Genomic DNA, 72089 nt, shown 5'->3' with positions numbered 1-72089 from the left:
TGAGTGCAGTTCAAGCAGTCAGTTGGAGGCGAGGGAGGTAATGTGGAGTAAGCAGCCTTCTGCTCCCCCTGAACTGACAGTCCAGGAGGGGAGTAAGCTACCCATGGCACCGATCACCACCACTGTAATTAGTTACGGTCCTGACTCATCTCAGCCACTAGAGACGCGGCATGAACTCAAGACATACACCCCGGAACAGGCTCGTGCGGTGGGAAAGGCCCTTGGACCACTGAACAGAGAGAATGCTCTGGATTGGCTGGCCAAGGCAAATTCCCTACCTGGTATTAGTAAGGAAGACCTAGCCGTTCTTATCAGAGAGTGTATGTCTGGAGAGGAATTTGGCGCCCTTACAATTGATTTGCAGGTAGCTGATGTGGAAACCAAGCATCAATTGTTTGAAGGTGTTTTAAGATTTTACTTCCCACATCAGAACTTTATCGGGAGATATTACTCTGAGAGACAACAGCCTTTTGAGAGGCCGGAGAAATATCTTAGCCGTAAAAGACTGCTATATGTTCCGTGAGTCTGTCCTGCAAGGGCTGTCCCCTGTTCTGAAGGTGGCTTTAGGACCACTGGACTGCACGATTACAACCCTTCTAGAGCTAGAGGACAAGCCGCAAAAAGCACATGAAATCCAAAGAGAAGCTTTTCTAACCTCTGAAGCTAAAAGGAAGGTAACAGTGGTTACTACCAAGAGCCATCGAGGAAAAGAGTTCAATAAGGGAAGCCTGAAGTCACCTCAACCTAATAGGAAGTCTGCTGCATATCTGAGCAAGAACAGCCAGCCAGATGGACTTAGGAGGGTCATTTGGAAGGAGTTGATTCAGCATGAGGCACGAGAAGGCATAGAAGGTTTGCCCACTGAGGAGCTTCTAGTGAGATTGGCACAGCATAAGAGCAGAAAGCATCAGCAAAAAGAGTCTGTAGATCTACTATGGTGGGGCCGAGATTCCCGTCTGGCCCCATTAACAGCACCCATAACCAACAACCCATGGGGCAGGCCATCAACTTCAGTAGTCCTGGAGGGAGAATTTGGAAGATTCATCCAGCAGATGCTGATTGATATGGGTGCTTCAGTTTCCATTTGGTGTATAGCTGCTGAGCCAAAAGCCAAAAAAATACCCATCAAGGAGATGAAAATTTTGGAAGGCTTCAACAGGGGTGAGAGTGTGGTCCCCTTTACACAGCCTGTCATCTGCAAAATCCACACTATTGTAGCCAGAGCTACCTTCGGTCTTCAGGACCTAGGAGGCCAGGGTATCCTGGGCATGGACTTGATCTCTAGTATGAGTCTTATTGTGGACCTGCCTAACAGGAAATTTGTTTAATACAAAAACAACAGACGTCATGAGATCATACCTTCATCTCACAGGGTGGCCACGGTGAAAGCACCTGAAATCTTGGAACTGCCACAGTGGGAAAAGGATGTAGCTGACGTCGCTCTCAAGCATCAGGAGGTGTTTGCAAGGAACAAACTGCAATGTGGCAAGACATCTGAGGAAGTCAGAGTTGATGGACTTGACCCGAAGCCACAAAGGCAATATCGGTATCCTGTTGCTGCAGAGGAAGGCCTTCTGAGCACCATCAAGGCATTAGTCGAACAGGGAGTGCTTTTGCCACTGGAGAGTCCCTATAATTCACCCATCTGGCCTGTAATGAAAGCTGACGCAAGACTTGGCGTCTCACGGTGGATTACAGAGAACTGAACAAGGTAACTCCGCGTTTGGCACCTGTAGTTGCCAAATACAATGAGGTAATGGCTACAATTGCATCGGGGCTAAATGGTTTTCCGTATTGGACTTGTCTAATGAGTTCTTCTCCATTCCTCCACACCCCTCCGCCTGGCACAAGTTCGCTTTCACTTATAGGAATAGGCAGTATACATTTAGCCAACTTGCCCAGGGCCTACATAATGCACCATTGATTTGTCACCGTCAAGTTTCCAACATGTGGAGTACCTTGAAACACGATGGTAAAGTTCTAAGCTACGTAGATGACATTCTCATAGCCACTGGTACAAAAGAAGAAAATCTGGAGATGTTGGACACTGTCCTAGACCAGATCAAGAAGACTGGCTTCTTGGTAAACCCTGTTAAGGCTCAGCTTGTGTGCTCAGAAGTAACCTACCTGGGCATAACCATTGGAGAGGAAGGCAAGCGCCCAGACACTCAGCGTGTCAACCTGATTTGTAAGTTACCTGTACTGCAAGACATACCAGGACTAAAATCTTTCCTGGGTCTTACCGGGTTCTCAAAGGAATTTATAGAAGGATACGCTGAGATGGCCAGACTATTATGCACCCTGTTGAAGAAAGACCAAGAATGGCAGTGGAATGAGGAACATCAACATGCTCTCTGTGACCTGAAACAGGCTCTCGCCAAGGCACCAGCGTTAGCCTACCCAAAGCCTGAGCAGCCATTCCATCTAAGGCTGGTGATGTCCAACAGGGGCATAAGTACTGTCCTCATGCAGGACCATGGAAATGGCCTTCGACCTGTGGCTTACAGATTGAGGACACTCAGTGAAGTCAAAAGGTGGTTCAACAGCTGCGAAAAGGAGGTCCTGGCATTAGTTTGGGCTATCGGACACTGGGAATACCTTATAGGTATGGCTCCAGTGGTCCTGAAAACCACTCACACTCCACTCAAGTATATCCTCTCAGGGCGCATCAATGATGGGCGAGTATCCAGCCCCAGACTGGCTAGTTGGACGTTAAACCTGCTCAACAGAAACCTGGAGATAGTGAAGACTCCTCAGTTAGCTGTCGTCCCTTATGCACTGCTTAGTGAAGGACAAGATCATGAATGTCCACTTCACAAGCAAGAGAGTGATCTGTCCAAGTCACCTTTCAAGCTAGAGAAGAACTACCAGGATGCGAAGGACAAGGGTCTCAGAATATGGGTGGTAGATGGTAGCTGCTACTACGAAGACGGAAGACTCTGTGGGGTTATGCGGCATTGCAGCCCGAATCCCAATGTGTCTTTCAGGAAACGGTTCATTTGCTCTCGGCTCAGGCAGCTGAGGCAGTGGCAGTGTTGGTTGTCCTGCATGGAGAAGATTCCGAAGTTGACATCTGTATATGTTCAGATTCCAGCTGGGTGATCCAAGCCTTTAGTGAATGGATGCTGATCTGGATTCATCAAGACATGAAATCTGCAGATGGATGACCCATAGCACATGCAAGATACTTGCTGCACGCATGGGAATTAGCCACTGCAAGAATTGGCGGCACACACCTGTTAAAGGCGAGAGCTCATCATCGAGACTTCAAGGAAATTTCCAAACTCCATAATAAGGTGGACCAACTGGCAAAAGAAGCAGCCTTATTGGGGGGAGGAAGCACTCTGGATCCAATCAGAAGGGAAGGTGGCACAGGTGGGAAGTAAAGCAGAAGATCTTACTGACCAACCAGATCTGAAGGAGATGCAGAAGAAAGATCCAAAAATTCAGCAGGTACTGGAGAAAGGGGAATACAGAAACTATGAAATCTTCCAGGACAAGCATGGTCTGATTCTGGCTCTGAAGAAAGACACACAAGACCTGACACCTGTCTTGATATTACCAACATGCCTACATCGAGAAATGGTCAGCTTGGCTCATCAGCAAGGCCATTTTGGCGTAGAGAAGACAGTGCAGCGAATAGTACAAGTGGCATGGTGGCCTAGTGTTGCTCAAGACACAACCAAGTACATCAATGGTTGTTTGGCCTGTGCAAAAAACAACCCCGATGCTAAGGTCACCAAAGGTCCGATGCATCACCAACCTATTGTGGAGGACCCTGGACTCGTCTACAGGTGGACTTCATTGGTCCCTTACCTAACACTGGTAGAGGACACAAGTACTGTCTCATTGTAACTGATGCCTTTACGAAGTGGGTGAAGGCCTACCCCAAGAGGAACAACACAGCGACAACAACCGTTAGAGTGCTTCTAGAACAGACTTTCTCTAGATTTGGCCAGAGTGTATCGACTCTGACCAGGGACCCCATTTTGTGGGTGAGGTTACTCGGGCAATGTGTCAAGCTTTAGGCATACAGCAAAAGCTACACATTGCTGGCCATCCCCAGAGCTCGGGCCTGGTAGAGCGTACAAATCGTACCCTGAAGACAGCGTTGAGAAAGGTTGTCAGCTTACAGGGGAAGGACTGGGATTTGAAGTTGCCATTAATGCTCATGGCGCTTAGATCCACAGTAGCATCTCATGGGTTCACACCCCATAAGGTTATGATAGGTAGGCTTATGAAGACCCCGGAGCACTGGTGGGTAGGTGGGACCCCACCTGATAAGTATCAGCCTAGGCTGAAGGTGGACAGTTTCACGCAGAGGGTGTGGCAGAATATTAGCTCCATACAACGCCAAGTCGCCATCCAGATGAAGTCTAATGTTAAATCTATGGACAAGAGATTGGGCTCCCTTAGACCTATAGAATGAGAAGTCGGGGACAGGGTGTTATATAGATACTCCTCAGAACAAGGACACACCCTTAGTCCCAGATGGGTTGGACCCGTACATATTGTTAATAAGGCCAGTCCTACTGTGTACGAGGTGGAGCTTAGGGGACCCAAAGGAAGGAAGTCCAAATGGTTCCACTTGAGTCAGCTGAAAGCATGGAAGGGTGGTGGGAAGTAACTTTGCATCATGTAACTGTACCCTTTTGTTGTTCATCCCATAGGAGCGAAGATTCCTCCATCGTCTTTTGTGGGTGGCCATTACTGTAACCATGGGAGGAACCTTATAGGTGGAGGAGGGAGAGCACTATTTTTGCAGTATCGGAAAAGTAAAGGGTATAAAAGGGTCTGAGTTAACAGATAAAGAGCCTATTAAAGCATGGGGTGTTTATCACGGGCCAGTAGTTGAAGAGGATATTGGGCCCATCATGATCTTTTCATACAAGAATGGTCCAAATTGCGTCTTAGTTTGGAAGGAAGAGCTGGGGGATAGATCCAATATGGCCTCAGCCCAGTATAGTGCCCAGATAAATCTTTTGAATAAAGATTCAGAACCCTTGGGCAAAGTAGTGACGTTTAAACAAAGCTGCGTTTGGGACCTGCAAGATTGTAAAGTGGTAAACTGTTCAGGTGGCCTTATCACCAAGAGTTCACTTAGATGTGCCTGCATGTCCACCGATCTAAAGTTTAGAATCCAGGAGAGGACATTGCAGTTAGAGACCTTTTTGAGTGCTCAGATCAACATACCCTTCCTAGGGTAAGAGTACATACTCCTACCCGAACCATGTTCATCTGTCTAAATTGTACTAGTGCTCATGCACACTGGTGTGACACCTACGGGAATGTAAATTATTTCTGCCCATTGGGCAAGGTTGTATTTGTGACAAGTTGTTACAGTAGTACAAACATATCTGTTGCATTTAATGATTCTGGGAGGTGGTATGTCTCAGGAGTATTTGGGGTTAAGCTTCGATAACAAGTGACTGTGATCCCAAAACCATATGGCTGTAAGATAGTCCCAGTAGTAATTAAACAGGACCTAAAGAGTCTACTTATTATCAACCCCTGTTATGCCTTAAAGAAGGTTGTTATTAACATGCAGCTCTCTGCACAAGATATTCAGCCTGAATGTACACCCTTTCTGAAACCATATCTCATGGGATGGGATGAATGGGTAATTAGCTGTAAGCCTACATACCCCAGAGTGAGAAAAGACTTCACTGCAAAAGTCTTGGGAGGAGTTGGGGCAGGGTTAGGCATAATCAATGCTATAAGCGCTGGTACCTTAGCCCAACGTACTAGTAATGTAGGCCATGATATAGCAGCATTGGAACAACCCTTGACTACTCCTTTAAATCAGATTAGTGATTTCTCATACAATGTAATATTCACTATGCGTAAATGGTTAGATGCACAGAAACTAAGTCAATTCCAAATAATGCAAGCCATAGATGTCCTACAAACCAACTTATCATGGGCACTTACCTGTCTACAAGTACAATCGTGGCTGCAAACTGTGGCATCGGACATCCTCAGGGTTGGATACCAAGGAACCATCCCAGTGAAAATTAAGAATCTGATGATGGGTGATGTTACACCTTTTGAGAAGGTGCATCATCAGTGGTGGCGGCTTCTGAATTTTGTTTATAATCCAGACTCAAGAGAAATCACGGCTCACGCCTTAACTATTGCTAATGCCAGCACTAATTGGGTATATCCCCTGATCTCCTTGGGAATAATAGTTAATAATACCATAATGACACCCATAGATATCCCTAAGTGGGCACTCAAAGAGCAGGGGGCATATCACTCTGTCAATCTAGATGCATGTGTCTGGGAAAAGGGACATGGATACATATGTTCCACAGAGGTTTAGCATATCTGCCTTAATAGCAATCAGGGCAAGTGTCATAATAATCTGGAACTCCATCAAGGCAACCAGTCTCAGGTCATTGTAATCAACAGTAATTGTTTGTGTATGAGAAGTTTTTGTAGGAAGTTCCTTGTGAACTTCTTTTACCCTGTTAAAAATTATCCAAATGTGAATCTCTGTCTATGTTTTGTACTTGTTGTACAAGAATGCAACGTTATGTTTACATCTGAAAAGTTAAATGTGCAAACCATCACTAAAGCCTATCAGCTGTATAAACATGTTAATCCTACAAACATAGGGGTCAACATCGATGCACTACAGCAATTAATACAGCATCCAGAATTAGAAGCCTTAGTGAAAGACCTGGAAAAGAAGGGCAAGAGTTTAATATCAGTGCATCACTCCACTGCACAAACTGAGCAAGTGTTAAAAAGAGTAATAAAAAGTTCAAATTTTGCCCATTGGGGGAAACTCTGTTTGCCACTTCCACAGAGTTGTCCCAGGCCTGGTACATTTTGCTGCATCCTTTTGTGGTTATTTTGATTATTCAAGGTCTTACCTTTATTCTTGTTTTCGTGGTGATAGGATGGGTAAAGTTAAAGCTTAGAAAGATGGCTAACAAGTCTAGATACAGGCGAGTCTCATCTTATGTGCATTTAACATGCGCAAATTTAGCTTTGCGCAGTCAGCAAAAACAAAAACAAAAACAAAAAAGAGAAAAATAACAATTTAAATACTGTACCTTTAGTGCGGGCAATTCCACCCGCCATTACACTCAATGTAATTTTGACTATACGCGATTTTCGCTTTACGCGCAGACAGCGGAACGTACCCCAGCGTAAGATGAGACTCACCTGTACTCCAAAGTACTTGTCGCTTGAGTGATACAGGTATGAAGACAGTTATTTGTAAATCAATAACATCTTCAAGGAGGGGAAATGTTGGGTAAAATCTGTTTCTGACCTGTTTTATGTAATGTCCATCTTGGATTTGTAAAAGGACAACCTAGCCTCCATCTTGGATTTAGTGCCTTTTCAGCCTTTTTCAAATCAAAGAGGGGAAAGGTCAGGGCAGTTAGAGTCATGTGACAGCCATAATCTGCCTAGCAACCACAGGTTATTTAGTGAGTGGCACACCTGTCACGCAGGGCTGTCCATCTGAGTGGCAGCCAGAGTCCCACACAGTTCAGCTAGCTGCCAGGAGCCCCCGAGGGACCAGGACTCATAGGACTTTGGATTCTTGGTCTCTATTAACGTACTTGCACTCAACTGCTACACACCATTAGTGAGCGCATACTTGCATGGATTACGAGGTCAAGCAGAGACTGCCTGGGCAAGCACTGAAGACCTACCTGAGGGAGAAGGTCTGTCCAGAGGACCTGTCCAGAGGGAGAAGAATACCTAGTTCCTGAGTTCCTGTTTGGTGTCCAGCGCCCCTGATTTTCACCACTATCCCTGTCAGTATCCTGAGTCTTTGTCATTGTGTCCCTGTCTTCAGGATATGGTATTGTAATACCCATTGTGGTTTTCCTCTGTTTTACATCCATAGGTTAAGGGGGTTTAAGGGCTCTGAGCTTCATGCTCTGGTAACTGTTAACAACCGCGTGTCTTCTTTATGTTGTTTATTATCTGAAGGGGTCCTTGTCTGGTTTACTGATTAGTGGTATAATAAATATGTATGTGTTACATCTTATTCTGCCTCTGTCTTACTAAATCACCCAATGATAGATGCGGGAGGGGGTGGGATCTTCAGACAGCCCATATTCTGATCTATGTAGATCATAGTTAAAATGTTTTGGGCTAACAGTACGAGTTTGTGAGCTTTTGTATAAAAGGCGTGAAAATTATGGCTTTATGAGATGAAGAATGTTGCATACTGGGAACTTGACCCCTAGCTCTCAGATATCCCTGGGTGAGTCAATTCTATCCCACAACACATTGCAGAAATTCCCCAGATGGCATTACACCAGATGACAGTGCATGACACACTGGGATATCTACCCATGGTGCACTGCACTTTGCATCAACACAAGCACTCCTGGTGAGTACGCGCAGCATTGACGCAAACAGCCAAGTATGCACACGCCCAAGTGATATACAAACATTGGCAGCTCTGTGCCAGTGTAACTTGCAATAACAGATGTGTGTCGGGGAGCCACATGGGGTCACGTGTCCCCCACCAGATTTCTGCCAGGGTTTGCTGGCCGGGTCCCCTAGGGTTACCATTCGTCCGGATTTACCCGGACATGTCCTCCTTTTTGTGTTAAAAATAGCGTCCGGGGGGAATTTGTAAATCACTCAAAATGTCCGGGATTCCCCCCCAGGCAGAGCAAGGTGCGGCTGGGAGGGCTGCAGGAAAGTCAGCCGCGCGCCTGGGGCTCTGGCAGCCAGAGCCCTTCCCCCGCAGCTTGCCGGGCTGGACTTCGGAGCAGCTGTAGAGCTCCTCCTCCCCCCCCCCCCCCATTCTGAGCCGGCCGGTCTGCCGGGCCGTTTGCATCGGCCTCGGCAGCTCCTCCCCTGCAGCCCCGCGCCCCGCTCGGGCAGCACTGTGCGGGGGCAGGGAACGGGTTGCGTGTTGCGCTGGGGAGCGCAGCCACGTGTCCAGCTCCGCACAGAGCCCAACACCCTGTTCTGAGCGGCAGGGTAAGGGGGCCAGGGGGCAGGAAAAGGGGCAGGGAGGTTCTGGAGGGGGCAGTCAAGAGAGGGGGGGTCGGGAGTTCGGGGGGGGGCTTTTTGGGGGGGGTGGAGAAGGTTTTGGGCAGTCAGGGTACAGGTAGGGGGTAGGGTCCTGGGGGGCAGTTGGGGGGGTCTTAGGAGGGGGCAGTTAGGGGACAAGGAACAGGGAGTCTTAGGTAGGGGGTGGGGTTCTGGAGGGCAGTTAGGAGCAGGGGTCCCAGGAGGGGACAGTCAGGGGACAAGGAGTGGGGGGGTGGGGGGTTGGGAGTTCTGGGGGGGAGCTGTCAGGGGGCAGGGGTGGGGAGAGGGATCGGAGCAGTCAGGGGACAGGGAACAGAGGGGTTTAGATGAGTTGGGAGTTCTGGGGGGGCTGTCAGGGGGTGGAGAGTGGTTGGATGGGGCATGGGAGTCCCAGGGGTCTGTGTGGGGGTGGGGGTGTGGATAAGGGTTGGGGCAGTCAGGGGACAAGAGGCAGGGAGACTTAGGTAGGGGGTGGAGTCCTGGGGGGCAGTTAGGGGCAGGGGTCCCAGGAGGGGGCAGTCAGGGGACAAGGAACGGGGGGAGGGTTGGGGGTTCTGAGGGGTGCGGGAAGTGGGAGGGGCAGGGGCGGGGCTAGGGCGGGGCTCCTCACGTCCTCTTTTTTGCTTGCTGAAATATGGTAACCCTAGGGTCCCCTCCCTGTGTGGCAGCTCCTGGAGCTGGGGACCTGCAAGCTGTGGCCATGGGGAGAGACAGCAGCAAACAGCTGGGAGCTACAGGGAGGGGGCCACTGAGGGTCAGAGCTTGGGGCATGCCAGGGACGGTCGTGACTCAAACTCTTGGGGGGGGGTGAACATTTAAGCTGTGCCCCTCCACTATCAGCAGGTACCAGTCATCTCTGTTGCAGTGTAGACATGGTCTTTTATAACGCTTCTCACCTTCAAAGTCAGGCAATCATCCCCTTTCTACAGAGGAGAAAACGGAAGCCCAAGAGGCAAAGTGACTTGCTTGGTTATGCAGTGGATTATTGGTATAGCCAAGAATGGATTTCACATTTTCTGGCAACCGTACCAGCACCTCTCCCCACCTCAGGCCTACAATGCCTTGTGCTGCTGAGGCTCTAGTATGGAATGCATACTCAATTCCAAACTGTGCAATTTGCACCTCTTGTTTAGATTCAGAGGTAACAGACCATATCTTGCAGCTCTTGCAACTAAAGAACAGTGTGTAATGTGCAGTTTGCAAATGTTTGCTGTTCACAGATGATCTGGGGATGAAGAATTATTCGCTGAAGAAATGTGTGACTAATTCAGAATAATGAGGACTTTGCAATCTGCTTGTGTACAATCTGCAAACAGGAGAAGAGGGGAAATTTGTCTCATGACTTACTGACTAGGAATGATTTGCTCAGTCTGATAACAAAGACAGCAGGGCTATGCTAGGAAGGATGGATTAGAGCACTATATTGGGACTCCAGAGATCTGAGTTCAATTTCCAGTTTTGCTACAACCCCCAGTGTGATCTTGGTTAGTCACTTAATCTTCCTCAATTCCCCATCTGTCCAATAGGGATAATAACACTTCCCTTTGGGAAAGGGACTGGTTTGTTCTACGTGTGCACAGCAGCTAGCAGAATGGGGCCCTGATCTCAACTGAAGCTAAAAGCTGATGTCATAAAAATAATGACAACCTTAGAGGCCACTCTTGGGGGTTTAGAGATTGCCTCATTTGCAGTTTATCTGAGCTAGAAACATTCAACTTTGCTTTGCTACAGCCTAGGCCAGAGCTAATGGTGGTACCTCCAGCAATGAAAATGTCTGTGTCCCCAGGGTACAACTACACCTGGAGTGACTGACGGATATCAAGGCATTTTACTTGACAGTCGCATAAGAATTATTTGGAATCAGTGAGTTCTGATCATTAAAAGGGAACAGCTATGTGAAAGATGTGATCGCAGCTCAGTGTGTGCTCCAGACACAGAGCCAGCTAGTATCATTTTGTTGATAACTTTCCATTGATTTGGCTCAGCTCAGGGGACAGAGACTTGGAAGAACAGTTTTCATTGGCACAAGCACACTATTTCTCACACAGCGTTCAGTTTTTTATAGCAAGTCTAGCCAATCATGCACCCAGCCAATACAAATAGCAAGAGGGACTGTGTGAAGGGGAATTAATGTGCCATTGTGCTGGCAGACAGCTTGGCTCTAGTATGAGTCACTTAATGCAACGCTTTACTGCTAGCAGCACGCTAGAGAGACAACAGCAGTCAAGAACCATACAGATGATCTGTGCCCCAGGACATTCTCCAGGTGAGGAGCCTCTTTCCTGGGACTCTGCGTACACCTTATTCACCAGCATGAGGGCTTGGCCTCAGCTCAGCCCCAGCATGTTGTCCCTGCCTTGGTGGGTACAGGCAAGTTCAAGAGGAATTGGCCTGTTGCTGCCAGCTGCCCAAGGGTGAACTCAGACTGGCATGGCACCCACCCAGCTTCCAACACCTCTGGTACTTTGTTAAACCACAAGATTTAACATTTTGCTGGAAACTAACCATAAACATAGGCCCCATATTTGGGGTCAGGAAGGAATTTCCACCTAGGTCAGAATGGCAAAGGCCCTGCAAGGTTTTCGCCTTCCTCTGCAGCATGGGACATGGGTCACTTGCTGGTTTGAACTAGAGTAAATGGTGAATTTTCTGTCCCTTGAAGTCTTTAAACCATGATTTGAGGATTTCAGTAACTCAACCTGAGATTAGGGGGCTATTGGAGGAGTGGGTGGGTGAGGTTCTCTGGACTACAATGTGCAGAAGGTCAGATTAGATGGTCACGATGGTCCCTTCCTGGCCTTGAAGTCTGAGAGTCCCATGAGATCCCACTGAGGCTATTGTATAGGGAGGGAACACACTGCGTCCAATGGGAATCACAACAGCTCAGCACCCTAGTTATAGTGACTGGCTGCAGAGGACACCAGTGGTAGGATGGGCCTCCCCACCTTTCTATTCTCATTGTCCCTTCCCCGCAGGGAGCTCTGTGGGGTGGGGGGGTTAGTGATGTCAGGGATGGACCCTGGGCAGCCTGTGCACATCGGTCAGTTACCAAGTTGCAGGTGGGAGGCAAGTAGCAGAGTTGGTGTCAAGCCAGGTCAGGTAGGGTTACCATACGTCCGGATTTTCCTGGACATGTCTGGCTTTTTGGGCCTCAAATCCCCGTCCGGGAGGAAATCCCAAAAAGCCGGACATGTCTGGGAAAATAGGGAGGGAGGGACCGGCGGTGCTCGGCCGGGGGCCAGAGTCATTGGGGCCGGCAGTGCTCGGCCGGAGCCGGCGGTGTGGGGCTGGGGCTGGCGGTGCAGGGCCGGGGCCGGGGCCCAGCGGTGCTCGGCCGCGGGTGGCGGTGCGCTTGGCCGGGGGCCGGGGCTGGAGCCAGTGGTGCGGGGCCCGGAGCCGGCAGTGTTCGGCCCGGGGCCGGCGATATTTGTCCGGGGGTCGGCCTGGGGCCGGCGGTGCGGAGCCGGGGGCCGGGGTGCTCGGCCGGGGCCGGAGCCAGCGGTGCAGGGCCCGGGGCCGGCTGTGTTCGGCTGGGGGCCGGGCTGGGGCCGGCCCGGGGTGCTCGGCCAGGGGTGCTGGGCCGGGGCCGGGCAGGGGATGCTCGGCCGGGGGCCGGCAGTGCGGGGCCGGCGGTGCTCGGGGCCGGGGTCTGGCGGTGCGGGGCCGGGGCCCGGCGGTGTGGGGCCCGAGCCAAGACGGGCAGGAGATGCCAGGGCCAGAATCGCGCCCCCCCGCCCCAGCTTGCCTGCTGCTTCAGGCTTCCCGCGAATCAAATGTTTGCGGGAAGCAGGGGAGGGGGAGGGGCAGGGGCAGGGGCGAAGCGTCCAGGGGAGGGGGCGGGGGCAGGGGTGGGCCGGGGAGGGGCAGGGGCGGAGTTGGGGCGGGGCCCATGGAGTGTCCTCTTTTTGGACACTTAAAATATGGTAACCCTAGGTCAGGATACCAGGGAGTTGGGTGAGGTACCAGGTTATAGATATCAGGCAAGTAGCAGCATCGGGGACAAAACAGGGCCAGAAGCCAGAGTGTGGGGTCCACGACAAGGCAAGGTCTGGAAAAGAGGCAAGCAGCAGCCTGCCTCATTTCTCACAGCTCCCCATGATGGGTTACTGGTTTATATACCAGCATGAGCCAATCAGTGGGCTGCAGGAGGCCACCCCTCTGGCCCTGCTGAGCAGTACTTCCTGCAGGATCTAGCTTCACAGGGATGGGTTTTCCCATTGTCCCTCCCTTGCAGGGGTCTCTGTATGTAGTGCCTTGTTGGCAGCCACCTGCCCTGAGTCGCATAGTGCTGAGGGTCAGTTTTTGTTCATCTCTGCACTCCTGTGCTGTTGTCGTGTGTTGTGCTTTGTTTTATAGCAGTGTTTTTCAAAGATTGCAGCTTGGCGATCCCTTATTTGAAATCAAAAAGTTTCAATACCCCTTTCCATTTGCTATAAAAAATCAGAGTAAACATGGATCAACAACAGGGCCAGATTAACTTTTTGTGGGCCTGGCCCCAAACATATTTGTGGGCCCATATGGGGAATGATTGTAAAAGACAGATCAACACTAAAGTTGTCTTTGACACAGCACACAACTGCACAGGTTTTATGCATTTTTACATATTTACAAGTTTAAGTTGCAAATGGGGGAGGGATAGCTTAGTGGTTTGAGCATTGGCCTACTAAACACAGGGTTGTGAGTTCAATCCTTGAGGGAGCCATTTAGAGATCTGGGGCAAAAATCTGTCTGGGAATTAGTCCTGCTTTGAGCAGGGGGTTGGACTAGATGACCTCCTGAGGTCCCTTCCAACCCTGATATTCTATGAGTCTATGGAGGTGGCTGCCACTATGGTGCCAGCAATAGCAGCCCTAGGGCAAAAAGAACATATACAAGTGTACATAAAATAAATTATAAAAGGAAAAAATGCAAAATAAAACACAGTGGGTAAAAAAAGCCACAACAACAGCCATGTGCTGCTCCCACTTAAAAGGGAACCTTTACACTATTTCTCATATGAACTACCAGGGCTTAAATTAAATTTTTGTATGACATTGTGGCGGCAAGCTACTTTACAAGTGAGCACCACTCTACCCATTCTTCAAAGATCTCTTCATTGAGGTCATCTGAATAGAATTCAATTAATCTTCCAAGTTCATGAGTCTGATGAAGTGGGTTCTAGCCCACAAAACTTTATGCCCAAATACAGTTGTTAGTCTCTAAGGTGCCACAAGGACTCCTCGTTGTTTTTGCTGATACAGACTAACACAGCTACCCCTCTGAAACAAGTTCTGAGAGACTCTTTTAACAGCAGTACTGTCAAGGTCACCTGTTAAAAAACGGAAATGGTTGTTTATTTCTGAATATGCATGAATTCTTCTGTTGAGATGGTTGACAAGTGAGTCAACTATGGCGTAGAATGATTCAGCTTTGAACTTCTCTTCACTAGTCAGCACAACAGCAGGTTCTTCACTATCATCAGCCATATGCTTTGGATGATGTTGCCGCTTTAATTGAAAGTTAGCTGTAGATTCATGGTATTCCTCAAAAATATTCCGTTGTGCTGCCACAAACTCAGATAGCGACTTCAGCAGTGCACAGCTGTGCCTAAGTCCATTGTTTCAGACTGCAGAAGTTGACTAGTTTTGTTTACTCTTGTAAGAATACTACTCCAAAATAAAAACAACTAGGAGTCCAGTGGCACCTTAAAGACTAACAGATTTATTCGGGCATAAACTTTCATGGGTAAAAAACCCACTTCTTCAGAGGCATGGAGTGAAAATTACAGATACAGGCATAAATATACTGGCACATGAAGAGAAGGGAGTTACCTTACAAGTGGAGAACCAATGTAAACAAGGCCAATTCAGTCAGGGTGGATGTGGTCCACTCTCAATAATTGATGAGGAGGTGTCAATACCAAGAGAGGGGAAATTGTTTTTGTAGTGAGCCATCCAGCCACTCCCAGTCCCTATTCAAACCCAACTTAATGGTGTTAAATTTGGAAATGAATTGTAGCTCTGCAGTTTCTCTTTGAAGTCTGTTTTTGAAGTTTTTTTGTTCAAGGATGGTTACTTTTAAATCTGTTATTGAATGTCCAGGGAGATTGAAGTGTTCTCCTACTGGCTTTTGTATGTTACCATTCCTGATGTCCGATTTGTGTCCATTTATCCTTTTGTGTAGAGACTGTCCGGTTTGGCCAATGTACATGGCAGAGGGGCGTTGCTGGCACATGATGGCATATATCACATTGGTAGATGTGCAGGTGAATGAGCCCCTGATGGTGTGGCTGATGTGGTTGGGTCCTATGATGGTGTCATTAGAGTAGATATGGGAACAGAGTTGGCAACAGGGTTTGTTACAGGGATTGGTTCCTGGGTTAGTGTTTCTGTGGTGTAGTCAGTGGCGTAGCCAGGTTCTAACATCAGGGGGAGCGAACATATAAAAAAGGCGCCACCCATTTTGGAAGGCTAAAAATGCCCCGGATGTGATTAATTTAAAAAAATGTCCACATGGCAGCCAGGTCATTTTGAAAACAAAATTCAAAATGTCAGAATTTCTGGAAATTCTGAGTTTTCACTAGCTCCGGGTGAAATTCTTCACAGAAAAATAAATTCCCCAAAAAATCTCTATTCAGAAACATCCCAATATTTTGCTTGGGCCTCTTTTCATTGAACAGAAACATTTTAATTTTGGTTTGTGTAGTCAAAATGAAATATTTCAATTTCAGTCAACAATCTTTGTGTCCAACTGAGCAGCCATCGCGCCTCGAGGAAGTTATAATTCCAGTTCCCTCATGCTGCCTTTCTCCTTTATGTGCCTTACTCCCCAGCTACTCTGTATCTACCATGATGCATCACAGTCTCTCCCTGTGACTGAGCCACCACAGTGCATCGGAAGACTCCCATCAGGCATGGACTATGGCAAGATATGTAACTGGCAAAAAAGTTAACAACCTTCTTCCTAAACAGAGATAAACATTATTCTTGGCCACTGCTGCTATCTAAATATCCTGATCAAGATTTCCCAGGTTGTAAACATGAGTAACAAAAGGTAGGCATAGTCCTGCAGGTAAAAGAACTGCTGTAAATCTCGCCACTTCTTCTGGCTGATTCCCCCAGACTACCACTAGTATTTCTTATTCAAACTAAGAATAAGCCAGCTAATTCACATCTAAGTACCCATCTCTGTTAGAGACTGAGAAGGCTCACCTCATGTACTGTATAAGTCACATAAAATGGAGATGCAGAACTGTGTATCATCTGCATACTGAAGGCTCAACAGCCCACTAATGGTGATATATACACTGAACTAGAGGGGTGAGAGAATAGAACCACCTCGTACCCAGCATGAGAATTCCCTCAGTGCAGATGAACATCTGCCCCAAAGCTGTCTCTTTGACAGGCTAGAATGGAGCTACTTAAGAGACACTCCTTATGTCCCTGCTCCGGTCCCCAACCTGTCAGCAAATGGTGTCTAAAGCTGGTAACATATATAAAAGAATTAGAATGGGCATCTGAGGCCAGATCCTCAGATGATGTGAATTGGTGTAGCTCTATTGACTTCAGTGCAGCTACACTGATTTACACCAGCGGAGTATTTGGCCCATTATTTTAAGCCATTCTTAGAAGGACATCAAACATTCATAGCAATGTAGCCTGTGTGTCACATCCAAGCCTAAAAACAGTTGGACTCTGGATTTGGCAGAGTTGTCCTTTCCACATAACCTTTCCAATTATATTCCCAAGAAAAGGGAGATTAGAGACAGAAGATAATGGGCTGAATTCTGAGAATCAAGGTTTCTTCAGCAAGGGCCAACCAAAGGAAGGGATTGACAGTCTCCTCAAAAAACAGACTCCATACTTCCCTACTTGATCTTACCAGCCTGGCAGGACACGGGTCAAGTCTGCAACTCATAGCTCAGAGCTCCCCAAGCACCTCTAGCTCCTCCATGAATAACAGAGGCTTATGGTCAAACAGGCAAGATTCATATTTGTCTGTACCAGACATGACCTTGCCTCCACAGAGATCATAAGTCTGGTCAGATCATAAGTCTGGTCTGATGTATTTATTTTTCTCCTTGGGGGATAGAATGGTGCAGTTCACTATTTTATCCCCCTAGATTCAACTGCTGCTTTCACTTACTTCAACCCCTGGTTAATTTGATCCTCCATCTAATTCTATCAGCACCTCAGGAGTTCAGTCATTTGTGCTAACAGGAAGACAACTTCCACCCTTTCTTTTGATCAATGCCGATCCCTTCAGAAAGCTATTACAGGATAATTTGATCATTGGCCATAAAAAAAGCAGCCATTTAATTGCTGAGGGTCAGATCCTGTTCTCAGTGACTAGTGAAAACTTGGAGTATCCCTACTGCCAAATTATTTTGTGCCATATCTGGGCAAAGCTCCATTGGCTTCAGTAGTTTTGCACAGCTGAACACGAGATCAGAATCCAGCCCTAAGGCTGAACCATAATTCTGCAGTTAAAGAAGAAAGAGACCAAGGAAGCCCCTGAAAATAAAAGACAACAGAATATGACTAACAGGCATTGGAGTCTGGAGGACATTCCCTAGTAGGTCAGGACCTTTTGAAAGTAGAGCCCATTTTGGGGCTCTGCAATATTATCTTTAGCTTTCTGGGGTTGACATGAGCAGCCTGCCCTGTTGGATTAAAGGCCTGATCCTGCAAGTTGCTGAGGGAGTAGCAGTCCCCAGGCTCAGCCCCCAGCAGTCTATTCCAAGAGACCCCCGACTCACTATCCAAAGCCAGTAAAGTCAAGGGGAGTCTTTCAGCTGACCTCAGCGGGCTTTGAGACTCAAACTCTATTATGATGGACTGAGCAGGATCGGGGGATTTTCGCTCTCCCTCCTTCATTCCATGCTGCAATGCTGGCCATGCTGTTAATTTTTATTTAGCATTACCTCTCTCCTCCCTATTCCCCCACCCCAAATGTCAGCTGCATCTGGACATTATCCATAGCGGTGAGGCACTCATACCTTCATGTAATAGCCATCAGGCAGGGATGACGACCAGTGTCATCTGTCTGCCACCCTTCCTCCTCAGAGATTGCATCTCCTCTGTCAGACTCACAGCAGGACTCCAGAGCTAGTTGGCTCAGATCCTCAAAGGTTTTTAGGCACCTAAGCCCCACTGGGAATTGTTGTTCTCAAACCCAACTCTCTCCTGCAGGGGAGAGCAGGAGTTTACTGAAGAATTAAACAAGAAAACGTCCGTCCCTAGCTATTTTGGTGCCCTACGCATCCCCCCGTGTGGGGGCTGTGGGGAGCCCCAGGCCTCCATGGGGGGCTGGCTCCAGGTCTCCGTGGGCACAAGTGGGGGGGGGGGGTGGGCTGGCCCCAGGCCTCCGTGGGCACAAGTGGGGGGGTGGGCTGGCCCCAGGCCTCCGTGGGTGGGAACGGGGGGCGGGCTGGCCACAGGCCTCCGGGGAGGACGGGGGGGAGGGGGGCTGGCCACTTCCTGCGGGAAGTGGAGTGACCCGGCCCCAGACTGCGCCACTCCCCTGGCTCCCAGCCGCACCGCCGGCGAGTGCTGGGGGGGCAGTTCCCCCTCCCCCTAAGCCTGGGAGCCAGGGGAGCAGAGCAGGCTGGGGCTGGGTCACTCCACTTCCCGCAGGAAGTGGCCAGAACCCCACGGAGGCCTGGGGACCAGGGCCCCAGCATGATCTGCTCCCCTGGCTCCCAGGCTTGGGGGGAGAAGGGGAGGAACCACCCCCCCAGCACTCACCGGCGGCGCAGCTGGGAGCCAGGGGAAAGGAGCAGGCTGGGGCCAGGTCGCTCCACTTACCATGCTGGCTGCTGTCTTCGGGGAAGTGTGGACAGGGCTGGGGCGGAGCAGGGCGGGAAGAGGAGGGGCTGGGGTGGAGCAGGGGCGGGGGCTATGGGGGAGAGCCGGAGCAGGGGCTGGAGCAGGCAACCTGCTATGAACTCTAAGCAGCCAACAATTTTGCCATTATTAAGACTGCCAAAGGTTTCATTAGCCCCTCTCAGTGCCAGAGCTCGTGTTGTCAGAAATGTTATTGCTGATACGACTCACTTCAACACTTCTGTCCGTAATTTCTTTCTTTAATATGTCCATCTGCTATATGTTTATCAAGGGTTTGAGTCTTCAATAAACGCATTATATAAGCGGTGAGAGCTTGTCAGCGCTCAGTAGAACTTTCATGGTCACCAAGTCTGCCAATGTGATCCTATGAATCAAATACTCTCTTGGCTAGTGAAAATGTGCTGTTCGGAGAAAACAATTTGCACACAAACAGAAGACACAATCAGTCGATGGTGAGTATGTGAGCCAGAGCCTTTTAGTAGTTTCACCATTCGAGGACACTTGATTGAAGGCTGTATCACAGAGTTTCCTAAAATAAAAAAACATTTTAATATTAATGTATAATCGCCAACATTTGTGATGAATACAGCTGACCCTCGGCTTGAATCCTGGTTCCTGATTCCAGCTCTGACCCTTGACTCTAGTTGCTGGCAGCTGACTCCTGCTCCAACCACTAGGCATGACCACCCACACCCCAGTCATGACGCAGGCTTTTGTGAATCCCGTTCTTAGGCACTAACACTCCTCATGAATTGTGTAGAGAGCCTGGGCAACTAATTCAGGGCTCTGGATTCCTCTGGCTGGCAGGGAACCTAAATGTTAGATGCTGCAACACTGAGCCTAAGTCCCTTTGGCAGATCTAATCCCTAGTGCAATTTTCAAAATCTCAGTAAGTGCCTAACTTCCCTAGATTTCAAAATTCCAGTAGGTGCAGTCTATAATTTATTCTGTTAGTGAGGGATTCCTGGCTTTTTTGATCAGGTTTATCAGCCGGTCAAATACAGTAATGAACCCACCAGGAGGTACCTCACCTTGGATCAGGATCACAGCATTTTACAGGGCCAAAGGGAAGTGAATGGCTTATACAAATTCTGCAAAACCAGAATGATACTGATGAAAGCTGTTGTTTATCAGTGACATCTAGTGGTCAGTACAGCTAATATAAGTAAATATTGCAGACAATCGACTGCTGTTCCAGAAACTGTTCTACACTTGGATGGGATGAAGAGAAAGAACAATGCTCCTGTTTTATAATTAACTGAAAAGAAAAACCCTGTCCATTGATCCTTGGAGCTGCTGTCTGGCATGGTCATTGTTCAAAACCAGGCACTTCACATTCCAATGTAGGGCTGAAGGCAGCACGGTTTTGAAGACATCTTGGTCTTTGGGGCTTACTGTATGTTCTCTATTGTCTATCTCTATGTTCCAGCAAACACAGAGAGGTCAGAACAAAATATGCCATTTGCTCCAATTGGTCAGATGGTCAGTTTTTCTCAAATCCCCACTTTGCTTTGTCTATGGCCTGGTCTACACTACAGAGTTAGGTCGACGTAAGGCAGCTTACATCGACCTAACTCTGTAGTGTAGACCAGGCCATACCTAGTGTACCTCTGTAGTGTAGACCAGACCTAACTCTTTATGTGTCTACATTAAAATGTAGCTCCCACCGATGTAACTTGCCCACGCCGCTGACTTAACTCCACCTCCGCAAGAGGCTTAGTGCTTAGGCCTATGTAGTTAGGCCAGTGCAGATACTGTATTGCTTACATCGACTGTTGGTGCCTTTCAGAAACCATCCCACAATGCCCCACACTGGCAAATAAATCGGTGCAAGTCCTCCTGGTGAGGACACGCCCCCATGACACAAAGAGTATAGTGTGGACATGTAAAACCAATTCAATGACTGTGGTGGCTGTACGTCGATGTAACTTAGGTCAACTTAATTTTAGACTTTCCATATGTGTAGGAGCAGTTTGCTTGGTTTATGCCATCCCAATGGAATCAGTGGGGTTGCACAGGTGTAACTAAGAGCAGGGCCGGCTTTAGGCCAATTCCACCAATTCCCCCGAATCGGGCCCCGCGCCTAAGAGGGCCCCGTGCCCAGTGGCAGGACCGCCGGGGTGGGGGCAAGTGGCCAAGAATCCCTTCCCTGGCTAGAGGCTCCTTTTTAATTTTTACTCACCCGGCAGCGCTCCGGGTCTTCGGTGGCACTTCAGCGACGGGTCCTTCACTCGCTCTGGGTCTTTGGCAGCACTTCGGCGGCAGGTCCTTCAGTGCCACCGAAGACCTGGAGCGAGTGAAGGACCCACCGCCGAAGACTAGGAGTGCCGCCAGGTGAGTACAAGCCCCACGTGTTTTTTACATGTTTTTTTTTTTTTTTTTCAGTCATCCCCGCCGGGGCCCCATCAAAACTGTTCGAATTGGGCCCCGCACTTCCTAAAGCCGGCCCTGACTAAGAGCAACATTTGGCCCATTTTATGTATTTATTTCAGTTTCTTTTTTTATACAAGTGACAGAACACACACACAATCCAAAAAGGGAGGCTGAAAAGCCACTGTCACCACTGCTGCCTAGGAAGCCTGAACAGCCAGATTGCTGTCATACGTTATAAAACTAACCCCCTGATCAATTAAGTGCACCTTGCAGACTGTCAAACCCAATCCATTGGGAGAGCAAGTTCAAATGGCAGAAATCTTTGCTCCTGGCCTTGGAAAGGTCAATCCTAGGAACTGGCAGCAGGAGAGTCTCAAAGGATCTTTACTGCTCCATTGGAATAGAAGGGACTCAGACAACTTGGACCCACAGCAGAGCTCAAGAGCTGCTTCTTGTGCTTGGATTTTTCTTTCTGACTGCAATAAGACCAAATTGCCATTACTGCCAAGAAGAAAAACATGGATCACAGACCGTCATGCGTCTCCCGTGCACACAGATGTACAGTACTTAATTCATACCTACCAACTCTACTTGAGAAGGTCAGTGTTATTTTAAAAGAGTTTTAGAAAAGATAAGAATGAAACCCTAGGGACCTGGCTAAAAAAATACAACATACAGTTGCTGTCAATTGTTTAAGAACATAAGGATGGCCATACTGAGTAAGACCAAAGGTCCAGCTAGCCCAGTATCCTGTCTACCGACAGTGGCCAATGCCAGGTGCCCCGGAGGGAATGAACAGAACAGGCAATCATCAAGTGATCCATCCCCTGTCGCCCATTGCCAGCTACTGGCAAACAGAGGCTAGGGACACCATCCCTGTCCATCCTGGCTAATAGCCATTGATGGACCTATCCTCCATGAACTTATCTAGTTCTTTTTTGAGCTCTGTTATAGTCTTGGCTTTAACAACATTCTCTGGCAAGGACTTCCACAGGTTCACTGTGTGTTGTGTGAAAAAATCCAAAAGTTTCTGAAGCCAAAAGCAATATATGCGGCAAATGCAAAGACTTAATCAAATTGGAACTTGTATTTTAGACACTATAATGCTAAGTAAAGTTTTTTTACTGTCATGTGTCTTCCACTGTGACACACTTTCAAAATAAATGAACAAGCATGAACAGCAGAATGTAAAATACATAAAATATTGCAGTGACATTGCACCCCATAATGCTTTATGGAAATATGCTTATGAAAGTAAATATGACATAACTGGAATATATTTTATGCTAGATATGCCATGTAAAATATCTCTGCAAAGGTTATGATCTACTGGATATGTCAAGGCTATATCCCCACTTTGAACTTTAGGGTACAAATGTAGGGGCCTGCATGAAAACTTCTAAGCTTAACTATCAGCTTAGGTCTGGTCCGCTGCCACCATCCTAATGGATTCCCTCCCCTGGGAAGCCTTGAGAAACCTTTCACCAATTCCCTGGTGAATACAGATCCAACCCCCTTGGATCTAAAACAAGGAGAAATTAACCATCCCCCCTTCTTTCTCCCACCAACTCCTGGTGAATACAGATCCAACCCCCTTGGATCTAAAACAAGGGAAAAAATCAATCAGGTTCTTAAAAAGAAGGTTTTTAATTAAAGAAAAAGGTAAAAAATCATCTCTGTAAAATCAGTATGGAAAATAACTTTACAGGGTAATCAAACTTAAAGAGCTCAGAGGACTCCCCTCTAGTCTTAGGTTCAAAGTACAGCAAACAAAGATAAACACTCTAGTAAAAGGTACATTTACAAGTTGAGAAAACAAAGTAAAACTAAGACGCCTTGCCTGGCTATTTACTTACAAGTTTGAAATAAGAGAGACTTGTTTAGAAAGATGTGGAGAACCTGGATTGATGTCTGGTCCCTCTCAGTCCCAAGAGCGAACGAACTCCCAAACAAAGAGCACAAACAAAAGCCTTCCCCCCTCCAAGATCTGAAAGTATCTTGTCCCCTTATTGGTCCTTTGGGTCAGATGCCAGCCAGGTTACCTGAGCTTCTTAACCCTTTACATGGAAAAGGATTTTGGAGTCTCTGGCCAGGAGGGATTTTATAGTACTGTACAAGGACAGCTCTTACCCTTCCCTTTATAGTTATGACATGCCCCCCAAATCACAGATAGTGTTGGACATTCGGTTCTACACTGGCTGTGATTTCTTCCTGGAGTTCTAGGAGAAAACAGAATTAATAAGACACATGTACCTTTAGACATACTACTGATTATATAAAAACTAACAATATGTTTCATTCCAAGAACAATTGTTAACCAGTTAACTCTGGGAAACTTTCCCGGGAGAGTGCATCAGCCACTTTGTTAGAAGCTCCCGAAATGTGTTGTATTTCAAAATCAAAATCTTAGAGAGCTAAACTCCACCGAAGAAGTTTTTTGTTATTTCCCTTGGCGGTATGAAGCCACTGTAGCACAGCATGGTCTGTTTGTAGTTGGAAACGCCATCCCCAAACATATGGGCGTAACTTTTCCAGCGCGTACACAATGGCGTAGCATTCCTTTTCGCTGATTGACCAGTGGCTTTCCCTCTCAGACAGTTTCTTGCTGAGAAACACGACAGGATGGAATTCTTGATCCGGTCCTTTCTGCATTAAAACTGCTCCCACACCTCGCTCGGACGCATCTGTGGTTACTAGGAACGGTTTGTCAAAGTCTGGGGCCCTTAGCACAGGGTCAGACATGAGTGTTGCCTTAAGCTGGTTAAAGGCCTTTTGACTCTCATCAGTCCACTGAACTGCATTTGGCTGTTTCTTTCTGGTTAGGTCTGTCAGCGGGGCGGCAATTTGGCTGTAGTGGGGTACAAATCGCCTATAATATCCAGCCAAGCCTAAGAAGGATTGGACCTGTTTCTTAGACTTTGGAACCGGCCACTTTTGGATAGCATCCACTTTGGCCTGTATGGGATTTATAGTTCCTCGACCCACCTGGTGCCCCAGGTAAGTCACTCTGTTTTGGCCTATTTGACACTTTTTAGCCTTAACAGTTAGTCCTGCCTGCTGGATGCGCTCGAAAACTTTTTCCAGGTGCTCCAGGTGCTCTGCCCATGAATCAGAAAAAATGGCCACATCATCGAGGTAGGCAACTGCAGATTCTCCCAATCCCGCTAGGAGACCATCTACAAGTCTTTGGAAGGTGGCGGGTGCATTTCGCAACCCGAAAGGGAGTACATTGAATTCATACACCCCTGCCTGGGTGACGAAGGCTGACCTTTCCTTAGCGGGTTCGTCTAGTGGTACTTGCCAGTACCCCTTGGTTAAGTCTAAAGTAGAGATGAATTGGGCATGTCCCAATTTCTCCAATAGCTCATCTGTGCGTGGCATTGGATAGTTGTCAGGACGAGTTACAGCATTTAGCTTACGGTAGTCCACGCAAAAGTGTATTTCTCCATCTGGTTTGGGAACTAGAACCACTGGAGATGCCCTTGCACTATTAGAGGGGCGGATTATACCCATCTGTAGCATGTCCTGGATCTCCCTTTGTATAGCAGTTTTGGCATGAGGTGACTCCCGGTAGGGTGGGGTTCTAATTGGGTGAGCATTACCTGTGTCAATGGAGTGGTATGCCCGTTCGGTCTGTCCTGGAGTGGCTGAGAAAATTGGTGCAAAGCTTGTCCACAGCTCCTTGATCTGCTGTTGCTGCAGACGTCCAAGGGTCATGGAGAGGTTCACCTCTTCCACGCCACCATTCCTTTTTCCTTCATAGTAGACACCTTCAGGCCACTCCGCGCCATCTGTTTCCTGGGCTGTAAACTGGCAAACGTTTAATTCTCTGGAATAAAAGGGCTTAAGAGAATTAACATGGTATACGTTAGGCTTTATGTTGGAGGTGGGGGAGGCTATGAGATAGTTAACAGCTCCTAGGCGCTCCTGGACCGTGAATGGTCCTTCCCACGATGCTTCCATTTTATGGGCCTGGAGCGCCTTTAAGACCATGACTTGGTCTCCTACTTTGAAGGACCGTTCTCTGGAATGTTTATCATACCAGGCCTTTTGCTCTTCCTGAGCATTCTTTAGGTTTTCCTTAGCAAGGGCTAAAGAGTGTCGGAGGGTGCTTTGTAGGTTGCTTATAAAGTCTAGAATGTTAGTTCCTGGAGAAGGTGTAAACCCCTCCCATTGCTGCTTCACCAACTGTAATGGCCCCTTAACCTCACGGCCATACACAAGTTCAAATGGTGAAAACCCTAAACTGGGATGTGGTACAGCCCTGTAGGCGAAAAGCAACTGCTGCAACACTAGGTCCCAATCATTGGAGTGTTCATTTACGAATTTACGTATCATGGCCCCCAAAGTTCCATTAAACCTCTCCACCAGGCCATTGGTTTCATGGTGGTAAGGGGTCGCAACCAAGTGATTCACCCCATGAGCTTCTCACAGGTTTTTCATGGTCCCTGCCTGGAAATTAGTTCCCGAATCGGTAAGGATGTCGGAGGGCCAACCTACCCTGGCAAAAATGTCTGCTAATGCCTGGCACACACCTTTAGCCCTGGTGTTGCTTAAGGGTACTGCTTCCAGCCATCGGGTAGCAAAATCCATGAAAGTCAGTATGTACTGCTTTCCTCTGGGTGTCTTCTTTGGGAAAGGACCCAGAATATCCACAGCTACTCGCTGAAATGGGACTTCAATTATGGGTAGTGGCTGGAGAGGGCCTTTAACCTGGTCTTGGGGCTTTCCCACTCGTTGGCACACCTCACAAGACCTGACATAATTAGCAACGTCCTTGCCCATTCCCTCCCAGTGGAAGGACTTCCCCAACCGGTCTTTGGTTCTGTTCACCCCAGAATGGCCACTGGGATGATCATGGGCTAAGCTCAAGAGCTTTACCCGATACTTAGTGGGAACTACCAACTGTCTTTGAGGATGCCAGTCTTCCTGGTGCCCACCAGAAAGAGTCTCCTTGTATAAAAGTCCTTGTTCTACAACAAACCGGGATCGGTAAGAAGAGCTGAGAGGCGGTGGGGTGCTCCGCGCCGCCGTCCAAGCTTTCTGAAGGCTGTTATCTGCTTCCTGCTCGGCCTGGAACTGTTCCCTTGATGCTGGAGACATCAGTTCCTCCTTGGACTGTGGACTGGGGTTTGGTCCCTCTGGAAGCGATGCAGGTGCTGGGGCTGTTTCCACTGACTGTGAACCGCTGTCCGCTGGTGCACTATGTGGTATCTCAGGCTCTGGCTGAGCCTCTTGGGTGGGGTTATCTGCTGCTTCCACCAGGTCAGGCTCGCTGGTGCCCTCTGGCATTGAAGTTGTAGACGGGTTTGCAAGCGCTGGACTCCGTGCTGGCAATGGTTCTGGTGCTGGTTGCGTTGCCAGTTCCGGTTCTGGGACTGGTTTTGGCTGGGTCTTTGGAATTGGATCCACTATGGCTGTTGCAGTCGTTGGCAGGGGATCCGGTTCCACCACCTTTGTTTGGGTCTCTGGTAACACAGACGGGGCCCTGGTGGACGGCTCAGGAACAGGGATGGGCGTGAAAGCTTGCTTAGCCTGGCTGCGGGTGACTATTCCCACCCTCTTGGCTAGCTTCACATGGTTGGCCAAGTCTTCCCCCAGCAGCATGGGAATGGGATAATTGTCACAGACTGCAAAAGTCCACATTCCTGACCAGCCTTTGTACTGGACATGCAACTTGGCTGTAGGCAAGGTTACAGACTGTGACACGAAGGGTTGAATTGTCACTGTAGCCTCCGGGTTGATCAGTTTGGAGTCCACTAAGGATTGGTGGATAGTTGACACTTGTGCCCCAGTGTCCCTCCAAGCAATAACCTTCTTTCCGCCCACTCTCAAGGTTTCCCTTCGCTCCGAGGGTATGAGAGAGGCATCTGGGTCTGGGGATCTTTGGTGTGATTGTGGTGTAATGAACTGTAATCGGTTGGGGTTCTTGGGGCAGTGAGCCTTTATATGTCCCAGTTCATTATATTTAAAACATCGGCCTGCTAAGGTATCACCGGGGCGATGTTGGCTGGTGGAGACTGGTATGGCGTCTGGGGTTTCCCTTGGGATGTGGGTGGGGCCTTGGGTTGTCCCTGGTGGTAAGGTTTGGTTTCGGCTTGCCCCTTCTGATATTTGCTCCAACTGCTACTAGTTTTTTTCTTTTCTGCCACCTCCACCCATTTGGCTCCAATCTCCCCTGCCTCGGTTACAGTTTTGGGCTTCCTATCTAGGATGTACCTTTCTATTTCCTCAGGAACACCCTCTAAAAACTGCTCCATTTTTACTAGGGAAACCAGATCTTTCAGAGATTTAACATTTGCTCCTGATACCCAGGCATCACAATTTTTGTCAATGTGGTAGGCATGCCAGGTAAATGACACGTCTGGTTTCCACCTTAGGGCTCTGAACCACCGACGGGCATGCTCGGGTGTTAGCCCCATTCTGAGTCTGGCCTTGTTTTTAAAAAGTTCATAACTGTTTATGTGCTCCTTAAGCATTTCAGCCGCCACCTCTGCTAAGGGTCCACTGAGCTGCGGCCTCAGCTCTACCATGTACTGGTCTATAGGGATGCTGTATCCAAGGCAGGCCCTTTCAAAATTTTCTAAGAAGGCCTCAGTATCATCGCCTGCCTTGTAGGTGGGGAATTTTCTGGGATGGGAAGGGATACCTGGAGAGGAGTTGCTAGGATTGGCTGGTGCATCCTGCCTAGCCCTTGCTACTTCCAGTTCATGCTTCCTTTCTTTTTCTCTCTCCTCCATGTCTTTTTCTCTCGCCTCCTCTTCGGCTTTTTCCAGCTCCATAGTTCTCTTGTGAGCCTCCTCTTTGGCTTTTTCCAGCTCCATCTCTCTTTCATGGGCCTCCTTTTTGGCTTTCTCTTCTCTTTCCCTCTGCTCTGTCTCGAGTTTTGTTAATTGAAGCAGTCTCTGATGTTTTCTTTCATTTTCTTCTGCTTCTAGTTTGGCCAGTTCTATTTTTTTAGCTACTTCTTTGGTAGTCATTTTCCTGTTTTCTTGTGCTGGGTCACCCCCTCTGCAGTTGACTGAAACTGGGATGTACTCAGCTCTGGCTGCTGCTGAGTTAACAGAGACTTTCTAACTAGCTACTCCTGAGGATGTAAAAAAAAAAAAATTAAGCTTGTAAATTCCTTTTACCAGTCGTTTGCTCATTAACTGAACCCTTCTCTTAACAAAGGAGCTTGTTAAAAAAAACTTAACACCTCTGCCTTCAGGCAAGGAGAGATAAGATATGCATCTACCTTCAGCTCTGCTTTCCAAGCAGCTAGAAGGAAAAAAAAATCTTACTGGCTTTTGGGTTTAAAATGAATCCCACCACTATGCCGCCATGTCAAGGCTGTATCCCCACTTTGAACTTTAGGGTACAAATGTAGGGGCCTGCATGAAAACTTCTAAGCTTAACTATCAGCTTAGGTCTGGTCCGCTGCCACCATCCCAATGGATTCCCTCCCCTGGGAAGCCTTGAGAAACCTTTCACCAATTCCCTGGTGAATACAGATCCAAACCCCTTGGATCATAAAACAAGGAGAAATTAACCACTCCCCTCCTTCCTCCCACCAACTCCTGGTGAATACAGATCCAACCCCCTTGGATCTAAAACAAGGAAAAAAATCAATCAGGTTCTTAAAAAGAAGGTTTTTAATTAAAGAAAAAGGTAAAAATCATCTCTGTAAAATCAGTATGGAAAATAACTTTACAGGGTAATCAAACTTAAAGAGCTCAGAGGACTCCCCTCTAGTCTTAGGTTCAAAGTACAGCAAACAAAGATAAACACTCTAGTAAAAGGTACATTTACAAGTTGAGAAAACAAAGTAAAACTAAGACGCCTTGCCTGGCTATTTACTTACAAGTTTGAAATAAGAGAGACTTGTTTAGAAAGATGTGGAGAACCTGGATTGATGTCTGGTCCCTCTCAGTCCCAAGAGCGAACGAACTCCCAAACAAAGAGCAAAAACAAAAGCCTTCCCCCCCCTCAAGATTTGAAAGTATCTTGTCCCCTTATTGGTCCTTTGGGTCAGATGCCAGCCAGGTTACCTGAGCTTCTTAACCCTTTACAGGGAAAAGGATTTTGGAGTCTCTGGCCAGGAGGGATTTATAGTACTGTACACAGGACAGTTGTTACCCTTCCCTTTATAGTTATGACAGCTAGATATGCCATGTAACATATCTCTGCAAAGATTATGATCTACTGGATAGATTCATCCTATTTGTACACATGTATAATTTTTGTATTCGAAATTATGAATATTGGTTATGTACTTGTTTAATTTTAAGTAGCCCGAGTGAAGCAGTTGGTCAGCTTCCTGAGAAAAGACTATTCTAAGTGCCCAATAAAGAAACACTTAAGCTAACAATGAACTTGGAGACGCCAATCCACATCTGAGTTTTCCTGGGAATGTGGCCTGGCTGGCAAGGAATTCAGTCATGCATGGACATGTGACTTGCCCATGTGACTCCGAAACTCCATCTTGGAGCTGGATTCTGCGTAGGAGAGAGAGGAAGGGGTCTCCACCCACAAGAGAAAGTCTATTTAAGCCCATGGGAGACCCCTCCATTTTGTCTTCAGCTGGCTCAAGAGATAGCCTCTCCACCCCCAAATGATATCTGAAAGAAACTGGAACAAAGAACAGTAACCACAGGGGTGTGAGTGATTGCTGGACCCAGACTAGAAGGAGGCTAGTCTGTAAAAGAAACTTACTGGAACACCTCTGAGGCTATTTTCATCTGTAATCACTTTCTTACTGTTTTAGCCATAGACTTGCATGTTTTATTTTATTTTACTTGGTAATTCACTTTGTTCTGTCTGTTATTACTTGGAACCACTAGCAGCCCTGTCCCCATTAAATTAAATTAACCTCCCTGTTTTTAATTTATAAGGGGGGATCACACTTGGAGGCTTGCTGTCTGAAAGGGGTCACCAGTACAAAAAGTTTAAAAACCGCTGTACTAGATGATCACAGTGGTCCCTTCTAGCCTTACTAACATGTCAGCTACCCACAGGTTTTAATTCAAAGTTTAACACGTTAAAAACAGTATGCTATATCTACACTAGACTTCTAAAATGTCTTAGCTAACATCACACCTTAAATCCTAGTCTAGATAAAGCCTCAACAATTTTATGTAATATTTTTGTGAGTCCTGTGTGTGCCTCAGTTTCTCCCATATTTTGCATTGCTACCAGTGGGGGGGAAAGGATTGTTTGCAGACTAAGAGTCACAGATGTGTGTGGCACATCACTGTCTGGGATGAACAGAGTCGTTAAGGAACTGGCTGAAACTAACCCAAAGAAACAAGAGGTTTAGAAAGATAATGCAAGGGCCAATGACTCATGAATTGAACTCAGAGGAAAACTCCAGCCAGTGGCTTGTGAACTCAGCATGCCCCTGCCTGTAGAACAAAGGACAGATGTGACCAGCAGGAAATAAAGTGTGGGCTCTGGTAGAAACTTGGAGCCCCCACCTGGGAACTGACTAAGGAAGCCCAAGGGCAACTGAGCCTGAAAATGGAGTTTGCTGGAGAATTGTGGCTTGACCAGAACAGACTATGCTTTAACCTTATTTCTCTATGCCAGTGGTTCCCAACTTTTTTACCATTGTGGGCCGCATCAAATTCTAATTGTATGGCCCTGAGGATGTCACATGGGCAGCAGCTGTGTGCTGATTGGGCTGCATGTGGCCCACGGGCCGCAGGTTGAGAACCACTGCTCTGTGCTACCCTAAGGACTTCCAATGCTGTGTTTCTCCACTTGAATAATAAATCTGACTCTGTTTTGAAAACGCTGTTTGGGAGTCACTGCAAGCACTGGCTGGGCTGCATTAGTCCCTGAAGAGTGTACAAGTCTCTACTGGGAGTCCATCTCAGTTGCATTCACTGAACACAGCTCATGATGTGAAGCAGAAGTGCAGAATCCCAGAGGTGGTGAGCTGGTGTGGCCTGCTCTGAAGGAAGAGTAAGACCCCTTGGGGGCTGGACACACGAAAGGGGCCCCAAGAAACTGTTTAAAAACTGGTGTGTAGCACAGATCCTGTGGCTCCTTGACACCCCAGCGCAAAGTAGGAGTTACCATCTTGATCTGTTTCAGAGGGGTAGCAGTGTTAATCTGTATCAGCAAAAACCACGAGGAGTCCTTGTGGCACCTTAGAGACTAACACATTTATTTGGGCATAAGCTTTCGTGGGCTAAAACCCACTTCATCAGAGGCATGGAGTGGAAAATACAGAGGCAGGTATATACACAGCACATGAAAAGATGGGAGTTGCCTGACCAAGTGGGGGGGTCAGTGCTAATGAGCCAATTCAATTAAGGTGGAAGTGGGCTATTCTCAACAGTTGACAAGAAGGGGTGAATACCAAGGAGGAAAAATCACTTTTGTAGTGCTAATGAGGCTAAGTGTAATAAAGGTGGCCCATTTCAAACAGCTGACAAGAAGGTGTGAGTATCAGCAGGGGGAAATTAGTTTTTGTAGTGACCCATCCACTCACAGTCTTTGGCCTGGTCTAAACTATGACTTTAATTCGGATTTAGCAGCGTTAAATCAAATTATCCTGCAACCGTCCACACAACGAAGCCATTTATTTCGAAATAAAGGTCTCTTAAAATCGATTTCTGTACTCCATCCCGACGAGCGGAGTAGCGCCAAAATCGATATTGTCATTTCAAATTAGGGTTAGTGTGGCCGCAATTTGATGGTATTGGCCTCCGGGAGCTATCCCACAGTGCACCATTGTGACCGCTCTGGACAGCAATCTGAACTCGGATGCACTGACCAGGTAGACAGGAAAAGCCCCGCGAACATTTGAATTTTATTTCCTGTTTGCCCAGCGTGGAGAGCACAGGTGACCACGCAGAACTCATCAGCACAGGTAACCATGCAGTCTTTTTCGATAATCGAAAAAGAGCACCAGCATGGACCGTACGGGAGGTACTGGATCTGATCGCTATATGGGGAGAGGATTCAGTGCTAGCAGAACTTCGTTCGAAAAGACGAAATGCCAAAACTTTTGAAAAAATCTCCAAGGGCATGATGGAGAGAGGCCACAATAGGGACTCAGATCAGTGTCACGTGAAAGTCAAGATGCTCAGACAAGCCTATCAAAAATCAAAGGAGGCAAACGGTTGCTCCAGGTCAAAGCCGCGGACATGCTGCTTCTACGCCGAGCTGCATGCAGTTCTAGGGGGGGCCACCACCTCTGACCGTGGATTCCGAGGCGGTGATAATCTCATCAGCTACACCTGAGGATTCTGCGGACGGGGAAGAGGAGGAGGAGGAGGAGGACGAGCTTGCGGAGAGCACATAGCACTCCATTCTCCCCAACAGCCAGGATCTTTTTCTCAGCCTGACTGACGTACCCTCCCAACCCAGTATCCAAGACCATGACCCCACGGAAGGGACCTCAGGTGAGTTTACCTTTTAAAATATAAAACTTGTTTTAAAAGCAAGTGTTTTTTAATGATTACTTTGCCCTGAGGACTTGGGATGCATTCGCGGCCAGTACACCTACTGGAAAAGTCTGTTAACGTGTCTGGGGATGGAGCGGAAATCCTCCAGGGACATCTCCATGAAGCTCTCCTGGAGGTACTCCAAAAGCCTTGCCACAAGGTTTCTGGGCAGTGCAGCCTTATTCCGTCCTCCATGATAGGACACTTGACCACGCCATGCTTGCAGCAAGTAATCTGGTATCATTGCATGACAAAGCCTGGCAGCGTATGGTCCTGGTGTTTGCTGGCATTCAAGCAACATCTGTTCTTCTTCGAGTGATTGTTCACATCCATTACACATTAGGTGTGCTCGTGCCGCGTGCACGGATGTCGGAAACTTTTTCCCCTCAGCGGCTCCCATCGGGCTGGCAGGGCACCCTCCCGCCAGAGCGGTGCCCCGCTCTAGGGTATATATATCCCTGCCGGCCCGACTCTCCCTCAGTTCCTTCTGTATAGCCCATTCAGTCCACCTAATCACAACATATCTCCCAGGGGTCCAAAACGGGTTAGCAGACCGCCTCAGCTGGTCCTACCACATGCACGAATGGGCGTTGAGACGGGACGTCCTGCATTCAATCTTCCAGAGATGTGGGTTTCCCCTGGTGGATCTCTTCGCCACCAAGGGCAACAGCCAATGCCCTCAGTTTTGTTCTTTTCAGAACCTCAGCCCGGGCTCGTTGGCAGATGCCTTTGCAATTCCGTGGGGCGGGAGCCTGAGGTATGCCTTCTCTCCATTCCCGCTCATCCACAAGGTCCTCCTCAAGACCCGCAGGGACAAGGTGGCAGTCATCCTCATCACCCCAGCGTGGCCATGCCAGCATTGGTTCACGACCCTGCTGGAACTGTCCATAACCGCCCCGATTGCCCTCCCACTCCATCGCGACCTCATCACACAGGACCGGGGTCGCCTACTCCACCCGAACCTACCGTCGCTACATCTCATGGCGTGGTATCTCTCTGGCTAAACGATACGGAGCACAGGTCCAGCAAATTCTCCTTGGTAGTAGGAAGCCCTCCACAAGAGGAACCTACCTTGCCAAATGGAGGAGGTTCTCCCACTGGTGTGAGCCTCATCACATACAGCCTCTGCGGTCCTCAGTCCCATCAATTCTGGACTACTTGCTGCATCTCAATTAAAGTGCATCTGGCTGCCATATCGGCGTTCCATCCTGGGGAGTTGGGAGTTTCGGTGTTCTCCAACCCCACAGTAGCCCGATTCCTCAAGGGACTGGAAAGGGTGTTTCCCTATTCGCGCCCGCCGGTCTCTGCGTGGAATCTCAACCTGGTCCTAACTAAACTCATGGGGCCACCCTTTGAACCCCTAGCCTCTTGCTCCCTCATGCACCTCTCATGGAAGGTAGCGTTTCTCGTGGCCATCACATCGGCCAGGAGGGTATCAGAATTGAGAGCCCTCACTTTGGAACCTCCTTTTACAGTTTTTCATAAGGATAAGGTGCAACTGAGGCCACACCCTAAATTCCTTCCAAAGGTGGTCACGCATTTTCACATGGGCCAAGACATTTGCTTACCGGTGTTCTTCCCTAAGCCCCATACAGACCCAAGCCACCGCAGCCTGCATACCCTCAATGTCCGTAGGGCCTTGGCATTTTATCTAGAACGGACCAGGCCATTCCGCAAATCAACTCAACTGTTTATTGCCATTGTGGAGCGAATGAGAGGCCAGCCTATCTCGACGCAACACTTGTCAGCATAGATTGTGCTTTGCATACGCACGTGCTATAAGCTCGCCAACATACAAGCCCCGGAGATCCGGGCTCACTCGACTAGGGCCCAAGCGTCCTTGGCGGCTTTCTTGGCGCAGGTTCCACTCCAGGAAATCTGTAAAGCGACCACCTGGTCGTCGATGCATACGTTCACAGCCCACTACGCGATCCATCATCAGACCAGAGAGGACGCAATGGACGTGAACAATCACTCGAAGAAGAAAAAACGGTTACCTACTTTCTGTAACTGTTGTTCTTCGAGATGTGTTGTTCACGTCCATTACACTTCCCACCCTCCTTCCCCTCTGTCAGAGTCACCGGCAAGAAGGAACCGAGGGAGGGTCGGGCCTGCAGGGATACATATACCCTAGAGCAGGGCGCCGCTCTGGCGGGAGGGGAGCCCTGCCGGCCCGATGGGAGCCACTGAGGGAAAAAGTTTCCGACGTCCGTGCACGCGGCGCGCGCACACCTAATGTGTAATGGACGTGAACAACACATCTCGAAGAACAACAGTTACAGAAGGTAAGTAACCGTTTTTTCTTTATCTCGCTGTGTAATCCTCAGGAGAGTGATATCGCTCATGGTAACCTGGATGAAATACGGGAATTTAATTAAGGGGACAGAGGTGGCCGTTCCTACTAGGCTGTTTGCCTGTGGCTGAAAAGAAATCCTCCCCTGCAGTTAGCCAAGCGCGGGGTGGGGTGGGGGTGGGAATTGGCCCTGAGCTTTTCGCATTTGGCTAGCAGGGATCTTCCCTGATACCAGCCACGCGGTGGGGGGAGGGGTAAAGCGATCATCCCAGAGAATTCATGGTGAGGTGGGGGTTGTTAGTTTGGTTCCTGCAGGGATCTTCCCTGATACCAGCCACGCAGTGGGGGGAGGGATAAAGCAATCATCCAGAGAATTGGATGGGGGCGGCGGTTAGTTTGTTTTCTGCTGCTGAAGGTTAACAGGAAAACCGCAGCACTCAACGGGCTTTGCTTGGTTTGTGGGAAAGGAAGGCGCAGAAGCCGAAAGATAATGGCTTACCATGGCCGCATGCAAGCCGAATTCTGTTGCCCGGACCTGCGTCTGTGATCTCTAGCAGCAAAGCCACAGGCACTCAATATTAAGAGGCAAAATGCGACCTGGCACAGAAATCACATGTGCTATGTAATGTGAATAGTGTTGGTCACTGTGAAAGAGCATAAGCATTGTTTTGCAAAATTTATCTTTTTAAAAAATTCTCTCCTTTTTTCCCTCCCTCCAGTAGCTGCAAATTTTTCAAGCCTCCCTCCTCCGTCCCAAAGGCTATCTCAGATAAGGTGTCGGAAAAAGAAGGTGCGAGACGAGATGTTCACGGAAATCATGGAATCCACCCGCAGTGAAAGAGCTCATCTGAATGAGTGGAAGGACACGGTTTCAAAGTATAGGAAAGAAGCCAGTGAATATGAGGATAGGAGGGACCAACGTGAGGACAGGAGAGATGCTCGAGATGAGAGGTGGCAGCAGGAAGATCAGAGGAGGCAGGATGCAACGCTGGGGCTGCTGCATGAGCAAACAGACATGCTCCAGCGTCTGGTGGAGCTTCAGGAACGGCAGCAGGATAACAGAGTGCTGCTACAGCCCCTGTATAACCCCCTTCCCCCCTCCCCATGTTCCATAGCCTCCTCACCCAGACGTGTAAGAACACTGGGGGGGGGGAGGTTCCGTACACCCTCCCATTCCACCCCAGTGGACAGCCCAAGCAAAAGGCTGTCATTTTTTTAACCTTTTTTTAGTAGCCTTTTCCTTCCTGCCAATCCTCCTCCCAAACCCCACCTGGGTTCTCTCCCTCTTTTTATAATCAATTAATAAAGAATAAATGATTTTTAAACGATAGTGACTTTATTTCCTTTGAAAGCAAGCTGGGGGAAGGGGGAGGGTGGTTCCTTACAGAGAATGAGTCAATAAAGGGGGCAGGTTTTCATGAAGGAGAAACAAACAGAAATTTCACACTGTAGCCTGGCCAGTCATGAAACTGGTTTTCAAAGCTTCTCTGATGCGCAGCGCTTCCTGGTGTGTTCTTCTAATCGCTCTGGTGTCTGGCTGCGCATAATCAGCAGCCAGGCGATTTGCCTCAGCCTCCCACCCCGCCATAAAGGTCTCCCCCTTATTTTCACAGAGATTGTGGAGCACGCAGCAAGCAGCAATAACAATGGGGATATTGGTTTGGCTGAGGTCTTAGCGAGTCAGTAACGATCACCAGCGACCTTTTAAACGGACAAATGCACATTCTACCACCATTCTGCACTTGCTCAGCCTGTAGTTGAACAGCTCCTGACTCCTGTCCAGGCTGCCTGTGTATGGCTTCATGAGCCATGGCATTAAGGTAGGCTGGGTCCCCAAGAATAACTATAGGCATTTCAACATCCCCAACGGTTATTTTCTGGTCCGGGAAGTAAGTCCCTTGCTGCAGCCGTTTAAACACAGTAGTGTTCCTGAAGACGGGAGCTTCATGAAACTTTCCCGGCCAGCCCACGTTGATGTTGGTGAAACGTCCCTTGTGATCCACAAGTGCTTGCAGCACCATTGAAAAGTACCCCTTGCGATTTATGTACTGGGTACCCTGGTACTCCGGTGCCAAGATAGGGATATGGTTCCATCTATCGCCCCACCACAGTTAGGGAATCCCATTGCAGCAAAGCCATCCACTATGACCTGCACATTTCCAAGAGGAAAGCCAAATGAATCCTTCAATAACAAGGTTATCGCTACTGAACTAACTCAAGTTTACCACACAGTAGTCCATCAACACTCCTATCACTCATGTGACTGTGAACTTAAACTGGCACCTACCTTCTATCCAGATTCAACGATTGCAAAGCACGTCAGCTGTGGCAGGATTAAAGCGGAGGCATTGATCAAAAATGTGCTGTCACTGCTCTCAACAGAATTTTTAAAAGACCTCAACAAGCCACATGGTCCCTATTTCTCAGTTGCCACAGATGCATCTAACAAGGGCAATGTGAAAACTTTCCCCTTATCACTGAGATACTGGACACCTGAACATGGGGTCCAAGATAAACTGTTAGACTTCTATGAGCAAAGCGAAGAGACTGCAGAGGCAATAAGCAACACATTACTTGAAAAACTTGTGACACACAAACTAGACCTAAACAAAGTGTCTTCCTAATGTGCTCATAATGCAAACGTGAATGATGGAAAGCGACAATCAGTGTACCAGAATTTAAAAAAACAAAATGAAAATATCTTGCCAGCAAACTGCCCTGCCCATGTTGTGCACAACGCCGTGAAACATGGTAGCAATACCCTACAAGTTGACATTGAGATTCTGGTGATTAAGATATTCAATCATTTCAGCAGTTCTGCTAAGAGAGTAGCAGCATTGAAGGATATGTTTGACTTTGTGGATATGGAGTATGCCACTTTACTGCGCCATGTTTCGACGCACTGGTTGAGTCTTTTCCCAGCTGTAAACAGTCTTGTAAATACGTGGCAGGCTGATAAGTGCTACTTTGTTTCTCTGGGCAGTGAGAAGTGCCCAAAATCTCTGTGGATGCTGTTCTCGGACAGGGAAAACGGTGAACAAGGTGAGGGGCCTAGAAAAGTTGAGGTTCATCTGTTTTTCCTCCTGAATGTCCTGAAAATCTTCAACGATACTGTGCTCTGTTTGGAACATGAGAGTATGACAGCATGTGAAGCGTATGCCATAGTGAGTACTCTGAGAATTAAACTTCAGCAATGGAAAAATGACATATTCTTTGGCTCCAAAGTTGACAGTGCATTAACTGAGATGCTGCCTGTCACTGCTGCATGTCTCCAGAAAGATTTCCTGAACTTTTACCATGTGTCGATCCTATATTTGGAGAAATGGTTTGATTTTTCAACAGCTGGCTACTTGTTCAATACCCAGTGCTTGAACATCAAAGTGAATAGGGTATTCGAATTCAAGGAGCTGTCTGCAGCCGTGACAACTGTAAACCTTCAAAAAAGAGTGGAGCTTGATCAGCTCTATGATGAATACTGTAACATCAAAGACATCAACTCCCAGTTGGAGCCTGGAAACTATTCAGTTGGGGAACTCTGGTCTCAAGTGCTGAGAAACAAGGACAGTAGCACTGAATTCCTGAACATGGCAAAGCTGGTGTCATACGTGCTCAGTATACCCATAAGCAATGCATACTCTGAGCGTGCATTTTCAATCATGAAAGGTGCATGAACTGATGTCCGGAATCGAAGCAGCATAGACTTGGTGCGGAGTGAAACCCTTGTCAAAATGAATTTCCAGATGAGTTGCAAGGACTTCTACAGCTTTATGATTGCCCAGAAGCAAGTTATGGCTATGGCAAAGTCAGCCAAAAAGTACTAGACTTCTGGCATATCTGAGAGATGCGCAAATTGGGAAGTTGATTTATTGACTGAATAAAAAACCCGGCCCTTTACCCCTGTTGTTTGTTTAGTGTACAAATAAATCTGTATGTTTAAATACGTATTACGACTAAGTCTATAATTTAGACTCACTGATTCCAGGCCTCTGTGACATAGTTTGCTTCAGCTGTCAGTGGCTGAAGCTGAGGCTGAAGGCAGAACTGGGGGCTTCCCCTCTGTGACTGCGGCTAGAACCGGGACCCGTCACTCCCCTGCCCTGCAACTGGATCTGACTTTGCAACCAGGATCTTGCGCCCCTGTCCTGCAGCTTCAGCTGGGGGTAGGGTGACCAGATTAGTAGTATAAAATATCGGGATGGGGGCGGAGCAAAAAAAAGCGGGGGCAGAGCAAAAAAAAAATAGTTTTCAAGGGGCCTGGGGCATTAGCAGGCCCCGCGCGCTGCCCTCCCCGCGGAGCCTCCCGCCCCTTTGCCCACCACGGGCATATGCGGGGCGCGGTGGGTCCGGGCGGGGGCAGCGCGGAGCGGGCAGGAGCCAGGTGGGCGGCAGGGGCCGAATCCCTGCTGCTGTGTGGGAGCCCCGCGCCTCTCCCTCCCGGTCACGGCTGTGGGTCCTTCCCAGTGGGACGTGCCTCCTGCTGCCCCGGGCACATGCAGCGCGCGTCCCCCGCGCCTAGTCTCCCTCCCGCCGGGAAGGAGCAGCTGGACGCGCGCTCCATGTCCGCAGGGCAGGCCGGGGGGCGCGTCCCACCGGGAAGGAGCTGCAGCCACGAGTGGGAGGGAGAGGCGCAGGGCTCCCCAGCAGCAGCGGGGATTTGGCCCACGCCCCCGCGCCACCCACCCAGCCCCTGCCCGCTCCATGCTGCCCCCGACCGGACCCACCGCACTACCCTGCGGGCTGCAGGGCTGGAGCAGCCTCCAGGCTACGCTCCCGGCCCCGGGTCCAGCAGTCCTCTGGCAGAGCAGTGGGGTTCACAGCTGAGCCCCCCGTCTCCCTCCCTTGCCAGCCCCCCTTTGCCCGCCCGGTGCCCGGGTGCTGGAGCTGACTCACCAGCTCCAGGATCAAGGCACCGCCCCCACCCCCTCCCTCCAGGCTTGTGCTGCCATGCTGCAAGCCTGGGAAGGAGGAGGAACGCTGTGTGGTTGGGGAAGAGGCGGGGCCAGGGCAGGGATTTGGGGAGGGAGCCAATGGGGGAAGGAGAGGGTGGAGCTGGGGGGGGGGGGCGAGCGCCAGAGCAGAGGGCAAATTTTCTTTTTTGTCCAGTTTCCCGACCAAACACTGGTCAGGACGCGGGACAAAGCAGCAAATATCGGGACAGTCCCGATAAAATCGGGACGTCTGGTCACCCTAGCCGGGGGCTGGAGCCGGAGCCCTGTGCCCGCGGCCCTGTGGCTTCTACTGGGGGTGGAGCTGGGGCCATGAGTCCTCGACCTGTGGTTTGTGGTGCGGGCTGCAGCAGGGGCTGTACAACCCCTCGCGCAGCTTCCTAGGGCCCCCTGGCGTGGCTCTGCCCCTGTCTGTCTGCATCGTCTCTCCTCCCGCCCCGCTCGCCCAAGGCGCCCGACATTGCACTCTTGCGATCTGGTCACCCTACCCCGCAGCCCCAGCCTAGTCCTGCACAGCAGCCGACCGGCAGCTCCACACGGGGCGAGGAGACGCCGGCTCTGCCCCCCACGAGCCCAGGGCCCCGCACGGGAGCTGGACGCGAAGCCCCGCCCCTCGCCTTGCCACGCCCCTTTGCCTGGCGGCTCACGTGGGCTCGGGACACGCTCAGCCGGTCACGTGAGCGTCTCCATTCGGCTTCTTTTTTTACTTACATCAGATTTAAATGTTTAACAGTCGCTGGTTGCGGATTTGGGGTTTTTTTTTTTTTAATTTCCCGTCGTCGGCCGTGATTGGTTGACGCTCTCACTGTGCGCATGAGCAGTGAGGAGACCGCCGGCCGGGGCGGATGCACATTGCACTGTACTGACTGCGTCTGTCTTTTGCGCATGCGTGCTGCGCATGGAGCTGGAGACAGCGCTCCGCTTCTCTACCCCCTGCCTCTGTTTTGCGCATGCGTGCTGAGCGGTGAGTGACGCGGTCTTGGCCCACCCACGGAAGTGGGTATGCGCGAGGCCGGAAGTGGCGCCAGTTGTTCTGTCGGGTGGGAGCTGAGGGGATCTTGGGCGGTCCAAGATGTCGATAGAAATCGAGTCCTCGGAGTGAGCGCGGAGCGGGGGGTGACCCAGGCCCTGTTCCCGGGGGTTCCCGAGCCGGGGGTGGCTCTGGCCCCGGCCCCGTTCCTGGGTTGGGGCGAGGGGTGGCCCCGGCCCCGTTCCTGCGTTGGGGCGAGGGGTGGCCCCGGCCCCGTTCCCGGGCAGGGGGTGTGATTCTGGGCCCGTTCCTGGGAGGTATGGGGTTGGGGGGTGACCCTGGGGCTGTTCCCTGAGGGAGGTTTGATCCTGACCCCTGTCTGTTCCTGTGGCTCCCCCCGCAGTGTGATCCGGCTCATTATGCAGTACCTGAAGGAGAACAGCCTTCACCGGGCCCTGGCCACCCTCCAGGAGGAGACCACTGTGTCCCTCAACACTGTGGACAGCATTGAGAGCTTCGTGGCTGATATCAACAGTGGGCACTGGGACACAGTGCTGCAGGCCATACAGTCCCTCAAGCTGCCGGACAAGACCCTGATCGACCTCTATGAACAGGTGGATGTGTTACCAACACAGTACCAGCCACACATCCCATTGTGCATTTATGAACACCATTCTGCTGCCATTAACCACAAAATCCAATCTATCAGAATGTTACAAGGAAAAATCATGAGCTGGTTTTGGGTGTCCTGGGCCAGAATGCGTGCTCTGCACCATTGGATGAGTGCCACTAAGCGAAAAACTAGGGTTGTGGAGAAGAAACAAATTGCAACATCTAATTGTCAAGATCTTTCTTCCCCCTGTGATGTACTGCTCAAATCTTAAAAGCTTTGGTTTGTAGAATTACTTTATAGATAGGAAGTTCATCTTTGGACGTGTGTCAAATACATACCTTCAACATCAATAGTGAACAAATGATCCTTGAAGTTTGAGGTGGAAAATATTTTTTGCATCTATATATAAAATCTTATCTCCATTTTAAAAAACAAATTTATTCAAAACAAGGAGAAATAATTTGTGAAGAATTTATTTTTTAGATCATATTCACACTTTGCAATAGTAAATACTATCCTATTGTTTAACTGTTAACATAAGAGTTGTATTTTATCTTGTGGATACTAACCATGTTTCTTTGTTACTCCAGGTTGTTCTTGAATTAATAGAGCTCCGTGAGCTGGGTGCTGCCAGATCCCTCCTAAGGCAAACTGACCCTATGATCATGTTAAAACAGACTCAGCCAGAGAGATACATTCACCTTGAGAATCTCCTGGCTAGGTCCTACTTTGACCCTCGTGAGGTAAGTTGTATTTGTGGATTTTTTTAAAAAAAAGTTATAGTTATATGACTTGGAGAATTTGTAACTAGCGTAACTGTTTTGCACAGCACACTTATTAATGAAAAGCTTACTCTGTTTAGTATTTTTTTCTGTGTAAGCCATCCCCATCTCTCAAATTCTGTATTTGTGGTTTCAGTATTGTTTTTATTCTGTTATGATGCTGCATTTTTTAATGTTTTTTGCAATTTTTATTAAGCACTTCATGAATACATCCTTTTTTAAGATTCACAAGTGGTTAAAACACTGGATTGAGACTCAGGCAATCATGGTCCAGTTCTTATTTCTGCCACATTGTTCTTGTGTGATCTTGGGCAAGTCACCTAACCCCTCGGTGCCTCATTTTCCCATCTTTAAAAAGCTGGAAACAATACTTGTCCACTCCTGTAGATCTGAAGATGTTTTATATATAAAAAAGTTATAAAATTGCCAGGTATTGACTATAATATATTTGTTTTAGAGTGGGTTTGTTTAAATATAATCTTAATCCCTTTATTCAGGTGTGTTTTGCATCTAGAATTTTCTTTGGCCCTCAAAATGCTTTTGTCTTTTTTTTTTTTAATTTGCTTCGCTCCTTGGCTCCTTAAACACTTGTATCTTATTTTTGGTCAAAGTGACATTGGTCTATGACAAAATTCTTGCAGGAAATGATAATTTCACATGTATCTTCTTCCTAGGCATACCCAGATGGCAGCAGCAAAGAGAAACGGAGAGCTGCTATTGCACAAGCTTTAGCTGGAGAAGTCAGTGTAGTACCTCCATCACGTCTTATGGCATTGTTGGGGCAGGTAATTTTTGAAGAAAATATATTTACTAACTATACCAATTTGTTTCTAGACTTGTAATGTATGAGACTGAAATTTGGGTGGCCTATTCCTAAGCTTTGGGTACGTCTACACTTACCGGAGGGTCCGGCGGCAGGCAGTCGATGTTCTGGGATCGATCCCGGAAGTGCTCGCCGTCGACGCCGGTACTCCAGCTCGGAGAGAGGAGTGTGCGGCATCGACGGGGGAGCCTCCCTGCCGCGTGTGGACCCGCGGTAAGTTCGGACTAAGGTACTTCGAATTCAGCTACGTTATTAACGTAGCTGAATTTGCGTACCTTAGTCCGAAGTGGGGGCTTAGTGGGGACCAGGCCTTTGCCACAGTAGAACCACGTTAATCTTACACTTTATAAATAGCACATGCAGATAAGTCTCTTCCCTCTTAACATCAATATTTTTCACAAGGAGGGTGGTAAAGCACTGGAATGGGTTACCTAGGGAGGTGGTGGAATCTCCTTCCTTAGAGGTTTTTTAAGATTTTTTGACAAAGCCCTGACTGGGATGATTTAGTTGGGGATTGGTCCTGCTTTGAGCAGGGGGTTGGACTAGATGACCTCCTGAGATCCCTTTCAACCCTGAGATTCTATGATTCTATTTAATAGCTATAGTAAGAGGTCATGTTCCTAAAATTGATGTTTAGGGGGTTTTTTTTTGTTTGTTTTATTAAATAGGTTGCAAATACTTACTGGTATTAATAGATGATAATAAATAAAGCTAAAATAAACTATTCAAATAAATTGTATTTCATGAGATTTTGTCCCTGCTTTTTAAATTGATTATTCCTTTTCAAAACTCAGTGACTTGCAATGGACTTCCTGGTGAGTGTGAACTAATAAAGTTCTACTGTAACTTTTTTCATTGCTTAAATTTTATTTAAAGTAAATTAAAGAAAGAGATCTTGGAATCATTGTAAATAGTTCTCTGAAAATTTCCACTCAATGTGCAGCGGCAGTCAATAAAGCTAACAATGTTAGGCATCATTAGGAAAAGGATTGATAATAAGACTGAAAATATCACAATGCCTCTATAAATCCATGGTATGCCCACATCTTGATTACTGCATGCAGATCTGGTCACCCCATCTCAAAAAAGATATATTGGAAATGGAAAAGGTACAGAGAAGAGCAAAAAAGTGATTAGGGGTATGGAACAGTTTCTGTATGAAGAGAGATTAATAAGACTGGGATTTTTCAGCTTGGAAAAGAGACAACTAAGAGGGGATATGATAGAGGTCTATAAAATCTTAACTAGTGTGGAGAAAGTGAATAAGGATGCACTCTATGCATCCGAAGAAGTGAGGTTTTTACTCACGAAAGCTTATGCCCAAATAAATCTGTTAGTCTTTAAGGTGCCACCAGACTCCTTGTTGTTTTTGTAGATACAGATTAACACGGCTACCCCTGATACTTGAATAAGGAAGTGTTATTTACTTCACATAACACAAAAACTAGGGGTCATCCAATGAAATTAATAGGAAGCAAGTTTAAAACAAACAAAAGGAAGTACAGTAACTCCTCACTTAACGTCGCTCCGGTTAACCTTGTTTCATTGTTACATTGCTGATCAGTTAGAGAACTTGTTTGTTTGAAGTTGTGCCAATGCTCCCTTATAACGTTGTTTGGCGGCCGCCTGCTTTGTCCACTGCTTGCAGAAGGAGCAGCCCGTTGGAGCTAGCTGGTGGGGGATTGGAACCAGGGTGGACCGGCAGCCCCCGCATCAGCTCCCCTAAGTTCCCTGCGTGGCAGCTGCCCTGCAGGCTATCCCTAGGCAGTTCAGATATCCTTCTCCCCACTGCGGTGTGCTGCTCCTGTCCTCTGCCTTGGAGCTGCTCCCGGAAGCCTCCTGCTTGCTGTGCAGGGGGTCGGGGGGAAGAGCAGTGCTAATGTCAGGGTGTCCCGCTCCCCCTGCTCCCTGTACCCAATCTCCATAGAGTGGGGGGGACAGGACAGGGATCAGGACGGAGGGAGCTTGCTGGCAGCAGCTGCTGTCTCAACTTGCTTAAAAAGGCAGTATACTCAGAGTGGAGTCAGCGTACTTAAAGGGAAAATGGGTGTCTCTCTCTCTCTCACACACACACACACACACACACACACACGCAATCTCTCTCTCGCTGTCTCTCACATATATGCACACACACACGCACACCTGGCACTTTGGAAAGTGGAGGGAGTGGTGCACTCCAGTGGGATAGCATGGGTTCATCATTACATTCAGTTTCCACAGGGGAATGTTTGCAGCCACTGCCATGCTTTGTCTCCTCCCTCCATTCCTGCTGGCTTGTAGAGTGTGAGGCTACATTAGCAACAATATATGGTCCCTTCTGACCTTAAAGTCTATGAGTCTAATGTGTTAACCCTTGAGGGCTCAACCAAGTGCTAGTTCATCATTTAGCAGTGAGGCATTCCCTGGGAAATATCCCACCTCTAACTCCACCACCTCAACCAAACTTCACAAGCATCATTTCTTTAAGTTGTTTGTTTAAAACTTATTGTGTGTGTGTATATATATGTATATATAGAGAGAAAGAGAATGTCTTTTGTCTGGAGAAATTTTTTTCCCTGGAATCTAGCCCCTCCCCCCCATTACATTAATTCTTATGGTGAAATTGGATTCGCGTAACATCGTTTCGCTTAAAGTAGCATTTTTCAGGAACATAACTACACCGTTAAGCGAGGAGTTACAGTACTTCTTCACACAATGCCCAGTCATCCTGTGGAACTCCTTGCCAGAGGATGTTGTGAAGGCCAAAACTATAACAGGGTTCAAAAAAGAACTAGGTAAGTGCATGGAAGATTGGTCCATCAATGGCTACTAGCCAGGATGGTCAGGGATGCAACACCATGCTCTGAGTGTCCCTAGCCTCTGTTTGCCAGAAACTGGGAGTAGATTACAGGGGATGGATCACACTCAATGATTGCCTGTTCTGTTCATTCCCTCTGAAGTACCTGGCATTGGCCAGTGTTGGAAGACAGAATAGTGGGTTAGATGGACCACTGGTCAGACCCATGTGAGCATTCTTATGTTCTCATATATATTGATTTGAAATAAATATTATGTCCTGTGTTGGGAAAATGATTATTCTACTGTAGTGGCTGTGTAGGATTTCAGAATAAAGTAAATTTTATTCTTCTATTTGTTCACAAAAGGACTATTTTATATGTAAATAGTTCTTTGCCATCTCATTCAGAACTAACTACTAAATGTGTACAACTTCATATTTATTTCATCCTTTGTAAATAAAGTACTGAAAGGAAAACAATTAGGGAGGGCCTGCAGCTATTCTCACTTGTAGGAACACTTGGAAATAACAAAGATATGCTCAAACCTTTGCATTGGTTTCCAGAGTTCTGGCAACAGCATTGCTTTGAGTAACTAATCTGAAAAATCTTAGAGTGGCCACTCAGTTCAAAAGTAGAAGTGCTAAGTTTATTGAAGATTTCTAGGAAAAGCTTGCTATCCTAAGTTTCAGAGTAGCAGCTGTGTTAGTCTGTATCCGCAAAAAGAACAGGAGTACTTGTGGCACCTTAGAGACTAATTGTTAGTCTCTAAGGTGCCACAAGTACTCCTGTTCTTTTTGCTATACTAAGGAATTTGGTGTAACACAGCCCCTCCTGAGAGGATTACACTGCCTGAACTTACTTCATGAAAGGGATCTCTATAATCATTTTGGCTTCTCATAAGGCACTGAAATGGCAACAGCACCAGGGACTGCTTCCTCCGGGGATGACAATTGATTTGTTCAGAGGTAAAGCAGCCGTGAAAGATGTAGAAGAAGAAAAGTTCCCCACACAGCTGAGCAGACATATTAAGGTAGAATTGTACTAACTTTTTTCTATATAATGCTTGGTAGTACTTGCTGTAGTTATCTTAAGCCAAGTCTTTCATTTTAACTCCCAGTCTTCACATGCTCATAGCTTTTTGAAAATTTATCCTTTTTACTTAAATTTTTCCATGCCTGGTCTTGGCCCAGAAGTACATCTGTGGAAGGTTTGATGAAAACTCCAGTTAAGGGTGGGGGAATGCTAATTACATTTCAGGAAAATATAGATGTTTTTCCAATTTCAGCTGGTTTTGAATTTTGAATTTTAAAAGCTGTTGTGTTCTGGTTGATTAAGGTTCTCATTGTCTACAGGAAAAAAATGATTCTTAAAAATTTGGTTTTGTGCATGCATGTTAGTAACTTCCATTAATCAAGGGAACTTTGATACTAAGTGCAGCACTAAGTTATATTGTTGTAACTAATATCTTTGTAGAAAGCTTTCAGCAACAAGAACAAAAAGCTTTTCAGACAGATTTCAATACAGAAACAGATTCTGCTCTGAAATGTCTGTGCTTTTGCAAAGCTTGATTTACAGCAGACGACTTTTCTGTTGTGGAGTTTCCAGGGTTTATAGGTGAACTCCATAAGCCCAGTAGTTCCAGTTCATGCTCATTCGCTCTGCCAGTTTTCTCTGCAAGCTGCCTGTTCTGATAATAAACAGAAAATGTGGTTTACAGGCGTCTGTGTGTCAGTGACCTGGACGTGAGCAGTCAGGTCTAGTGGTTGGAGCAGGAATCGATACCCAGAAATCGGAACCCAGGGTCAGAGCTAGAGGCCAGAGCCAAGGGTCAGAAGCTGAGCTGAGGATCAGAACCAGGTTACCTGCAGTGAGGCAGGAGCAGGATTAGGAATAAGCAGGTGCAGGAGCTATTGCAACCCTGGGCAAATGCTTTGAGCAGCTGGTGAACTGCTACTGCTGCTGTGCTTAAGAGCCAGTCTGCTGACTTTGGCTACACCACCTGGTTGGTAGGAAATCAGGCAGCCTACTATAGGCGAGCTGTGCTCGTTAGGTTAACTAGAAACTGGCTCTGCTGCTTGCTTGTGTTGGTATATTTCTACCAGTCACTAAACTCACTTATTTGTAATTGCTAGAATGAATCAAAATTTTCATCAAATTTTTTTGACAAAAACTGCATTTTCAATCATAATGATTATTGTTGTGGAAAAAAATAATTTTGGTTCAAATTTTGTATTAGGACAAATTTTGAAATGAAAAATTTTGTTACGCTTCTGAGGAGGAGAAAAACTTTCTCACTCTTGTACTTTACCTACCCCCTTTTTTCTAGTATGGGGGTGGGAGAGGAAGTGAAAAGTGGCTTTTTCTCTCTGAATTTTTTTCATGTAACAAATAGCATTTCAAACAAAACAATTTTTATTTCTTTTGTTTTTTTCAGCTGTATTAATTAAAGTTACTTATGTTTGTTAAATAGACATTGTAAAGGTCTCAATTGACATCCATGATTGCAAAAATTAATGAAAACTAACCTGACTAATTTTGAAAGCATAGACTGGCAGACATAGAAGTAAAGCAGCTGCATAAATAATTCTTGATCAAAAGGGAGTGTGTGTTTTTTTGTTTTTGTTTTGTTTTGTTTTTTGATTTTTAAGTAGGCAGCCCAGTAAAGCTGGCGGCTGTTTTCCACCACTAACTTAAAATAAATTAACTTTTAGCCCTAGAATATATCATATACTGGCACCAAAGAGTTAACTTGGTTTAAAATGAAACTGACCTCATATTAAAATCCTATTTTTATTTCATTTGAAAACAGTTTGGCCAGAAGTCACACGTGGAATGTGCTAGGTTTTCTCCAGATGGTCAATATCTGGTAACAGGCTCTGTGGATGGATTCATTGAAGTGTGGAATTTCACTACTGGAAAGATCAGGAAGGTAAATTAGTTCTGGATTAATTTGACTGGGATGTGGATTGATTGGTGGTTAGTGCATTTTTCAACTCTGAAACCAGGTTTCAAATCCAGATGAATCTAGCTAAAATGAATTTGGAGAGGAAGGCTAGTCCCAGTGCTGACCTGGGAGGTGCAGATACAGGATCAGTTCTGTGCTCTGCCACAGACACCCTGTGTGACCTTGGACAAGTCACTCAATCTCTCTGTGCCTTAGTTCCCCATCTGCAAAATGGGAATAAAAGCACTGCCCTACTTCACAGAGGTATTTGAGGATGAGAATATTAAATTATGAAGTGCTCAGATACTATGGTAAAGGGGGCCATATAACGTACCCTTAATAGACACACAGAAATAATTATTGCAAAACCACTACATGGTTTGTTGTAGTTAGCAGTCTCATCTGGAGAAATACTTGGGGTTGAGCTGGTAAGAAGACTAACCAGTTGCCAGAGTGATCATTCCTGTAGGCTGGTGCCATTGATTGAACAGAGCTGAGCATGTCAGGTGGAAAACTGAGGCATGAGTCAACCCAATTCTTGCTTTTATTTATGAATTTAAAAAAAATTATTTTCACTTATAGTTTCTGGTCATATACATATGACATAATAAAACAGATAAGATTGAACAGATAGGGGTCCAAGTTATCAAGTTCTGGGGTACCAGGAAGCTTTTCTTCCCTTCTGAGTTTCTGGACTTGGGCCCTTGTTCATTTGGTTTTTGATACCTTCCCATAATACATATTCATCAGCTTTAATGCAATCAACATTAAGATAATGCTTATATAACCCGTACAATACATATGGGCGAGCTTCAATTTATCTAATGTTTGCTGTCCCCTCTTTTTTCGTGTCTTCATGTCACCTTACCCATGTTTTTCCCAAAATTGGGACTTTTTAGCATTACGTTTTGTATATTTTATTGTATCGATTAACTTTCCCTTATGTACATCCTCCAATATGATACATTCCATGAACAGAATATCACCTTTGTCTTATCAGTTGTAAGCCTCATTTAAGCAAATCTACATAAGAGAGAAATTGGAAGACAACACTCTTGTCAAGTAAAGACTAGCAAAAGCCTTAGCATAAGTATTACTGTGGCCTATCCAAACTCATTCACTATACATAGTTTAATGTTAATAATTTAGGATTAATACAATATAGCCCTTATTTTTGCCATTTAACAATTTTTCATCTTTGGATATCATAGTTCACAACGTGTATCATCCTAAATTATTCATTAACATAACCTTTATTTTTGTTATTTGATTAGGTTAGCTATGGAGAACGACATGCCCTGCTATCCGAATATTCTTATCTTTTTCAACTTGAATTTTCAGGGTACTTTTTGCTCAAAGTTTAGCACCACACTTGTAAATCGTTAAAAAACCTTGTCAGTAATTTTGCCTGTTGCATTTTGAAGTGCTTTATTCAGTGTAGGGCCTAGGTTTGTGTTTGGTCCTCAATACTCCTCTCTCCGGCACTCTTCGAAATGCAGTATTCTCAAGGATGTGACTTATTTTACATGATGGGGTAGAGTGCACATTCCAATGCAGGGTCTTTTTTGCCAATCTTTAATATATGCTGTATTTTATAACACATTATAAGCAACGAGGTAATTATTAACACTTTCATCTGAAGAAGTGGGTTTTTGACCCACGAAAGCTTATGCCCAAATAAATCTGTTAGTCTTTAAGGTGTCACCAGACTCCTCGTTGTTTTTGTGGATGCAGACTAACACGGCTACCCCTCTGATACTTATTAACACTTGTGTACATAACAATATTTTAAAACTAAATGCTACAACCAGGTGGTACCCAAATGTGTTTGTTTGATCCCATCATCTGATTGGTTTTAATATTTGTTTTATGTGATTATTTGCTGTATTTAATTTTTTTATATGAACTAAATGCTTTGTATTTTGCAGTGATGAAGAATTTAGGTATATATTTAATTTAGCAATGGGTACTATAAAGTTAGGAAGCAGCCTCAGAACCAAAGCTTGGTTGACTTGTTATTACTACTGGTTCAACAAATTTGGGTATAGGTATGATTTTTACTGATTCAATCATAGTTTTGAATTTAGAAATAGAACATCTGTTGGACTGATTAATTGGGGATTCTTTCCCTCCATAATTGTATTTTAGTTATTATGTGACCACACAGTATTCTCCATTCCCCACATATGTGGCACAGGTTTGTTATTCAAATTGCAGGTGCCAGATGGAATGTGGCCTGTTCAATTTTCATGAACATAATATACCACTTACAGTTGTGAGCTGAATTCTTCCATGAACCGATGGCAATTAGCTATTGCTGTTTAGTTTTAGTTCTCTTTTATCCTCCATTGCTGTGACTGACAGATCTTCTTGCTGTTTCATTTAGGATCTGAAATACCAAGCACAAGATAACTTTATGATGATGGATGATGCAGTTCTGTGCATGTGTTTCAGTAGAGACACAGAAATGTTAGCAACTGGAGCACAAGATGGGAAGATCAAGGTACAAGTTTTAGGACATAGAAACTGTTAGGAAGTGCAGAAAGATTAGGCTAAATCAAATGTATGCATTGCACCCTTTAAATTTGAGGAGCGTGAGAGGTGGAAGAGGGTCTAATACTCAGTTCCTATGGATAATTTCCCCATGCACTGAAAACAAATTTCTTGCTATAATTTCATACTCTCCAGTCTTAAAGTTGGCCTACAAAGGCACTTTTTAACACACTTTTGGATTATAGTATTGTGCCTGTCTTAAGAAAGGAATTGATTTTACACTCAGGGTATTGTGGGTTTCATGCCCTGTGATCTTGTTACACAAGGCTGCTAAATATATAATTATACAAGCTAGTGGTCTGTAAAGGTCCACTTGTCTTGCTAGTTTGGGAAATTTTTCAAATCATATCCTCTAGAAAAGGAGATGAGTATGCATGTTCAATAACTACTGTCCTTTAGACTTGCTTAAGGCATTTAGTATGTGCAGTGCATTCTGTATGGTAGCCTCAGATATGAACAAGTATAATGTCTCTATTTGTGTATCTAACACTCTGGTTTTGAGATGCTCCCACTATGACCCTCTAGAACAGTGGTTCTCAATCTGACACCTCTGGGGAGTTGCCATCTGGAGTTGCAAGCTCACTACTGGAAGACTTGTGTCATGTTTCAGGTCAACTGCACCTCTGTTCGCTCTCTGTGGTTCACCAAGGGCACCCACTGTCAGGGTTCTGGCTCCCCAGCTGTCACTCTTTTGGGTGGAGATCTGTGTCTCACTCCTCCTGAGCGGGGTATTTCCAGGCTGCACAGGTCCCTGTCTACACTGAATTTTCCAGCAAGTCAGACTGCCTAAGGAGGCCTACTTTTCTTTCTCCTCATAGGCTATAACAATGTAATTGCCCATAGTTATAAAGTACCACACAGCTCTTCCTAAGCAAGCACACTTCCAAAGGTGAAAGCATTACTGGGAAAACATGCTAAAACAGTAAAAGTCACCACAACTCCAACAAGGCCTCTGGTAGGAGTCAGTCCTTCACTACCCACCAAGGGGTTTTACTGTGGTTACCAGTTCGTAATTGTCTTGGCTCAGAACAAGCACGCTCATGAATAAATCAGCCCATCCTTCTTTGGCTGGGGTCTTTGATCTAGAGATTCTGGGAGCAGGTAATCAGTAGCCAATGGAAAAGGCTGAGGCTTTGCATAACTGGTTTGGAGGGGTACATTTGCATTCACCTCCTCCTAGATATTTGCTAGGAAACCCACTTAACCAAAAGTTCATTCGCATCTGGCACATTCTTTAAACAAGTCCTTTGAAGCTGATACCACTTCCCAGTGTTTACATTAGTCATGTCTGCCCACAGAGAGATTCCATACAATCCCACAATAATACATGAACATCTGCATTTTGAATACAATGAACTCCTGTGATACTTAAACTTAATTCAAAACGGTTTAACTTAATTCAGTGAGGGTTGTGCAGGATATGGCAGTGTCTATCACAACTTGTACTCTAGTCTTTCTTTAGTTTATTTCATGAGTTTCCTCCCACCCCCGGCCTCTGCCTCTCAATGTGCTAATTAGCAAAACAGTTTAGAGTATCATAAGTAGTTGGGATCCAACATTTAGATTGTGTGTTAACTTAAAAAAACGACAAAACCTAATGGGAATGTTTTCATGACGTTTATTAAATGGCAGGGAAAGCAGATGATTGGTTGTATGCCCTGCAGCATTTGAAACCCTGCCATGGCAGAGCATACTGTTAATGCATGAGTACCCAAAAGTGACTAGAAACACAAATGAAATTAGCCTGTCTTCATTGTCTTAATATGAATAGTCCGAAATGTAAACCGCATAAATGATGGAAAACAGAACTCATCTGTTAATCGGTGTTAATGCAAATGAGGGGTTTTGAGTGACATTTACCCTCTAAAGGGAAAGGAAAGGATAGCTCCAAGGCGAAATTTTATTTTTTGTTCCAAATCAGTGGCCTTTTGTTCCTTTCTGGAGGAGGAGGGGGTGGAAAGTCTCTTACAGCTTTAGGCCAGGCAGCCCTCCGCACTAGTAGCAGCCCCATTGCTGACAGGTGCAATCCTTCTCGTAGAGCTAGGCTCGTATGACTAATAGGAGTGCTATGGCCATCAGTGTTCCACACCAGGAAGAGCTGCCAGGACAGATGAGTTCAGGCATCCGTAAAACCAAACCCAGATAACCTAGAGTTCTGCAGTCTCAAGTAGTAAACAGCTCCTAAGTTGGAGATCAGCTTGAGGGCAAGTCACTTATACAAGGAAAGGGGAAACTGATGTGGAATAGATAAGAACATAAGAACAGCCATACTGGGCCAGACCAAAAATTCATCTAGCCCAGTATCCTGTCTTCCGACAGTGGCCAATGCGAGGTGCTTCAGAGGGCATGAACAGAACAGATAATTATCAATTATCCCCTGTTGCTCATTCCCAGCTTTGGGCAAACAGGCCAGGGAAACCATCACTGCCCATCCTGGCTAGTAGCCATTGATGGACCTATCCTTCATTACTTTATTTAGTTCTTTTTTGAAACCTGCTGTAGTCTTGGCTTTCACAACATCCTCTGGCAAAGAGTTCCACAGGTTGACTTGGTGTTGTGTGAAGAAATACTTCCTTTTTATTTGTTTTTAACATGCTGCCTATTAATTTCATTGGGTGACCCTTAGTTCTTGCATTATGAGAAGGAGTAAATAACACTTACTTATTTACTTTCTCCACACCAGTCATGATTTTTGTAGATCTCTATCATATCCCCCCTTAGTCGTCTCTTTTCCAAGCTAAAAAGTCCCAGTCTTATTAATCTCTCCTCACATGGAAGCTGTTCCATATCCTTAATCATTTTTGTTGCCCTTTCCTGAACCTTTTCCAATTCCAATATATCTTTGTTGAGATGGGGCAACCACATCTGCACACAGTATTCAAGATATGGGCGTACCATGGATTTATATAGAGGTAATATGATATTTTCTGTCTTCTCATCTATCCTTTTCTTAATGATTCCCAACATTCTGTTCACTTTTTTGACTGTCGCTGCACTATCCACAATGACTCCAAGATCTCTTTCTTGAGTAGTAACAGCTAATTTAGACCTCATCATTTTATATGTATAGTTCAGATAATGTTTTCCAATGTGCATTACACTGCATTTATCAACATTGAATTTCATCTGCCATTTTGTTGCCCAGTCACCCAATTTTGTCAGATCCCTTTAACTCATCACCATCTGCTTTGGACTTAACTGCCTTGAATAGTCTTGTGTCATCTGCAAATTTTGCGATGTCACTGTTTACCCTTTTTCCAGATCATTTATGAAGATGTTGAATAGTACTGGCCCTAGTACAGACTCCTGAGGGACACCACTATTTACCTCTCTCCATTCTGAAAACTGACCATTTATTCCTACCCTTTGTTTTCTATCTTTTAACCAGTTACTGATCCATGAGAGAACCTTCCCTCTTATCCCGTGATGGCTTACTTTGCTTAAGAGCCTTTGGTGAGGGACCTTGTCAAAGGCTTTCTGAAAATCTAAGTACACTATATCCACTGGATCCCTCTTGTTCACATGCTTGTTGACCACCTCTACCAATTCTAGTAGATTGGTGAGGCATTATTTCCCTTTACAAAAACCATGTTGTCTCTTCCCCAACAAATCATGTTCATCTGTGTCTGACAATTCTGTTCTTACTATAGTTTCAACCAATTTGCCTGGTACTGAAGTCAGACTTACAGGCCTGTAATTGCTGGGATCACCTGTGGAGCCTTTTTAAAAAATTGGCATCACATTAGCTATTGTCCAGTCATCTGGTATAGAAGCTTATTTCAATGATAGATTACATACCACAGTTAGATGTTTGTAGGGGAAAGTCCTAGTTGCTGGGTTGATTGGAATCTTTCAGATCAGCCAATCACTTTCAAAGGAGAGGTATGTTGAAGATATTTGTAGTTTGGGTTGAATCACTGCAATGGACAGTAGCTACCTATGTGATGAGCTTGCAAATTAATGTCCCCATTTCTATTGTCAGTGACCCCCCATAGTTCTGTTTTAACATGGCTTTAAATTAAAATAAAGTTGGGATATTGGAAGGGTTTGACTTAAACACAGAAAGCCAAAGACATTGAAATTTAAGGCTTGACACTGGGGGGGTGGGAGAGGGCAGAAGTGGGTGGATAAACTATCTCCTGAACCACATGTAGGTCACCTGCTGTCCTTAGTCTGGCCTGTCTCTATACAGGGTTCTCTGTCCAGCACTTTGATTACCCTAAATGCTACCATATGTAGGAGCAGCAGAACTGAAGATGGTAATTTGGGCTAACTGAGCCCCCTGTGTGGGTTCAGGTGAGAATCTGTTACTTACATAATTTGCCAAATCAGCCTCAAGACTAAATACTCCCCAAAAGCTTTTAGCTTTTTTGAAATCCTTTGCTTAGTCTAGCACAGCCGAAACTCCGCCCTACCTTCTGTTGCTGAGCAGGACTGGAACAAGCAGATTGCATGTAGGCTGGCTTTCCCCATTAGGCTGCATGTTGAATAATACATAAACTGTTATGAAGCAATTAGGGCTGCTGTTGGTGTACCTGATACAAACCCACAAAAACAAGGCAGTGAAAAGTTCAACCACCTAACAGTCTAGACCAGGGGTATGCAACTTTTCGGAAGTGGTGTGCCGAGTCTTCATTTATTCACTTTAAATTAAAGTTTTGCGTGCCGGTAATACATTTTAACGTTTTTTAGAGGGTCTCTCTATAAGTCTATATTATATAACTAAACTATTGTTGTATGTAAAGTAAACAAGATTTTCAAAATGTTTAAGAAGCTTCATTTAAAATTAAATTAAAATGCTGATCTTACGCCGCCAGCCTGCTCAGCCCACTTCCAGCCTGGGGTTCTGTTCACCTAGGCTGGCAGCGGGCTGAGCGGGGCCTGTGGCCGGGATGCCGGCTGGCAAGGGGCCGGCAGCCAGGACCCCAGACCTGGGGGGAGGTGGGTGTTCAGGGGTCAGGGCAGAGGGCTAGGGGTGTGTGGGGGGGGTGGTGCAGGGCAGAGGGCTAGGGGTGTGTGTGGGGGGGGTGCAGGGCAGAAGGCTGGGTGTGGGGGGGTTCAGGGGTGATGGCAGAGGGATGGGGGCTGTGGGGCTGCAGGGCAGAAGGCTGGGTGTGGGGGGAGTTCAGGGGTCAGGGCAGAGGGCTGGGGTGCTCGGCTTATGGGGGTGCTCCCAGCCCCCTGCCCTGAGCAGCTCATGGCAGGGGGCTGGAAGGGATATGCCCTGTTCCACCCCCTTCCCCAAGATCCCGTCCCTACCTCTTCTCTGCCTCCTCTATGGAGCGCGGCTCTGCTCCGCTCCTCCTGCAAGGGCCATCAGCTGATCGGCACAGGGAGGGGGGGAGGAGGAGGGGCAGGAAAGCACCATGCTTGGGGAAGAAGTGGGGGAGGGGGGAAGCTTGGCTGCCGCAGGACCAAGCTTCTGCCTCCTGCCCCCACAAGGGAGAGCGGTGGGCGGGGGCGTTGAGTGGGGCTGGGGGCCGGGACCGAGGTAGGCAGCAGCGTGCCGTGTTTGGCACGCGTGCCGTAGATTGCTGACCCCTGGTCTAGACCCTTTATTCCTCCACTCACAGGCACCAGGGTGGATTTGATTTAAATCACTAGTCAGGAAGACTCGATTTAATTGGGGTTTTCTACATAAAAGTACATTCTTGTTGGCTGTTATAACCTTAATACATATTCTTCACAACTCGGAGATAGATGTAGGTTTCATTTTTAGAAGGTACACACTATACATTTTTAAACAGTGATTTATTTTAAAAAACTTTTTAGATTAGTTTTACAGCTATATCTGGAAATGAATGATTGTTTGGTTATTTCATTTACCAAAGGTAATTGAAGCAGATATTTATGAAGTCATTGGGAGGTGAACTATCTCCAGTTCAACAGGTTAATCATTAATATTTGGAGGATTTTCTTGCCATGCTGTATTAGGAGGAGAACATCACCGGACAAACATTTAAATTGTTTTATTTAACTAAAACAACAATGTTAAGTATTCTGGATTTTTTTCTTCAACAGCAAACATATAATATTTTAACAAAACGAGCATATGTCCTTCGCTTTTCACATTTATCTCCAGACTTCTCCTTGTCCAGATCCATTCCACCCCCAATTCTATTCACTGAATTTTTTGAAACTTTGTGCTTTTAGAGAGAGGTAAGGGATTGACTCTGTGTACACAAATTTGCAGAGGGACAATAGAGTTGAGGTCTGTTATTTCTCACCTCTATATATTATTTATTTGTTTAAAAACATTTTTGCTGTTAACAAGCATGTTACCTTTGGAGACACAAATTCACAGTTTGAGAACTGTAAAACTAAGCATCTCTGATGGTATCTTCTAGACTCAGCACTGAGTCCCATTGGGTAGATAGAAAGATTAACCCAAATAATCTATACAGAAGCCTGTGGAACTCCATAAGATTGGGTCCCTAATCCATGAACTGTTGGAACTCATTTTATATAACTTTTCTTAAACATTACCTGAATATATTGTCTCATACTATAGAGTTAGAATTTATAATCCCTATTCCATGATGAGATATCTTTGAGCTATAATGTATCTTGATTTAGATAGGTTTTTTCCTCAAAAAGCACTTTATAAAAAAGCAGATTTTTTTTTTAATCACTGATTTTTATCCACCCTGAGAGGCACACACCTTACCATACCACAACAACCATCTATTGCAACCGTAGCTCTGCCCCCTTTGCTCTTGGGCACAAACCCCTTTACCTGATTAGTTTTAACCCTCCCCAAAACACTAGTACTTGGATGTTTGGTGTAATAGTGTTGGGAGAGGGTAGTTTACTAAAGGGCTGTGTGCAGAAGGATGGTTGAAGGGAGTGCTGGAAGGCTGGCGTTACTAGGAGATAAAGCTACATGCATGGTATACAGTAGCTGTGGTATGGTAAGGTGTGGGCGTGTGGCAGGAAGAGCAGAGGATATGTACTGCTAGGTGGCTTAACTTTTCATTGTCTTACTTTTGTAGGTTTGTGTCTGGCATGGTGTTGGTGGGTGTGTATGTTGCAAGCATGGCTGCTACACAGCAAAGTTTTTTGTATGTTTCCTAGGTTTTTTAAATAGTTAATTAGGGAGGAGGGTTGGACTAGAGGTAGGATCAGCGGGGTAAGGCAAGTGCAACTACAGTCAGCCTGTTTGTCATTTCTTGTGTCTCACATGCCAACAGCTGGGCACCAGCCCTGCTGTAGGATCACATCTGACAGAAGTGTAACTCCTAACAGAGAAGGCCTTGTGTGCCCACGCTGGCTGCCTCCAATCGGGCTTGTGTCTGCAGTGCATAAACTTCCAATTAGAACAAGAATAAAAGCTAAACATTTTTATTGGGAAAAAAAACCCCACCACCCTACTTGTTGCACAAGTTCTAGTCAGAATCCACTGCCTTTGCCAAATATGGAGTAGATGCCGTGTGTAAGAGAGTGGTCAGCAGCTAAAAGTAGGACAGGAAAGGAAAACCTTACCCAGAGCCCAAATTTAAAGAAATCCTATGAAGAGAATTTCAGAAATCAGATTAATTCAGTGACACTGCACACTGCCTGGTAATCTGCTTGCAGAAAACAAGGAATTTATGCTCCATTTTAAACCCATTCCTAACTGTGGAGTGCTCTCAGGTAATTCCAGAATTTGTGTATTTTAGGGTATGAAATAATATTGAAAATTTGACAGAATTGGTCAGCCCTGGAATGGGGAGGGAAATGCAGCCTGTTTCATGATAGATCTGTCACAGCAGAGTGCAAGGAGAAAAACTTCTAATGGCAGCTACTGCACTGGGACGATTCTGAATCTGAACCTGAAATTGTAATAGTGATTCACAAATATGAAATTAATCTGAAATTTCACCAGAAACATCATCTTCCTGACTCAGACTGGTGCAGTGGTGTAATGCCACAGTGACAGGCTCACTATATGGGGTTTGTTCTGGTTTTATATTAACCTTCGGATGTAGCCCAACTTGAAGCTGCTTTTTGTGCCCAGTAACAGAGAAGGGAGAAAGCAGGCATACCACACAACATAACTATTCTTGTGTGTAGCATCCATACGGTGGACCCCTCAAATCAAGCCCATCCCCTCTCCCACATCAGCTAGAAACTTCAGCACTCCATTTGCCAAAGTCTTGTTTGAATGCAAACTGAGTAGAGTCATGCAGGTGCCTCTTAGATACATGTCCCACAGCGTTAAATATTTCATGGGGGTAAAAACACCACCTCCAGTGCTATTCTAGTTTAGCTTTTGATCCTGGATACTCAACTTAGTCCTGGCTATCCTGTTAATTTCACTTGATTTAAGGGGAGTACTTTTTCTAACTAGTATTTTGGATGTCCCTCAGGTGTGGAAGATTCAGAGTGGGCAGTGTCTGAGGAGATTTGAACGAGCACACAGTAAAGGTGTCACCTGCCTCAGTTTCTCTAAAGACAGCAGTCAGATTCTTAGTGCTTCTTTTGATCAGACAATCAGGTAAGTTATACATTTGAGGGCTGTAATGTACAAGAAACTCTAATAGAAGTTCCAAGTATTGTTTCTTCAGTCCACTTGCCTTAAACTCTTGGATGTTTTTAGCTTACATGAAAGCTAGTCCTTAATGTTTTTAACATTAATAAAATTACTTGGCTCTTTCCTCTTGAACAAATAGTTTAAATTTTTGCCCTTTCAATTTTTGTAACTTATTTTTGTGTTAACCTATTTTCATTCCAGTGTTCGCAGCAGGTGCTAGCCATGATGTATTGTTTTATGTTTGTTTAAAAGCATTTCTGTCCTCAGATTCAACAGCAGCCATTTCAGTACTTTTACACCTGTCATATATCCCAGCAAGAGAGGCCGGCTGAGCAGCGCTCATTGGCTTACATTCAAACTTTAGAACAACTGTTTCTGAAACTGGCTCCAAGGCCAGTACTGCGACCTGATGGTCCCTGCAGATAATGGGATATGGGGCCGTTCTTGAGCACCAGTTCTGATTAAACCCAGTCACTACCATTTGACAGCTGCCGGTGGGTTATATGTAACAGTGGTCATCTCAGTTCATTTTCCTTGTGGATAAATGTAAAGTAATGCACATTGGAAAAAATAACCCCAACTATACATACAACATGATGGGGGCTAATTTAGCTACAACAAGTCAGGAAAAAGATCTTGGAGTCATCGTGGATAGTTCTCTGAAAATGTCCACGCAGTGTGCAGAGGCGGTCAAAAAAGCAAACAGGATATTAGGAATCATTAAAAAGGGAATAGAGAATAAGACTGAGACTATATTATTGCCCTTATATAAATCGATGGTACGCCCTCATCTCGAATACTGCGTACAGATGTGGTCTCCTCATCTCAAAAAAGATATACTGGCAGAAAAGATTCAGAAAAGGGCAACTAAAATGATTAAGCGTTTGGAACGGGTCCCATATGAGGAGAGATTAAAGAGGCTAGGATTCTTCAGCTTGGAAAATAGGAGACTAAGGGGGGATATGATAGAGGTATATAAAATCATGAGTGATGTGGAGAAAGTGGATAAGGAAAAGTTATTTACTTATTCCCATAATACAAGAACTAGGGGTCATCAAATGAAATTAATAGGCAGCAGGTTTAAAACAAATAAAAGGAAGTTCTTCTTCACGCAGCACAAAGTCAACTTGTGGAACTCCTTACCTGAGGAGGTTGTGAAGGCTAGACTATAACCGAGTTTAAAAGAGAACTGGATAAATTCATGGTGGTTAAGTCCATTAGTGGCTATTAGCCAGGACGGGTAAGGAATGGTGTCCCTAGCCTCTGTCTGTCAGATGGTGGAGATGGATGCAGGAGAGAGATCACTTGATCATTGCCTGTTAGGTTCACTCCCTCTGGGGCACCTGGCATTGACCACTGTCAGTAGACAGGATACTGGGCTAGATGAACCTTTGGTCTGACCCGGTACGGCCTTTCTTATGTTCCTTCTCCACAAAAGAGGGCTCCAGGCAGCTGCAGCCTGAGGAGAGTTTAAAAGGTTCTGTAGGGTCACTTGTGTCTGTGCTCCTAGCAGCAACTGCACAGAAGAAAGGCTGTGGCCATCGCGAACATGTGACATCACACCTGCCACAACTTTCTATAACCTCCCTCAATCAGTGAGAAGCGCCTTGCCAACAGAGTTCCATCCTCTCTGCTTCCAGCAGGAAGCATTGTGAGACCCCCACAGACACCTCCAGGAAGCAGCTCAGACTTTAACACCCTGTCCCAAGAAGCAGCTCCTCACTTACACCTTCTAGGAATTAGTGGAGTGGAGACTTTCCCCTACTGCAGGAAGGGCTGCACCTCTCTTACCCAGTCCCAGACAGCCCAATGCCCCCATGACTGCTCTTGTTCTTGGAGCAGTGAAACTGTCCTCCTCGGAGAAGGCTTGTGCATGCAGGAGTTGGGCCTACTAGATTATGGGAACTCACCCTCGTAAGGAAGAAGTGACCACAAAACCAACCTTTTTCAAAAGTAAATGGCAAATTCCCTCCTTCAGCTTAGCCTTCTCTCAAAGCTTCTACCACACGTGCGTGCTTTCACACCTCATAACTGCCCTGTAAATTAGTCAACCTAGTTTTTCTAGAGCCTGGGAATGAAAAGAGTTTTGATTTTTTAATTAGTTGGTGGTTGCTTAGATGCTAATGTGACTGGGGCCATGTAAGTACCTAGATTAGGGGCTGGTGTCCATGTTACCAAAAACCTTAAGCATCAGTGGAATTCTCTTGGCAGTGTTAGTTGAGAGGTTAGGCATGAACTGTCCTTTTCATGCTCAGATTACTCCCTTCAGAACAGAGTTCTAGCACATTGTACTGCTTCTGCTGCCTAGGATAAACAAGACTCCAGGGTTCTCAGACTGGTGCTTTTCGTGATCGCTAAATTCACCTTAAAACTAAAACAAAAATCTGTGTTCCCCTGCCCATTCTTAGGGTTTTGTGTATACCTGAAACTACCTTTAACTAACTTTTTTTTTTTAATTGATTAGATTTCAAGTTGATGATGTCCCTTTACATTTTTCATGGTTAGATATTATATTTGGGGAAAGAGGTTTGTGATGACAAATGTGTTATTCTAGATGCAGTTGTGTTAGCCTGTTTTATTACTTGCTCTGTACATCAGACAACAAACTAAATTCTTCCTTTATTTTACATCTCTGAATTGTACCTCTCTAGATTAATGATTGTATTACCATGTTTTTTTAACTATTGTAACAGGATTCATGGCTTAAAATCGGGAAAAACTCTGAAGGAATTCCGTGGTCATTCTTCATTTGTTAATGAAGCTACTTTTACACAGGATGGTCACTATATTATCAGTGCGTCCTCTGACGGAACAGTGAAGGTAAAATGACCACTTGCTTCTACGAGCCATGTATGGGATTGTGGTGTTCTGTTCTGTGTGTTGTAGCAAACTGGGGCATTTATTCTTAGAGATAATTTCCCTTAAAGGTACTTTTATCATAGCCAGGGCTCAGGCTTTGTCATTGGGCCCATGATATGTAGATTCCTGGATGCTACAAGGTGGTGTAGGGTCTAATGTATTCATTTCCTCTCGTTCAGAGAGTGATAAACACAGTAAGACAAGTCTGGGTGATTTTAATAGCACTAGCATGGCCCAGACAGCAATGGAATCTAGATTTGATTACATGTCACAAGGATTAGTGGAACCTCTACTGCTGAGACTGGACTTGTTGACACAGCAAAGAGGGAAGGTCTGTCACCCGGACCTTAGGTCCTTTTCTGGGCTGCATGACCTTTAGCTTTGGTAGAAGAAAGACTTTTGAAGTACAGAATGTACTGTCGTATTGTAGAAAAGAATTCACATGGATGTGCTATAGTCTTAAATGGAAAAGGTTTTCATTGTGGATTTTCTTGTATAATGTGGATTCTTATATAGCTCCAATTATATATTAGAGTATTTATTGTATGTTAAGAAGACACCTCTTTCATTATCTTCAGTTAAGTTTCATATCTTAGCCTTATCAGAATGTCATGTACCTGTAGAGGGGAAAATCCATTTTCCTAATGATATGGTTAAGAAGTTTTTAAAAGACCCTAATAATTTATATCCTCAAGTAAGAACTCCTGTGTCCTCCTGGGATTTGAGTGTAACACTAGCAAAATTAATGAGACCTCCCTTTGGGGAGCTGTTCTTCATGTCATCTATCTGTAAAAACAGTGTTTTCAATACAGTCACTGCAGTGAAATGCATAAGTGACTTGCATGCATTAATGGCTGATCCACCATTCAGTGTTTCATAAGGATAAAGTTAATCTTCACATTCATCCTAAGTTTTTACCAAAAATAGTCTCTTGATTTTCACATAAATTAATTGTAATTTTACCCGAAACCCCATACTCATAATGGGGAAACTAAATTACATGTTAGATGCGAGGAGAGTGTTATGTTTTTAGTTCGACAAGACTAAATAGTTTAGACAGTCTTCAAGGCTGTTTATAACTTATGGACCAAAAAACAAGGGAAAAGCTGTTTCTGAACAGACTCTTTCTAGATGAGTTAGGTATTTATGAAATTTATAAGTTGAAAAGATTATCCATTCCTCAAGGCATCAGAACTCTTTCAAATAGATCGAAGGCAACTTGCATGACTTTATTTGGATATGTACCTCTGGTAGAAATATGTAGAGCAGCAACCTGGAGTTCTGTCCACAGCTTTACTAAACATTAGACTTTAGATTTGAAATCAAGATCAGATGGAAAGTTTGGTAGGGCAGTCCTGCCCTCCTTATGTGACAAGAACTCCAAGTCCCGCTTGTGAGAGGGAATATGCATAGGACGCTTAAAGGAAGAAATGAAGATTGCTTACCTATAATTGATATTCTTCAAGATAGACTCTGCATATTGACACTTCCCTCCCCCCCTCCCCCTTTCCCCACTACCTTGGAGTTAGTCCTGCTTACCAAAGGGCTTGGGCAATAGAGTGCCACTCTCCTTTTAAACCCTGGCCCTAGAATGTCTGGAGTTCAGTGAAGGGAGGTATGTGGAGGTGCCAACTGCTACCATGAGTAGAATTTTACCATTCAGCCTGCACTGGTCAAAGCACCCCCTGAGTGGAACTGTTCAGAATCCATCTCAAAGAACCTCAGCTACAGGTAAGTAACCTTCATATTTGGATATCTTTCTAAATAAACCTGTTCTTGTTCACCCTGTAGTTACTAGGATTGATTCAGGAATTGCTGGATACAATTTTCAGGCCACTGCTATACAGGCAATTGGCCTAGATGAGCATAATGGTCTTTTCTGGCCTAAAAATCTTTGAACCTATTGAATTACTGTTTTTGGTGTTCATTACTCTTTTCCCTCTAGTTTCAATAGACATTTTTTAAATGCTGAAAGCTGCGTCCATAGTATCTCCTCCAAAAGCGTGGTGTCTTTTTAATTAAAATGCAGAAATGTGCCTGATCATAAAGTGCTTTCATTTTGTATTCTGCTCAATAGATTTGGAATATGAAGACAACCGAGTGCTCCAACACTTTCAAATCTCTTGGCAGCACTGCAGGAACAGACATCACCGTGAATAGCGTGGTTCTGCTGCCTAAAAATCCAGAACACTTCGTTGTTTGCAACAGATCAAACACAGTGGTCATCATGAACATGCAAGGACAAGTATGTGACCCCAGACATGTCCCTTTGAAGCAGCTAGGAAAGAGCTTAACAAGTATTAGAATCAGGAAAAGATTTGTCACCCTTCCAAGCAGTGTAGTGGGTGAAATCCTGATCTCGCCTTTTAGTGGTAACTGCTGGGTACTCTGCCCTTCTGAAAATCAGGCTGATTATTTAGGCAACTAAATTCATGACCCCAGTATCTAATCGAAGCTAACTTTTTTAGAGTAGCGCTGTTGCTGTCACATGTGAATCCAGTTAACCTTTCTTTGGGTTTTATAGATTGTAAGAAGCTTCAGCTCTGGTAAGAGAGAAGGAGGTGACTTTGTTTGCTGTGCTCTTTCACCACGTGGCGAATGGATCTACTGTGTGGGTGAAGACTTTGTGCTGTACTGTTTTAGCACAGTGACTGGCAAGCTGGAGAGAACTCTGACAGTGAGTACTTGGCACAAGCTATTTGAAAGTAAACATGAAGTAGAATCTGTGTTCTTATCAGTTCTAGAATATTCATGCAAACATAAATTCCATAGTGACCACTTACAGTAACTCCTCACTTAACGTCGTCCCGGTTAACTTTGTTTTGTTATGTTGCTGATCAATTAGGGAACATGCTCGTTTAAAGTTGCGCAATGCTCCCTTATAACGTTGTTTGGCAGCCGCCTGCTTTGTCCCCAGCTTGCAGAAAGAGCAGCCTGTTGGAGCTAGCTGGTGGGGGCTTGCATCCAGGGTGGACCGGCAGCCCCCCATCAGCTCCCCTAAGTTCCCTGTGTGGCAGACGCCCAGCAGGCTATCAATTGCTGGGCAGTTCAGCTGTCGCTCCTGCCCTCTGCCTTGGAGGTGCTCCCGGGAGCCTCCTGCTTGCTGTGCAGAGGGCGGGGAAGAGGGGTGCTAATGTCAGGGTGTCTCCCTGCTCCATAGAGTGGGGGGACATGACCGGGCTCAGGACGGAGGGACCTTGCTGGCAGCAGCTGCTGTCTCAACTTGCTGATCTACTTAAAAAGGCAGTGTATATAGAGTGGAGTCAGCGTACTTAAAGGGGCAATGCGCGTCCCTCTCACACACGGTGTACGTCTGTCTCTCTCTCATATTCATATATATATACACACACACACACACACACACCTACCTCTCTTTCTCTCTCTCTCTGCCATGCTGTGTTCCTCCCTCCATTTGTGCTGCCTTGCAGAGTGTGAGGCTGTCTTAACAACATGTTAACCCTTGAGGGCTCAGCCGAGTGCTAGTTCATCATTTAGCAGTGAGGCATTCCCTGGGTAATATCCCACCTCTGACTCCACCACCTCAATCAAGCTTCAAAAAAATGTCACTGGAACCTTAAATTTCCCCCCCCCCCCCCCCCAATTTACATCAATGCTTATGGGGGAATTGGATTCACTCAACATTGTTTCGCTTAAAGTAGCATTTTTCAGGAACATAACATTGTAGTTAAGTGAGGAGTTACTGTACTCCCATGACAAGCGCCCTCAGGTGGTGGTTGTAAGGTTGGTCCTGAGTGCTTAGATAAAGGTCCGGGTTATTTTGAGAAAAATGAGTTTAAAAATAAAAATAGATAGTTTTAGCTAGAATGTAGCCACAAACTCCTTAAAAGATTTTTGAAGTAGTTGTGATTATATACTGTGATTTAACCCTGCGCTTTCCACAAGCTAGTGGGAGTGAAAGTGCACACACTTCTATTACAGTTTGTGTTTGCACCCACATTAGGGGTGTGGCTCTTCCACTTTGTATTCTTAGTGGCTGGGTTCCATAGAATGGCTCTTGCTGTGGGTGGGCGCTCAGATGTAACCCGGAGAGCGCTAGCTGCTCTAGAGCCACACCTGGAGTGGAGAGGGGAATCGGGCTAAACAAGGTCCTTGACTGGGCTGGAGACTAGGCACAGGGCATAAGCTGTGGCAGAACAGAGCAGGACCGTTCCCCACCATACCCTAAGAGTAGTTTGGGATAGCTCTGGAAAAACAATCAGTCAGAGTCTAAAGTCAGAAGGGGCCATTAAGATCCGCCAGTTTGCTCACCTGCATAACATAGGCCAGAGAATTGTACCAAGTGATTCCTGTACCAAGCCTTTCATTGCTGGTCGATCTAGAGTAGCTCTCTTAAAAAGATCCAGTCTTGATTTGGAGAGTCCCTCCCACCCAGCTAAACTGCTCCACTGGTTAGTTACCCTCCAAAACAAATTGTGCTTCACTTCCTGTTTGAATGTGTCCTGCTTCAGCTTCCCGTCTGCAGTGTTACTCCTCTACTGTCAGAAAGTTTACCCACCCTGTTCTAAACCATGATCAAGTTATCTCATAACCTTCTGTTGGATGAGCAAAAGAAATTGAGCTACTTAAATGTCAGACCATTTTTGCCCAGAATGATCTTGATCTTAATAATGGAATGATTTGGACTCCTCAGACTTTCCAGAGACACTGAAATATTGTGCATTTTAAGAAACTATTTTTGGATGAATAGTAACTTTTTTTTTTTTTAATTTCCAGACAAATACAGTAAAATGGATTTAAGGTTGAGAGTACATGTAATGTAGTGTAAAATACATTATACAAATGGTGTAATGGTCTCCAGACAAGCCTTATAAACCCAGAGGTTACAATTTATATTAAGGTTCAATTTATAAATAGTTTATAAAGGATTAATAAATGATAGTTGCTATAAGCACATTACAGCTATGAATAGTTATAAGCACACCAACAGAAGAACAGATTTAAAGATTATTATTAAAGCTAACGGTTAAATCATATAATACACAGGTTAAGGAAAGAGTGTCTGTACATCTGGGTATAGTGCATAAATTATCTAAAAGTACAAAGTTTGGTTTAAAACTCATAAAATACATGTTGTACATAATCTGCAATAACCCAAATTTAGGCTAATAAATTTAATGATACAGTTTAGATATTAATATCCAAATGTTCAGGTACATCACTCATAAATGTTTATACTAGGAGTTGGTTGTGGAAAGCAAATATAGTAGATTGTCCCTCAGTAATCGAGCATTTAGAGAAGTATTCCAGTTACTTTCCTGACTTTGCTTCTCCACGACACTCCAGCTCCTCTCTCCTGGTATTGCCAATGTCCAGTGATGTGTTCTAAATACATGTCCCTCGACTACCTGATGGCATCCAATACCATGAGTTGCCACATCAGCCAAGCATAGCGCTGACAGATTCCGCATTTCCGCAACACTCGCTCATTACTGGGGTCCCATGCGCCCAGGGCTGCAACAGTCATTGTGTGTGTTTGAACCTTGTAACCCCTAGCTCTAAAGACGTTGGCAAGAGTGGCGTATTTCTCCACCTTTCGAGCTCGGGCGTTGCAGAAGCCCAGGGTCCTGTTCTCAATGGCCACGGTGATGTTCACACCATGACGATCTGGTCGCAGTTGGCTGTCCATTCCAGGGATGGCTGAGTTCACGGCCACCTTCCCCAGAGGTGGTGGGATGGCTCTGACTAGGCAGTCTTGGATGGCGTTGTCACAGCTGCCTGTCATTGGTCTGGAATGGGGCTTGCAGCTACACAAGATGTGGGGTGAGGTCTCGTTGGCATAGCCACACTTCCTGCGTCGCTTGGCCCTAAATTACTGACATGCACTCTGAACCTTTACTCATCTTACTGTTGCTTTTGCCTGAGAATATTATTTGGTTTGAGGTGATGTGTAGAGAAGACTTGCATCAATTTTTTTTCTGTTTATCCTGTAGGTTCATGAAAAGGATGTAATTGGCATTGCTCACCATCCCCATCAGAACTTGATCGCTACCTACAGTGAAGACGGCCTCTTGAAACTTTGGAAACCATAACTGTTTTTAACTAGCTTTGGAGCATGCTTCTTAAATGAAGGGCTGAATGTGTTTGTTCATGATTTTATGAGTCCAAATATGCTGAGTATAATTTTCAGTTCAGGAGCCCAGAACTGTTTTTCAGTACTTGGTCTAAATTAGCAGTACAATGTCAGTGGATAGAACACTTTCATTAACCCTGTATCTGGGTAGTTAAAGCAGTTTAATTGCTGTAGAAGTGATTATTCTGTCTTGTGAAGTCTGTACCTTTCCTTTGTGCTGTTTATAGATGGAAAAACAACCATCAATTTATAAATGATTGACTTTCTAAAATGTGTAGCAGATGGCTCATTTCTTTCTTTCAGGGAATGAGAATGGAATAAACAGGAGGAGAGAGTCTCCACCTTAGCAAAGATGGATTCTATTGATCCTAAGCTACCTTGCTTTTTCAGGACAAAAGTCTTCTAATACAGTGGGGTTTTCTGCTGCCTTTATATTATACCAACTATCTAACTTTGATCCTCATTTAACAAAGTATCCTTCTGGCTTCTATGCAGCAGAACCACCCACAGACAGCTTACATGACAAGAAGCTGCACACGTGGGCTTTGCTCCCAGCAGAGAGGTTCATAACTGCATTCTGACTACCTTAGAAAACAGGTTGAAGCCACCCTGAAGAAAGGATCAATACAGGCTTCTGTGTGCATCTTTAATAAATTACTTCCAGCTGTCCCCCCACTGTATTACTAGGTCTAGCAGCAGCAGCACTCCAGCTTCACACACACCCCACCCCCCTCCTTTTCTCTTCTCTCCCCCCTCCTACCTCCCCAAGCTAGCTAGTTTGAGCTTAAAGCACCACTTAATTCAAACTAGATATTTGTGTATGGGATAGGATTCAGGTTGGGGCAACATTCAAGATCTACTTCAAGCTAACACTGCAGTGAAAACAAGCCTTTAGACCTGTCAGTGGGTACGTCCAGACTATCCGCTGGATTGGCGGGTAGCGATCGATATATCGCGTCTCGTCGATGCGATATATCGATCCCCGAACACGCTCCCATCGACTCTGGAACTCCACCAGGGCGAGCGGCAGTAGCGGAGTCGACGGGGGAGCCGCAGCCGTCGATCCCGCGCTGTGAGAACAGGAGGGAAGTCAAAATAAGATAAGTTGACTTCAGCTACATTATTCCCGTAGCTGAATTTGTGTATCTTACATCGACGCTCCCCCCCAGCCACCCAATGTAGACCAGGCCAATGTAACAAACTGTGCGCTGTTTTCATTTGAGATAACGCAGTTTCCCGCAAACAATCACCAGTGTCTTTAAAAGCTGTCTACAGTTCTTTGTTTTCATGGTACAGTCTTATTTCTATGCACTTGTTCCAAAATACAGATTTAATTTTGTTTTCACACAAAAACATTTGCTTGGATCTCTAGTGCACTATTTCCTATCTTCATCTTTGTATTGAATGCTTTATTCCTAAAGGAGTCTTTGGAACCACGATAACTTCCCTATAACTAATAGACAGTAGGTCCAGTTCAGACTGTCATCTGCTGGGTGGTATTCTTAAGAAGGCAACTGAATTATCAACTTGTGATGGACCCCTTTGAGTTGTTACATTCCCAGCAGCTTTGTCTTTTGGTTCATACTGAGCTACGAGAAGATGCACCAGAAGTACTTCATCATAAAGAAACTATCCCAGTTGGAATAGGCCCTGTTCATTAAAACTGTAGTGTTCAGTTCCTGTTAGTTTGTATGGTTGTATAGTTTTTACTTCATCAGACATAGCAATATTTTAGAGAGCAGAGTGGTTACTTTCCTACCTCTATAATTGGCAATTTAGACGTTTCTGGGGATACTTATGCTCTTTTACATCAGCCAGTCATGGAGCTGAAAATGAAAATATTTAAGAAGGATCATCTGTACCTCATGTGTCCTTACTATGCTTTAACACAGGGACCTGCAAGCCCTTAGCCTTCTTTTTGGAGAAAGCCCTCTAACACACTGTAAAGTGTCCTTTCTCTTCACCCCTCCCCTGGTTCTTGTCACGCAGACAGCAGAAGTCCAAAGTGCATCTGGTCACCACCTGTCAAAAAGGGTATTGCAGAATTAGAGGAGTAATGAGAGAGGAGGCAAGAATGATCAGGACAGTGGTTCTCCCCAGAGCTTGTCTTGATGGCCATGTAATAAGAAAAATCTGGGTTTGTGAAACCATCAACTTGAAGAATTCATTGAGTTCTTTGGTACAGACAGATGCTTGATCTCCAAGTGGCTCAGTGGTCCTGCCTTTACTGGTTGTGCCTGTAGCTGAACCTTGTGCCAGCTGCTGCCACAGCCCCTTTGGATTACTGCAGTAGCTGACAAGCAGTTGGAGGGGGTGCTTTGCAATGAGTGCTGGAAAGGAAATTCAGGCTGCAGGTGAAAGATCCATAGAAGGGTGACGTTCCCCTCTGGTGTTATCCGGTGATCTGCTAGGTCACTCCACTCCTTGACTCTGGGAGCCAGCCTTACCCTGCTCTGCTGTGAGAACCCCACTCCTGGGCTGGTCACGCACAGCCTATGGCATGTAACTGCTCCTTGGATTGTGCAACCGAATGACACCAGCCAATATCTCCAGTCCCAGACACAACCCTAGGAACCTCAGTCTTGCAGTGTCCAGTTATCCCTGCTGGACACTGCAAGCTTATAGGAGTTCATCAATTTACCAAAGAAATGTATATGTCCCAGGCTTGTTATCCCCAGGGGAGTCTCTGACACGCTTCAATCCAAACGCACTGCTTCAGGTCGAATAAACAGATTTATTAGCTATAAAGAGATTTTAAGTGATTATAAGTCAAAGTACAAGAAGTTGGATTTGGTCAAATGAAATAAAAGCAAACCACTTTCTAAGCTGCTCTTAATACTTTCAATGCCCTTACAAACTTAGCTGCTTCTCACCCCAGGCTGGCTGGTTGCTCTGCAGCTGGGAGACCCCCATTGATCAGCTCTTGGTGGGGGCAGGGCCGGCTCCAGGCACCAGCCTGGCAAGCAGGTGCTTGGGGCGGCTGCTCCGGAGAGGGGCGGCACGTCCAGGTATTTGGCAGCAATTCGGCGGACAGTCCCTCACTCCCGCTGGGAGCAAAGGACCTCCCGCCGAATTGCCGCCGCAGATCGCGATCGCAGCTTTTTTTTTTTGGCTGCTTGGGGTGGCCAAAACCCTGGAGCCGCTCCTGGGTGGGGGTGTCTGTAGATGTAGGTGGGAGAGAGAGAGCATGGCAAACATCTCTCCCTTTTACCATGTCCTTTCTTCCCTCTTGGCTTTGCACCCCCCTCCCCGCCCCTTCAGGGTCAGGTGAGCATTACC

General features: G+C 46.0%; 1 protein-coding gene across 1 annotated transcript; it reads left to right on the top strand.

Annotated features, from left to right (window-relative positions):
- Positions 1-40883: 40883 nt before the first annotated feature.
- Positions 40884-69081, top strand: SMU1 (SMU1 DNA replication regulator and spliceosomal factor). The gene is made up of 12 exons (XM_054032875.1): positions 40884-40984; positions 41260-41470; positions 42060-42212; positions 42926-43036; positions 46753-46881; positions 48661-48780; positions 51182-51298; positions 59697-59824; positions 62554-62680; positions 64797-64964; positions 65244-65396; positions 68671-69081. Exons 1-12 carry the CDS (start codon positions 40959-40961, stop codon positions 68767-68769), a joined length of 1542 nt encoding a protein of 513 aa, XP_053888850.1. The 5' UTR covers positions 40884-40958; the 3' UTR covers positions 68770-69081.
- Positions 69082-72089: the final 3008 nt, after the last annotated feature.

The sequence above is a fragment of the Malaclemys terrapin genome, chromosome 6, assembly GCF_027887155.1.
Source record: "Malaclemys terrapin pileata isolate rMalTer1 chromosome 6, rMalTer1.hap1, whole genome shotgun sequence".
NCBI classification, from domain to species: domain Eukaryota; kingdom Metazoa; phylum Chordata; order Testudines; family Emydidae; genus Malaclemys; species Malaclemys terrapin.
The sequence above is the reverse complement of the archived record's forward strand: the minus strand, read 5'-3'. Positions and strand labels throughout refer to the sequence as shown.

Excerpts from the sequence above, each read along its gene's own strand:
- SMU1 (XM_054032875.1), top strand. The coding sequence starts at position 40,959 with ATGTCGATAGAAATCGAGTCCTCGGA. Across the intron at positions 40,985-41,259 it reads ATAGAAATCGAGTCCTCGGA|TGTGATCCGGCTCATTATGC; the intron begins GTGAGCGCGGAG and ends CTCCCCCCGCAG. Across the intron at positions 43,037-46,752 it reads TTATGGCATTGTTGGGGCAG|GCACTGAAATGGCAACAGCA; the intron begins GTAATTTTTGAA and ends GCTTCTCATAAG.